We start from the raw sequence: 72,089 nt of genomic DNA, 5'->3' as shown, positions 1-72,089 counted from the left end.
TTGTAGGATCTACACAAATGACCCCTTGCTGAATTTATAATTTTGCCTATTTTTCAGAAATTTTTAGCTTTCTGGGATCCAGCATTGGTTTCTCACCCATTTTGGTTACTAACTGGAAGTTGGCTAAAAGCACAAAAAATAGTAAAAATGGGGTATGTCCCAGTAAAATGTCAAAATTGTATTGAAAAATTGGGTTTTCTAATTCAAATCTGCCTGTTACTGAAAGCTGGGAAGATGGTGATTTGCCACCACAAACCCTTTGTTGATGCCATTTTCAGGGAAAAAACCACAAGCCACCTTCTGCAGCCCTTTTTTCCCATTTTTTGAAAAAAAGACATTTTTCATTGTATTTTGGCTAATTTCTTGGTCTCCTTCAGGGAAACCCACAAAGTCTGGGTACCTCTAGAATCCCTAGGATGTTGGAAAAAAGGACGCAAATTTGGTGTTGGTAGCTTATGTGAACAAAAAGGTATGAGGGCCTAAGCGCGAACTGCCCCAAATAGCCAAACAAAAGACTCGGCACAGGAGGGGAAAAGGCCTGGCAGCGAAGGGGTTAATGAAATATGGGCCATTCTTGTCCCTTCTGCATGTGCGGGCACACAAATTGGGGCCTAGCGCAAACACAGACACCCTTGCACCATGGTGTAAGGGTATCTGCATTGTTTGATGATTGTTTTTAGTGCAGTAAAGGACACCTTTCTGCACAAAAACAATCAATGGATGCATTTTCCTCTTTCTATGCAGCACACATAGAAAAAGGTAAAGCGTGTAGAAATAAATGTATTTCTCCTCATTTTGCCTCCCTCACACCACCCTTGGGGCACCTCTCGTGATTGTTTTTTGTGCAGGAAACGTGTCCCTTCCTGCACAAAAACAATCATCCCTACAATGCAGACACCCTTGCACCATGGTGCCAGGATGCCTCCATTGTCGTACGGAAGCTCATTGTGCGTCAGCGCAAGGGAAAATACAGGAATGCCTATGTTTTTCTTTTTATGCAGGGTAGCGCTGCAAGAATCTTTGCAGTGCTACCCTGCACCAAAACCTCATAAATGAGGCCCCAAATTTCACAGGGCAGACCAATTAAGACATGTTTATTGATAGTTGGTTGAGCATCCAATGGTTGTAGGGTTGGTGTTGTATGGCTGTCAGGAGGCCCCTGTCCCTTACCAATGCACATCACTATGAGCAAATGCAATACCAAGGAGCAGTCATGCACTTGGTTATGCATGCAAGGCTAGGCTATACATCATCCGAACTGCCAAGCCTGCCAACTCACAACACCCATGTCCCATTTTTTATTTCAGTACCTGCGTGATGTCAGGCCCAGCTACAAATTACATACCCATATAACTAGTATGTTATATCTGTCCTTAGTGACTCTGGGTGTAATGGCACTGCTTATGTCCATACACAAGCAAAGGTTGAATCATATAGGCAAGCACAATTCACAAAAGCAATGATCTTGAACTAGGTATTGCATATTTTGCTACTTAGTTTTTCAATCAGGTTCCAGTAAATAGTAATGCCGGCCAAGATCAAAAAGTATTCTACCTATGCAAGTTATCTGTGAGATGGAGAAAATGTATTTTATTTAATCACATTTATATACATTGCGTAAACGTATGAACATATGTATGGATATTTGTAGAGGTTGTTCCTTCCTAGAGACCAACGAAGTGCTGAATAACAGCAGCAGCCCCAAGGTATGATTTGGGATCAGACGCAGTGAGGAAGAACACTTCTGGGTGCTGACTTTATCCTGTTAATAGCTACTGTACACTCAAGAGAAGAGTCGTTAGAGCTTTTCTTAACTGTATGATGCTTTTGCTGGTTGTGATGTTTGAACGGAATATCATTTCAAATCCCTCAGGCATGGATGAAAAAGACCTGCCTTATGTATTTTTTCTGTTTTGAAGTTATTTGTTTCTAGTTTGGCAATGTCTTAGCTCCCTGTTTGGTGTTTCCTACCTGAATACGTTATGGGCAAGTTATATTTGGTGCAACGTTTTACAAGAAGTCAATGTTCTTGTTGTGGTAATATTGTTATATGTCTTCTGATAGAGCCTTCTAGCTGCAGGTTTCTCACCTTTTAAATATTTCCTGGGTGTCAGACTGGATAAATAAAGTGTGGGCCATATTTACAAGAAATGACGCATTACTGCGTTGCGGCAGTAATGCGTCACAATTAGTTACGATGCGCAGGCATCCGTTATGACACATATGTGTATGTAAAGACCAGAGTATGTGTGACATAGTGAGTGACAGTGTAATGTAAGTGAATACAAGTATATGTTGGAATGGGAAGTGGCAATACATGTTTTACCTACCTTATGAGTGTACTTACCTGTTGTCCTTTGCAGTAAGCAGGCCTGGACTTGGGAACCCCTTTCTCCATGGAGAAGTAACAATCCTTGTCTGGCCCAACATCACATTGCCTTCCTGCAGGGGATGATGAAATCATAGGTGCCATGGTCCCAGCTTGGACAAGGCGTCCTACAACATGTTTGTCTCATGTGTAGACCCACTAGTAGAAGAGGGGAAGTGAAATAAAGACATATTCCAGTGTGTAAAGTGACTTCAGCTGGTCAGATTCCCATTGAAAAGTCACTGTGTCATTTTTATGCCTGGGTTAAGGAGGTGTAGGGTTTTTGACACATTTTGGACTCCGCGTGTCATTTGTCAATGATGTGTCACTGAACTAAAAACTTGTAAATATGGATGTGTTAGTTCTGCGTGAGATTTTAACAGATAAGGCCTACCTTACATATGATTAACCTTACGTGACACAGCCGGTTATTGCACAGGTAAAAACCAACGTAGAAAAGAGAAAAGTGATACATTATGCCTAATGCATCACTTTGTAAATATGGAGCATTGAATGAGTCACCACTGCATCAAGAAAAAATGATGCAGGAGCGGTGCAAGTTCCTTCTAAATATGCCCCTTTTTTGTAGTGCATCTGGAAGGTGGCACAGTGTGGCTCTACACTGATGCTGTTCCACTTAGGAAGTGACATGCAGGGCCAATACCATGTGGTAATGTTCTTTTCGTACCTCTAGAAACATATCCTGACCTTCTCTTGTCTCTCAGAGAGCGCTTTTTGTGATTTTTCTCACAAAATCTCAACAATGTGCTAAGGATGTCACCAGATAAGGCAACATGTTTTAAACCCTGTAAGGGCTATTGCAAACAGATGCCCAGGACAGATCCCCACACGTTTTGCCTCTGGTGTCTGGGGTCGAGCCACGATTCCCAGATCTGAGGATACTGCATTTCGATGAACCTTAAAGCCTTCAGGGAACGTGAGGCAAAACTTTATGTTACCAAGCTCAAGAGGATGCAGTGCTAGGACCGCTCTAAGTCCCTCCCCAAAGCTAGTTCCCAGTACCACACCTGCTCCCAGAGTAGACAGAGTTGCTCTTGAGACCAGTCTGCGTTGTGCTCCAAATCTTTAGGTAAGTGCATGAAGCATAAGAAGTCGTAGAGGAGTTCTGCTCCTTCATGCCATCTCCCCTCCTCTGATGAAGTGCGTGTGTAGCATCAATGGTCCTTTTCCTACTCACAAAGTCAGATACCTTTCAGCATTTTCTGCAACTGGTTCCAGCAGATTACGAGTCTCCGAGGCCTTCACCCATGCTGGCCAGAATGAAGAGTTTTGCTCAGTTATGGTCCAGCTTTTCAGACCTCTACTGACTCCCTCGAGTCATCTTTGTGCCCCACGGAGCTACCACTTGGATTACGTCTGGCGGGTTCACCTTTAGTGCCAGTTGGACCCTCTGAACCACGCCCACCCTCTGCTCTAATACTGATGCAACCCTCAGCATCCATACCAACTCCAGATCCGGGTATTTCTACGCTGATGCCGACTCACTTGTCAGAAGAGGTAGCCCCGATTGTCCTTTCCAATGCCAACTCGACACTTGTCCGAATTCAACTGTTTTCACAGCTGAATCCAACCAAGGTTTCTGTACTTACCCTACCACTAGACAGGACTCTTTACATTATTTTTTGGAATGGACTCTGATAACTATTATGACCGGGGTGATGAGTTCACGCAGCCTTATGTCAATGAGAATACTTATGAGAACTTTCAGGATGCTTGTGGATTGGAAACTTCTCCTGAGTCACCCATTTTCTCCCCTCATGGGCAGGCTATGGAAGAATCTGCATCCAACGCTATGGTTATGTATAGGGCGGTTGAAGTCCTTGACTTCCACCTCCTCACTATGAAGGCAAAAACAAACGTCCTGGCAGCTGTCCTGCAGCCTGGCCACACTGTTTCTGAGCCTCTCTTACCTTTTAATGAGTTTATGGCAGATACCCTACTTGGGGCCTCGACTAAGCCATATACTGGCTCTCCTGTTAATCAACAAATTGCCAGATGCCATCACCCTAACCCAGATGACTTGGACTTTTTGTCACAGCACTCTTCCTTGAGGTCCTTGTGGTGAAGGCCTCCACCAGCCAGACCATCTCCAACAATTTTCCTACCACACCACCCCTGACAGGGAATCAAAGCAAGTAGTGACATTCGTACACCACCTTTTCTGATAAGCCAGCTTGGCCCTGCAGTCAATTAATGCCTCCTGTTTCCTGGGCTACTATGCTCATGCCCTCTAGGACTTGGTGGTGTAATCCACCCTGGTGTTACCGAAGACCTGCACCCTGTTCTCTTACAGGCCATTCAGGACAGTTGTGATATGGCCAAGTTCACAATTCATTGTGGTTTGGTCACCACAGACTCCGTCGGATAGGCTATTGGCACCAGTTTTGCCATTCATCGTCATTGCTGGCTATGATCAACTGGGTTCTCCGGCAATCTCCAGTCCTTCCTGAGGGAGATGCCATTCGATGGGACTTTCGTGTGTCGGGGCAAGACTGATTCTGTCCTTGAACATTTCAAGGAGAATAAGGCTACCTCTCGCTCTCTGGGACTTTCAACCCAGCCTCACCAGAAGCGATTTCAGCATTCCTTTCCTCGCTTCTGATGAGGCATTCTTTACAGCCAGCTTGTCCCTCTTCAGCAGGGAACCCAGTAGTTTTGTGGGAGAGGCAGTGTTGCCCACCGCTCTCATGGCCAAGGTCAGCATGACGCTCAGTTCACCTCCCCCACAGCACCATCCACCAAACCTCTTTAGTGTACTTTTACAGGGTCACAGACACAGAATCAGAGGGAAAATCCACCAATCCTATCTGTGTTGGCAAGAGATCACATTGGGCTTGTGGGATCTGCAGATTGTACTCGTAGGTTACGTCCAACCCTTCTTTTCTTCCCCATCCCACCATCCTAGCACAGGTCTTGTCTGACCTCAATGATGGAGACTGGGAGATAGTGTTGGAGTTGCAAGACACCTATTTCTACATTCCTGTCCTGCCAGCCCATTGGCATTACCTGCAGTTCATGGTGGGAGAGGAGCATTTTCATTTTGCTGTGCTCACCTTTGGTCTCACCAACGCCTCTCAGGTGTTCATAAAAGTGATGCAGTGATAGCAACACACCTTCAGAGGTCAGGGGTGCCAATGTTCCCCTACCTTGATGACTGGCTGTTGAAGACGAGCTCGCGCCAGGAAGTCATCAACCAACTTCAGACTACTGCAAACCTCTTGGCATTGTTGGGGTTCACTATCAATGTGCTGAAGGCACACCTGACTGAGTGCAGGACATTTATGCTATGAACCCGATCATTCAACTTTGGTCCTGGATTTTACTGAAGTTGAATTTGAGGCTTCTGGGACCAATAGCCTGCTAGCCAAGCATGCATATGTGAGCTCTGGCATGAGATCTCAAGTCCCAGTGGACCCAACACCAAGGCTGGGTGGAACTCACAGAGTTTTGCTCCAGTGAATTCAACAGAGCTATAAACAAACTCTGTGAGATTCCGTGGAACACTGTGAACAGACAGGAAAATACTCTTTTGCCCATTCATGCAGCTTTTTCAGGTCATTATCCTGTTTTGCACTGAAAAATCAGAGCGAACAGCACCACCCAATCCGCAAGGGCACAGCCATTTTGTTTTGTTTGTTTCTGTCTTTCCTTGTTCGCGCCTTTACTTTTTCTATCTTGAGCCATCCAACCCCATTTACTCTTTCTTATTCCTCCATTCCAACAGTTTTGATTTAGTTTCTTTTTGTGTCAGTGTCGCTGTGTTTATTTTTGTGTTTATTTTATGTTTTGTCTATTTTTTTTACTTTATTAAATTCCTATTTCTTTCCTGGCCTATCCTCTCTGTCCTCCTCCTGTTTGTCACTCCAGTCCCCTCCTTCCTTCTGGACTCTCACGCACTATGGCTGATGCAAGTAACATGGATGCTACCAGCACCCTATGTGGATGATGCAGAAGAGCAGATGCCTCATCCCTTTTTTGTGAGACAAAAGAGGCAACAATTATTTTGTGGATACAGCTTAACCTCCTATGCATGCTACCAGCAGGTAGCAGATCCCCCAGCAAGAGCTATGCACTGCGGGAGTGTTAGCTGCTGTGGAGGAAAAGTGTGACACTGTGTGTGACAGAGCATCAGAATCACTCATACCCAGCATTAGCTGACCCACTGCAGAGCGGGTGTCCTTGACTGGGAACAGGGCCTGCTCGACCTGCTGGGTCTCGAGGTTATGGGGCTTGGTGAGTAAATAATATTTTTGTTTTCTAAACATTTTAATATTTTTAGGTAGGTAAGGTAAGTTAAATTTAAGTAATGATTTTTACACATATATATAGTTGCCACTAGGTATTTATAGCTATGACCTAGTTTCTATAGAAAGAACATTTTTTGCTTTGCTGATAATTTTTCAGCCAGTTGATAAATCTTCAAGAAAATACTACTCATGCCTTAAGGTAACTATAACTCAAGCCCTCACCATGCACTGCTAATTACCCCCGGATATTACATTAGTCATGACAACTTCTATAATGTCCTTAAGACTATAACACTTAAGACTATAAATGAAACATTAGCAGTACAATTTTGGATGAAAATGCAGTGCATGGCGAGGGCGTGAGTTATAGTTATTTTAGGGCATGAGTTATAGTTACGTGAAAGAACTCTAACTGCAGAACTTCCATGGTTTCGTATAAGTAAATCCAGAACCAAACTATAAACTATCATTGAATTTCTAAGGTTTTTTAAATTCTATTTCCTAACTATAATGTCCCTGTAACCTTGTTTTTTTTCAAGTGAATATATATATATATCAATACTATGTTTTTTTCAAGTGATTTTATATATATATATATATATATATATATTCACTTGAAAGGTTACAGGAGGGACGTTATAGTTAAGTTGTGAATTTACTTACACCAAGCCATAGAAATTCTGCAGTTATAGTTGGAGTTATTTCAAGTAATTAGAACTCACGCCCTAGGATAACTATGACTCGTGACCCTGCCAAGCACATTTTTTTCTTCAATAATGTAACTGCTAATGTTTCATTGATATTTTTATTGACGTTATAAAAGTTGTCATGAGTAATGTAATATCTGGGGTAATTATCAGTGCATGGCGAGTGTGCAAGTTATAGGTACTTTAGGGCCTGCAGCCAGGCCTTGCGGCTGCCCATTACCATCCAACCGTGCGCCACGAGGTCTGTCTCTCTGTGTGTGAGAATAGGTGTGAGAGGGTGTCTCTGAGTGTGAGAGTGGATGTGAGAGTGTCTGTCTTGGTGTGAGAGTGGGAGTGGGAGGGTCTATGTGGGTGGGAGAGTGGATGTTAGAGTGTCTGTCTGGGTGTGAGAGTAGGCGTGAGAGGATGTCTCTGGGTGTGAGAATGGGTGTGAAAGTGTCTCTATGAGTAGGTATGTGAGTGTCTGTGTGGGTCTGTGAATGGGTGTGTAAGAGTCTGAGTGTATCTGTGATTGGGTGCATGAGTCTCTCAGTGGGCCTTTGAGTGAGTGTCTAAGTGGATCTGTGAGTGGGTGCGTGAGCCTGAGTCGGTCTGTGAGTGGGTGCATGAATGTCTGAGAGGGTCAGTGAGTGGGTGTGGGAATGTCTGAGTGAATCTGTAGTGGGAGCATGAGTGTCTAAATGGGTCTTTGAGTGGGCATTTGAGTGGCTGAGTGGGTCTGTGCGTGGGTGTGTGAGTGTCTGAGTCGATCTGTGAGTGGGTGCATGAGGGTCTGAGTGGATCTGTGAGTGGGTGCATGAGTCTCAGAGTGGGTCTGTGAGTGGGTGCATGAACGTCTGACTTGGTCTATGAATGGGTACTTGAGTGTCTGAGTGGGTCTGTGAGTGGGTGCGTGAGTGTCTGAGTGGATCTGTGAGTGGGTGCATGAGGGTCTGAGTGGGTCTTTGAGAGGATGTGTGAGTCTCTGAGCAGGTCTGTGAGTGGGTGTGTGAGTCTCTGACTGCATATGTGAGTGAGTGCATGGGTTTCTGAGTATGTCTGTGAGTGCATGAGTCTCTTAGTGGGTCTTTGAGTGGGTGGATATGTGTCTAAGTGGGTCAGTGAGTGGATGCGTGAGTCTCTGAGTGGGTCTGTGAGTGGGTGTGTGAATGTCTGAGTGGGTCTATGAGTGGGTGCATGAGTGTCTGAGTGGGTCTGTGAGTGGGTGCATGAGTGTATGACTGGGCCTGTGAGAGGGTGTGCGAGTGGCTGAGTGGGACTTTGGATGCCGGAGTGTCTGAGTGGGTGACTGAGTGGCTCTGTGAGTGGGTGTCTGAGGGTCTAAGTGGGTCTCTGAGTTAGTGCATGAGTGTCTAAGTGGGTCTGTGATTGGGTGCATGAGTGTCTGAGTAGGTCTGTGAGTGAGTGCATGAATCTGAGTGGGTCTATGAGTGGGTGAATGAGCCTCAGTGGGTCTGTAAGTGGGTGCATGAATGTCTGAGAGGGTCTGTGAGTGTGAGTGTGAATGTCTGAGTGGGTTTATGTGTGTCTGGGTGTGTCTATCAGTGTGTTTGTGTGTGTGTGTGCATGTCTGTGTGGGTATGTCAGTAGCTGTGTGAGTGATTCAGTCACAAAGGAATCCCACCTGTCCTGTTATCCAACAAGAGTCCACAGTTGTGCACAAAATAGTTACCCAAGTTTAGTTTTTTTTACCTCCTTGGGTAACTGTCCAGTAAGTATTCTAAACTACAGCTGCATCATGGAGGACAAGGAAATGTCACCAGTGAGCTTGTGTGCCTTTTGGCAATATGATTTTTCCTGGTGCATCTTTATCTATAAATATGTGATATATGAATCCTCTTATAGAGAGCCCCATGAGTCTACAAAGATGTAAATCTCCACAAAACCAGGGTCCTTCCTCTTATCTATATGATGTAAGTGCTTCTTTGTTTTGTGGAGATGTCCTCATATCCCTCAGCATCAAGAATGTGCCAACAAAATCGGTGACAAATGTACTGGGGTGGGGGGGGGGCCTTTGGTAAGCTGTTCATCATCCTGGTAAAAGGTGGAAAGACCTTTGCATCCTTGTGATGTGGATGATGCAGGGCCAAGCAGGTGGATCTTCCAGGTGAATTGCACATTTGCATACTTGTAGCAGTTTAAAGGGAGAAACATGGACTCTGCTCTCACCAGGAGAGGGCAAGGAATGACCCACATGTCACAGTCACATACAGATTGCGCTTCAATGAATTAATGATGCATTCAACACCACAACGGATTTTTTCAATATGGAATTGCTGAGTAAACAAACTTAATAGAAGATGGGGCAGTGCGGCCCCCTTACCCGGGCCTATCTCGTCCCCGGGGACCTCATCCCCCCATGGCCCAGACTTTATTAAAAAGAAAATTTTGTTAAGATTTGTCAAATGGCGCCAAAATATAGGCAAGTCAAAAAAAAAATTTCAATGGAAACATGGTCCTAACTATGTATATATATATATATATATATATATATATATATGTGTATATATATATATATATATATATATATATATATATATATATGGTTGCCAGATGATGGAATCTTAGTGGAAAATTGAAAGCATTTGCTACAAAGGATATTGCATTAATTGAGGAAATTAGGGAGCTTCGTAACAAAAAAGTCTCCCAAGTTGGCCATCAGAGAAAAATGAATCCTATTGTAATATCATACAAATGTAGCCAAAATATAGCCCAGTGGCAAAAGTGTGCAAAACTCACAGGCCCATAATTAACAGAAAATGACGGAGCGTGACTCTGCGCCAAAATTGGCAGTGCCGCACTCTGTCATTTTCCAAATGCATGGATGCGCTGTATTAAATTGAATACGGCACACCCCTGTTTTGTCTCCTGTGGTGGCACTAAATTGAGCTGCCTAGCGTCATTAGATGTAAAGATGTCTGCATTGAGGGGTTTGATTGTTTATGTGTGGGAAGGTGTTCCTTCCTGCACATAAACAATCACTAATGGCGATTTGGCACATTCTGCAGACCACACAGAAGTGCAAAAGAGTAATTTTGAAATAATTGATGATGTGCAGGAAGGGACACCTTCCTGCACATAAACAGTCAGTTTTCCTCTTTCTATACGTCCTGCAGAATGCAGCACACATAGAAAACGCAAAAACACGAGGAGGAATAAAAGTATTGCTCCTCATTGCTCCTTGCAAACACCAGACCTGGGGTGGCATTAGTTTTCGGCGCTGCCTCAGATTTACAAAAACTCGTAAATCTGAGGTAATGTCAAAATGCAATGGGTGTTGCTGTGTGTAAAGGGGCCATATTTACAATGTGGCCGTAAGCCACAAAAAGTGGGTTAATGCCACCTTGTAAATATGGCGCAGAGCATTGCGCCACTGGAGTGTCACGAAAAGTGACACTGGGGTGGCACTAGCGGCTCTTAAACATGCACCTTAATTTTTTGTTTTTTTGCAGTTTTATAGGTTGCAGTCAGGCATGCCACACAAATGCAGAATGTTAGCAATCTTGTCATTCATTAGAATACTGTAGGGAGACAGAGGTCAAGGGTATGGACTCAAATAATTAATGGCAGGGAAGAGAGTACAGAGGCAACAAATGGACCCTACTTGGCAAGTGGGTGGCAGTGGCAGCACAACGGACCATAGATGGCAGGGGAAAGGGGGCAGAGGCAACAAGCCCACCAAGCAGGACAGGCATGAAAAGCAGTGGCAATATACCAGACCATTGAGGGGAAAAGGAAGAGGCAGTGGCAGTACAACCATACATGCCAACAGACCCAATTCAGGAAGGAGACTCACAATGTTTTGAACTCGGATAACATAGGGCAGGGGAAGATGGGCAGGGGCACCAAACGAACCTTAAAGGGCAGATGTCAGGACTTTGCAGCAGCACAATACACCACACAGGGCAAGTGGGACAGCAGTGCAGCTCAACAGATCATGGAAAGCAATAGGGAGGGGACAGGGCCATGCACATGGACAATAGAAAGCAGAGGGGAAAGAGGTGAGGGCAGCCAGCTGACTATATAAGGCAGACAAGAGGAACAGTTGCAGGATAATGGACCATAAAGGGCAGGAGGGAGTATGCAAGTACAAGATAACAGACCAGGCAAAGCAGGAGGGAGGGGATAGGGGCCTGCACATGATAATCGGAGGGCAGAGGGAAAGAGGGCAGGGTAGGAGCAGCCAGTGGGATGGGCACTAGAAGCACAATACCCCATAAAGGGCAACATGGGGACTATAATGGCGTACACACACCTAACGGATGGAAGATGGAAGGAGGTCATAGTCAGCAAGATTAACACACACTGCACAGGTGGGAGGGGCTGTGGCAGCACAAGAAACCATGCAAGGCAAGCAGCTGGTTAGTGGCAGCACAACAGCAATGGTGGGTAAGAGGGAGGGGACAGGGGCATGTGCAAAGGACCAGAGAGGATAGAAGGCAGGAATAGGGGCTGGACATGGACAAGAGAGGGCAGGGGAATGGGCTTCACAGCATACCACGCAGGGCAGGCAGGAGGAACAGTTGCAGCACAAAAGAGCATGGCGGGCAGAAGGGAGTGGCAGCAAAATGGACCATGGAGGATAAGAGGGAGGGGATAGGGGCATGAAACTCAGACTGGCAGGCTCGAGGAGGCAAGGACAGGTAGCAGCCATCTGACCATGTTAGGCAGGTAGGAGGGGCAGTGGCAGCTCAACAGAACACTCAGAGTAGACAGGAGGGACAGTGGCAGGTCTGTGGAGCACAGTGGGCAAAAAACAGAGAGAAGGGGCATGTACAGAGACTTCGGACAGAGGGTAGGGGCAGCAAGCTAAGCATAGAGGCTAAGCAGGAGAGCAATGATGGGGCATAGAACTGGGCAATGAAGGGCAGAAGGAGTTGGCAGGAACATCAAGCTAAATGGAGGGCAGTAGCAGCACATCGGACTAGGCAGGGCAGGAGGGAGGGGGCTGGTGTATGGACTCAGACAACAGCGGGTAGAGAGGAGGTGAGTAGGGCAGCAAGCTAACTGTTGACGGCCGACGGGAATGGCAGTGGCAGAACATTGGCCACACAGGGCTGTAATGAGGTAGCAGGGGCATGAACTTTGACAATGGACGAGCGGGGGCTGGAGCAGCATGACTGGGTGGGGGCAGCACAATGCCAGGCCCTGCCTCCAACCCCATCCCCCCACCGTGCATTGGGATGGGCATCTTACTTAATGTTAAAAAATCCTAGAAATTCACTGAAAAAACAAAGGTTACAGAGATGTTATAGTTAGGGAATAGAATTAAAAAACCTTTGAAATTCACTAAAGGTTACAGATATATTATAGTAAGGTTCAGATTTTACACGCTCAAAACCAAAGGCATTCAGCTGTTATAGTTATAGTTAGTTCAAGTAACTATAACTCGTACACTAAGGTAACTATAACTTGTGCCTTCATCTTGCACTGCTAATTATGCCAGATATTACATCACTCATGACATCTTCTATGACATCACTGATAATATCACTGTAACATTTGCAGTAAAATTATTGATTTGAAAACTGTACATGGTGGGGCTGTGAGTTATAGTTAACTTAGGGCACAAGTTATAGTTACTAGTTGCAGGGCCTGCAGCCACCCCCAATAAAAACCCAACCTGTGCTGCACATGCTCTTCGGCCATGTGCAGCGGGGCTTGGCCACAGGGTGCGGCCTATGGGCAGGCCCTGCATCCAACCCCTATAGCCACCCAACCTCAGGCTGCGCTTGGTCTTTGGCCGTGCACAGTTGGAGTTAGCTGCAGGCTCTGCAAATGGATGCATGAGGGTGTGAGTGGGTCTGTGGATGAGTGCATCAGGGTGAGCCTAGGTCAATGAATGGGTGCATCAGGGTGTGAGTGGATCCATGAATTGGTCCATGAGGGTGTAACCGGGTCTGCAAATGGGTGAGTGAGGGTATCACTAGCTGTCTGAATGGGTGTGTGAGAGTCTGAGTGGATCTGTGAATAGATGTATAAGGGCCTGAGTGGATATGGTAATGAGTACATGAGGGTATGACTAGGTCTATGAATGGCTGCATGAAGGTGTAAATAGGTCTGGGAATAGGTGTGTCAGAGTGTGAGTAGATCTCAGAACAGGTATATGAAGATGTGACTGGCTCTTTGATTGTGTGCATGAGGGTGTGACTTGGTTTGTAAATGAGTGCATGACACTCTGAGTGGTTCTGTGAATAGGTACATGAGTGACTGAGTGAGGCTGTAAAATGATGTATGTCTCTCAGTATTTCTTTGAATGGATGCATGAGTTTCTGAGTGCCATTGTAAGTGAATGAATTAGTGTATGAATGACTGTAAATCTTTTTTTTGTTGTTCCAGTATTAGTGAATTTGTCGTGATGATACATAGGGAGCCATGCTTAGCGTTGTGACGAATTTACGAATATCACATAGCATATAAAAATGTCTAAGGTCAAAACTTGACCTACAAATCCAACTATATCACTGCCCTGGGTTCAGAGTAACCCCACCCTCAACCCTTATGCCACTTTTCAGGTCAGTTTTCAACCCCAGGGACCGTGTCCCATTATCTAAAATGGTGATCGCAACTTTCTAGTCAGGTTGCGGCCAGCCAATCACAGCATTCATGTTGTCATTTGCATTCGCAAATACGACTTGATCACTGCGAAAATGTCACAATGGATCCACAGCCCTAGTTATGCAAATTTGTTTCCCTTTAATATCTACAAAACTAATCGACATATTCAAACTAAATAAGTGAAAGTATAATTTATGTACCAAAAGCTAGCTTTCTGCCAAATTTGGTGTAATTCCATCCAGTGGTTCAGACTGTATTTGTGTTCCAAGGTCCTATGGGAATTAACACGAGAAACACCCATTTACACCCCCACCCCATTTTTCTCGGCCCCTGCTTGGCAGATCACCCCAAAACATTCCATGTGCAACAAGAATCACTGGAGAATTTGTTTTGGAAAGTTTTGTGAAGATTCATCAAACAGTGCCAAAGATATAGGCAAGTCCAAAAACACCTTTTTTATGGAAACATGGTCCTAACTTTAACTACCTAATGGCGACTGACACTACCAGCAGTGTGAATGACTGTGAGATGAAGTTCCTTGATGTCAAGGTGGTGGTGGTTGATCCAAAGTTGGAAAGGATATTAAATAGAAAATTTATGGTTGGCAATAGCATTTTACATGCCTTCAGCTTTCATCCCACCCCCTTGATTAATAGTATCCCTTACAGGGATCGTTTAAAAACTGAAAGGATATGCAGCACACAGGAAAGTTATGCCATGGAGGAAAAGGAGGTTGTAGAAAGACTGAAGGATAGAGGGTATAATGGTGAGATACTTGATAATGCTTGTAAAAAGATGAAGACCATAGAGAGGGAGGATTTAATTTGCTGAAAACCCTTTTAGAAGGTTGACAAGACTACCAAGCACAGATTTATCACCACATACAGCATAGCACACCAAGATTGAGAGCAATTTTAAATAAACATTGGCAGCTCCTTACAAATGATCTTATAATAGGGAGTGAGATACCTCGGAGGCCAATGATAACCTTTAGGAGAGGTGCATCCATGAGAGACAAGCTGGTTAGGAGTAAGATAAAAATGACCAAGAGCGAGTCGTGTCTAACGCAAAAAAATTGGTTTAAAAAATGTAGCAGGTGCAAAGCCTATAAAAATGGAGAGAGTGTGAAAAAGTAATGATTGACGGAAACATTGTGCATAGGATACATGATACTTTAAATTGTAAGAGCAATCACGTAATGTATGTCTTAAATTGTACCTGTCCAAAACTGTAGTTAGGTAGTACAACCCTAGAGGTCCATAAGTGAGTGTTACAACATCTTCATGCAATAAGAAATAAGGATACCACGTAGACACATGAATGAAATACATGAGGGAAGACGAGAAGACCTTAAATAACTAGTAATTGATGGAGTGAAAAAAGTTATGAGGTGGTAAGAGAGAGAAGAATCTCAGACTAATGGAATCAAGATATAGCTTACTGTTTGACAGCAAAGAGCACACCCACCTCACTTGCAGACACCACCGCAACATACATGCACATTACCTTTTGTCTTCTCCCTTCCTCTCTGCCCCCTCCCAATACACATAAACGCTCCCAATCAGACACTCAACCACCATCCACCTCACACACGCACACTTTACATGCACCTACAACCCAGTGCAGCACACCTATACCTCCTTCAACCACTCTTTCTACCTCCACTCCCAAACCTCCTCCCACACTTCGGCCCACTGTACCTAAGAAACTTTTCTTTGCCCACCTTGACCTCTTCCCTCTTCCAGACCCACCTTGTGTTTTCCAGAAAAGGAAGGCCCCTCTTCCCCAGCCCAGTACCTTCAGCGCCCAGTCCTCTCATGGCCCCCCTGGTGTTACACATGTCCCTCCACTGCTAAAAAAAACTCTCACTACGGGGCACAGGGCAGCCACTCTGACTCCCCTCTCCAAGCCCACTCCTCCGCCCACTTAAGAGCTGAGCAAAGGCCCGCTCCCTCCCAAACCCAAATCCAAGGACCCCTCTTCCAAGAAACAACTGCCGCTTCCCCCTGAGGTGCCTGCCTTCCACATCGATGTCCCTGCCCAGTGGAGTCACTTGGGCTGTCAGGAGTCAAGTTGGGCCTTTCACGTTGCCATGTGTGGTGGCATGGACAATTTTGAACTAGCCAATGGCCTTTTGTGAATATAGTTCATTGATTTTAATATGCTTGCTATTCCCACTGGAAAACAGTGGTTGGACCAAAGATATTTGTCCTGGCTTTCTTTACTTCTGGCTTCTATTGCTGTTGTACTTTTCAGTGTATTGTTCTCTGTGTGTAGTATGTGTGTGTATAGTGTGTTGTGCATGTGGGTGTGTCACTCTCCCCTCAATCCATTGTGTGCTAGGTCGCTGTACTCACCGTCATTGTATTCATCGGCATTGCAGCTCCTGGACTCTCATTGCATGGTACAGCATCGGCAGACCTTCTAGTTTGAGTTCCATGGTGGCTGCGGACTCCTCTGTGTCCTTGGAGGTAAGTGTCTCCTTTTAAATGGGTCGTTTCTGCCAGGCTTTTCATAGAGGTGGTCCCGCCCCGGTAACCCTGGCGGTCTGCTATGTCATAACATGGTGGATAGTGAATGGTGTTCCGCTGGCCTGAAGATGGCAACTACCGTGGTCGGAGGCCGGACCATACTGGCAGTTCAGGCAGTCCATTGGCTGTATATAGGAGGGATCATGGCTGTGGTCATAATATTGCGGTCTTCACCGCCAGGCTGGTGGCGTTACTACCACCATCTCTGGCATGGTCATAATGAGGGCCTTAGTCATTTTCTTGAAGATTTTCTTCACTGGGACACAGTTACCAATCTGATCTTCCCTCCCTGGAGCCTTCTTTGGATACACGTCACAGGAGACCTCGGTGAAGATTTCTACCTTCGGACTTAGACGATTTTTCAGGACGGAAATCTAGGTCCAGGCCAATGGTGAATCTTGATCCAACGTCCCTGGAGCCCTCCTCGAATACACTGGGTGGTAAGTCCCTCCACTTAAAGCCAATTTAATTGCAAGGTCATTGGATCATCTTTCCAGGAGTTCCCGGTGAAATCCTAGAAGTCTGGGGCTCTGGAGTTTTTCAGCAGGACAAACCTGCAAGTTAGGCCGTGTCGCGGTTGAGGTAAGTCAGCTTGGCTCACCACGGCATGTCAGTCACTTTCTGGAGCTTTTCTCCAAAAGTTCTATAAACTTCTCCAAACTTCTGGATCTTCTTCCAGAAGGTCTTTGAAGGTCCTTTAGGAGTCCACAGCTCACCCCAAGATTCCAGAAGCTCTGAGTTGCTTCTTGAGGGTTAGGGCTCCAACTCTCAGAATGCACCTGGTTCAAATCCAAAAATTACCGCTAGCCACCGGTCAGCTGGTCAGTTCTTTCTGGTTTTGATGCAGGGGACTCTGGTTAGCTATTTTTCACCTGTAGAAAGCAGGGAGTCCCTTTTTGAATCAGTTGAAGACAGGCAAAGCCCTTTGAGTGGTGAAGCCCAAGTATGCAACTGGTGCAGTCCTTCAGAGTGCAGTGTCCAGGCGCAGGCCAGGGGTCCAGCAGGACAGTCGTTTTTCTTCTGTTGTTGTTCCTTGTAGGGATCTGAGGTGTGGGTAAACCTCTGCTCATTTTATCCTTGCTCCTCAGGTGGAAAGCAAGGGGGGGGACTCTTGACCAATCACATGCAGGCCACCACCCTCTTGGATGACAATTTCCTGGGAAGTGTGGAAAAAGTCAATCCCAGGGAGCAAAATTCCTTAAAAATCCAAAATGGCAGATTATGAATTTTGGAGGTTAGGTCTAGCTGAGTCCACTCACTGGTGTGGCTAAATTCCCTTAACACACCCATCTCCAGCCTTCTCCTAATCAGAGGGCACCTGGTGTTCTGGGGTTGCAGGAAATGGGGGAGGTCCTGAGCTGCTCCAAATGTTTTTCCCTCCTTCGAAGACCAGGTTGGATGCTCTTCCCCTCATCCTGTTTACTCCATCTGCTAAGGGAGATCTCCTCACCCAGGCACTTTCTGTGTGTTCAGCCCAGGCCACTTTACACCTCATCAATGCAGCCTAGCAGGCAGCCAGAGGCTGGCCAATCAGAGAAGGGCTCTACAGAGCTGAAACTGGTAACTTTTAGGAAGAGTTCTAAAACTCTTTCTCTGAACTAGTTATATTAAGTTGTTGCATTTATTATAACAATCCGTTTGAGACCAAATCTGCCATATCTAGCTCCTTTTGAGACTTTATTAATGAAAATAAAGTCTACACATTTTAGCCTATGGAGTCTATTCACTACAATGAGTAAAAACAAATTAGGCTATTTTTTTCATAAGGTTCCTGCTTATAGTTACAATGTACCCAACCCTGGAGGGACCTAGGGCACACACACACACATTATATATATATATATATATATATATATATATATATATATATATATATACATATATATATATACATATATATATACATGGCACAGCAGCTCCCTTGATTTATTTGATTTATTTTTGTAGGGAGGACCACCTCAATGTGCAAAACAAATCCTTACAGCACAGGGCAACACAAACCCTTGACAGAGTATAGCAGAAGTGCATGGTGCCACTCTGACAAGGAGGATGTTGGAATTTGGGAACTTTAGGTAGATAGTGGAATTACAGGGAATGATATTGCCAGAGTATGAGCTTTCTTGGGCTGATTTAAGGCATGATTGTCATCTCATCATCATGTCACGCACTTGTACAATGTTTGTAAAGTAAATCAGGGCTATCGCTTAACTAACTTGTGTTCTTATCTGTCACTTTATCTCTTTAAGTAATTCATAGTCCCAATCTCCAATATATGCACTATGCAAAGAGGGACTGATTTGACTCATCAAAGGGGGCAGAGTAGCAAATATCATTGTTTTGGAACACATGAATAGTTCAAATGTTATGGTTTGAGGTTTAGAATTACAATGCAAGGGATAGGCTATCTGATTGAAAACGTATAATGTTCAGCCTATAAAAAATGTGTTTGTACGGAGTACCACCAATCATTGTTTCTAATTCTTCTTTCTTAAGCATCCCGGGACAAGAGAGCATCTTCTTCAGTTTTGGGTACCACCTGCGCTGTGGCGGGCACCCCCTCCACTAGCGCCAAGGCCAATTGTTATGCTACCCCCTTTAAGTCATTTGTATCCCCACTACTAAAATGATGGCCTTCCGTATTTACTATTTTTTCATGTTGGTTGTTTGGTTTCTGTTTTTCTCTATGCTTTTCCAATATTTTGTGTTTCCATACCTTATTTTCTCCTATCTGTACTTTTTTCACTCTTTCTTCCTAAGCTGTCCCCTGCCCCTCTTTTACAGCTACATGTCTTGTTGTTGTAGTGTAGTACCAAGAGGTTTAAGTTTCTGGTAACATAAAGAAGATTACACAGCCAGAACCAAGCAGTACTGTAGTCACCAAACATGTTTGTTGTTTTTGTTTTCTTGATCAAACAAACAGTCAAAAAACACATGGGCAGAAATAGAGTGGTCATCATGGTCATGGACTCCCTATGTTGTCTAATATTAGCAGTTTCCATGAAAGTGCAGCATGGCAGGTATGAAATACCACATCCAGAACCAATTCCATGTGTCTTTTGCATTCCCTTCAATTCCCTATCCATTTGTATAACCGTAGCTTAGCCGTACCTATTGCCTTTCACTTATTCTTGAATTAACCTAATACCGATCCCTATTCCTGCATTAGGAGATTTTTTTTTTTTATGGTTGACACAATGGCTACCTGGTTTTTAAAATGTTGTATAGCCATAAATAAAACAAACCTTCCAAATTGATTACTTTCAATAGAAGAAGATACTAAGAGATAGCTAATCTAACTGTAGTGAGGTATTGTTGTTGTATCTTTTGCAAAATAAGGGACATATGTATAATCCCCTAGCGCCACCTTGCCCCACATTAGCGTCATTTTTTTTTACGCTAACGTTGTCCAATGAGGCCAAAATACTCACTATATCTTTACAAATAACATGCATTGTGCCGCTTTATAACCCTTTGTGCTACATTATGCTTGCACCAGGCATTATGGATGCAAAGAGGGCGTTCCCACTTTAGGGGGGCTGAAACAATGGCGCAAGAAAATCTAACAGATTTCCTTGCGTCATTTTTTACTGCACTTTTAAATCCTGCTCAGAGTAGGTGTTAAAAGGGGGCTTCCATTATTTATAATGGGCCCGATGTACTCTGCAGGAGTAGCGCCAATATTTTGGTGCAACTCCTGCAGAGTACATCAATAGTGTCATGAAAAATGATACTATTGCTCCCTACCCTGCAATGTGGTGCACTGTATTTTATATACAACGCCCACATGGTGATGGTAGGGGGGGAGATAAAGGGCGCAAGAAAGGCGGCGCTACACACAGTACAAATACTTAGGTGGCTAGCGGTATCTAAAATAGTGCATTATGTTTTTCACCAGGCGCAGAGACCATGACCAGCAGTGCCGTCTCTGCCAAGACATTGTGGAGGTAAAAGTGACTGGGGAGAGGGAGATGTTGTCCCAGTGGTGGCAGGGACAAGTGGTAAGTCACCTTGCTTTCTTATTGACAATGTACTGTGCTGGTTAAGCAAGACAGATATCCCGCCCATCACCTCCAGAGTCCAGTCGCTGATCTTGGCATCTCATCACCACCTAAAACTGCAACTCAGTGTAATCTCTAGTGCTGCTGCTGCAGTGAGTGCAGGTGGTGATTGAATTAATGTGCGTCTGCTGTGGCATAGCGACATGATGGAACTAAGTCTACCAAGCACAAACCAAAACCACAAATTGAAGATAAGGTGTGTTTCCCAGTGCCTACTCAGTGAGCCACTAGTGCTTCATTTCAGCATTCTGTCCGTCTGTCCCAGCCTACCTAAGAAAGTATATTCTGTCTCTGCATGTGATGTCTGTGCCACATGTCTCTGCGTAAGTGAAGTTATCTATCTTTCATTAGGGATGGATGGTTCCAATAATTTTCCTTTCTTCAATCAAAGTGAATTTGAAGTTCTTCTTCACATTAATTGATGGGAGGAAAACTATTTAAACCATTAAACTGTAGTACATGATCATTTATTGACATCCAACTGACCATTTAATAGCTAAATGTCTACCTAGCCCAACCCTTATAACTTACCTCCCTATTGACTAATTTTCCGCACTGCCAGTAAAGATATTTCTTGAGAATATTCTGTGTTGATGACCTGGGTGCAATGTGGGACTAAGGGCCTGATTTAGATTTTGGTGGATGGGATACTTTGTGACAAATTTAATAAAGAAGATCCTGTTTGCTTCACTATAGTTCAGCGTATTCTTTTGTGTACTCTCTACTGTAAAGGGTGGATGGAATATCCGTTATCCACCAAGACTATCTGCCTAAGCCTATAACTTAAGTTAGAACTTGGGATAGTAGAAGGAGGAGGGAGATGGAGAATAGCAGGGCCATTGGAATTATAAGTTCCCATAACATGCTACAGCTAGGCTGCCCCAAAGTCATGCTGGCAAGGCTTAATTTATGCAGCATAGTCAAGTATTAATTATGCAGCATATATACTTACATACCTTGCTCATTAATGGCAGAAAAGGTAATCAACAGTTTTTTTTAACACAGAAAGAAAGTGTTTGGTTTTGCTATCAATTAACTCCTTTCAAAAATCATGTTTTCTTTTCTTTCTTTTGATTATATGTTGGTGTTCTAACTTAAAAGTATTCTTTGCAGTCAGTGCTATGATTGATTATCTAGCTATGATGTGCTGCATGGGTGGGAAAAACTTTGCCCAGGTTCTGTGTGACTGTTTAGTACCATTACCAATATCATCAATCATCACATCCAAATACCAGGAGAACAACAATGATCTGCTACTGTGCTGTGCCACTATAGACAATATAACTATATACAAGTGTTTGAGGCGAGCATCACAATTTGTGGTTTTGTATTTTGTTCTTCCCTTACTTTCTTGATATAACTACTCCTGCTGATGATGACAGGCACCAAACACCAACGCCAATCCACCCACCAACACTGCAGGAGATATCCACCTGACTGTGGCAGCACAAGTTAGAGGCAGTGACTACAGAATATTACTGACTGGTGGCCCTGGAATTTAAGGAGCAAGAGGAACAGGCCCAGGTCCAAGCTGGTACCTCATGCCACCAGCCAGGCCTTCCTCCAACTCGGCCATGCCACCACCACTGCCTGCATCCAGGGTCCTCCAAAGCCACCGTCACCACCACTGCCCTTCCCTCCTTGGATGTAACAACACACCACCTCTTCCACCACATCCTACGAAACTTATTGCACCTTCCACGAGAGACGGCATTGCTCCGGCACGGGAAGCAGGACTTGGCACATGAATTTGATGCCCTCAAGGCCCTTTTTTACAGATTTTTGACTTTGGTGGGAAAGTGATTTTACATTGGACTTTGAGTTTGGACTAAGGGCCATATTTATACTTTTTGACGCAAAACTGCGCAAAGGCAGTTTTGTATCAAAAACTTTAACCCCGGTTAACGGCATTTTTTTGCATCACCCAGGCGTCAAATTTTGACTTTGACACACGGTGGCGCAAAGCACGGGTTAGAGTCATTGTTTTTTACTCTACCCATTGTGCCATGTCATAAAGCAAAACGACGTTAACGGGTAGAAAATCACTCTAATCTGTTTTTTGACGTCGCAAACCGGATGTGTGCCATTTTCCACTGCAATAGCGTCAAAAAGCAGCGCAAATGCAGCAAACAGTGCTAAGGAGCCCCAAAATGGATCCCAGAAGCCAGGAGAGACCCCAGGGAGACACCAAGGAGACCCCAATCGACCAGGAACCAGCCAGGAGGACGCAGACAAGACCCAAGAGAGGGAGAAGAAGAAAAGGAAGTGTTGTTTCAGTGCAGAGGAGCATGAAATACTGGTGAGAGAGGTGACGGAACACCAGCATCAACTTTTTGTCACCTCAAAATTGCCAATTGGGAGGAGAGAGGCAATTTGGCAACAAATTGTCGACAAGATCACCAGTGTGGCAGAGGTCCATAGAACAGTCAAGGAGGACCAAGGAAAAAATGGCAAGGAACAGGAAGGCAGCACTGCAGACTGGAGGTGGGAGTCCAGCACCGCAGGAGGCCCTAGAGCAGATGGAGTAGATGGTGGCAGCCGTCATCCCAGAGGAGATCATCAGGGGAATTCAAGGACAGGACAGTGTAGACTACCAGGACACAACACATATGCAGGTTAAGTTGCATGGGGGACAAAAATGCCTAAATGTTAACTGCAAGCAGGGGGAGGTACATACCTACTACACAATGCATGTCAGCCATGGAAATCAGGCAGTGGAAAGGGCAAAGGGGCACGTGATGGGTGCATGGGCTGTGCAGGGGAAACCAGAAGCACAGCACAACACTACACCAACAACCTTTTCCTGGGGGTACTCTGCCATGCCAAGGCTGTTGGAAAGGCAAAGCCAGTCCAGGAGGGTAGGCTAGAATGTCAAACTGGGCTGCTGTCACAGGACAGCTATTATTGTCACAACATGAATTAGGGTTCAATTTCCAGTCTCACGCCATTTCCGCAAGTAGCATTTACCATTGATAACAGTTGCCACTACCACCTGTGCTGTGTGTGCTGGTCAAGTAGCAAATGGCAGTTAGGTGCCCATGGATCAAACACTCCCAAAATAGAGGGTTTAGGATGACGACGTGATCAATCCCCTTTAATTCCTAACAAAGTGTAAATCCTGTCAAATGCTCATGTCTATAGGCGCAATGAACACCATGTATTGTTACCTACATTATGAAGTACACAGCATTAATGTCATACCCATGATGCCCATTCCAGGGTCCACCCTGTGCCTGTGTTACAATAGCTGCAATGCCACCTTGCAACATCTCAACTGACATACTGCTAAGACAACAGCATTGAGGGGGAGGACATAGGTGTCTAGCTAGTGAAACACACCCACACAGTCATAAGAGGAAATGGAACACTGCCAGGCCCATCAGTGCAATGCAATGGAGCACACATTGGCAAACATCAACATGACACACTACCAATGCTGACACCTGTATCGTGCCATGCCAATGCTACACATAGTATGTGCTTGGTCTCAGCAACGTATAGGTGTATGTGAAATATCAGAGACTGGGTCAGTCCCATATTATTAAGTATGGTGCAAGTGGCATCGGAACACCCACAGCCATTACAAGGCCTCACCATGCTAATGGAAGTAGAGGGAGGGTTGAGTAGGACAAGAAGGTGGCAACACACAATTTGGAAAGAACCTACACCTAGAGGATGTGACGCAGACAATTCCCCAAACTGCCCACACTACATGTGACATGCAGGTGGGGCATAGGCCTGTGAGAATGCTGATATTAGTGACAGAAACAATGAGCAAGAACCAAGATTATAATGTCCCACTAATAGGAAGTCAGTGATGTCACAGTACAACTGCCACAACACAGACACACTAATTGTACAATAACTCATTGCAGAGGACAATGGCTCTCCTGTGGATATGACTGTCCTGGACGTCCCTGATGACATGGATTACGAGCTGACAACCATTAGCCAGCAAACCCTCCAAGATGTCCTTGGAACCCTCCAGACCCCACCTTCAGTCACAAGGAGGAGCACAGATGTAGCAGCCATTACAGACTAACCACCCACCACCCCAATAGTATGACCTGCCAGCACAAACCCAGCTGAGGACTCTGATGACACTGGTACCACCTTTGAGAGGACAGTAGTGGGAGTACAGCAGGAGCTCGCCAAGGAAGGGTGGGTGGGGCTGCAAAATATGGCAGCCAGCCTAGAGGGGATGCGCATGTGCATGATGTCATCCGCAGAACAGTCAGCAGCCATGCAAGTCCAACAATTCCTTCTGCAAGGACTACAACAGTGTGTGAGGGATTTCACCACAGCAGTAAGGGAGTTGCCACAACACCTGGCATCCCAAACATTTCACTGTGTGCACGATTGCAATCATGACCCCCTTAGGGGAGACCTGGCTGCCTACCACAGCGATGTAGCTGCTATACACAAGAACCAGCAGCTCCTCCTTGCTGCAGTAATGCCCTTAATAGCCCCACAGTTGGCAGCTACCAGGAATTCTGAGTCCACTTCTTCAAACACTGAAGTGTGTGTTACCCCTTTAAACCCACCACCACCAAGGGCAGAGGAGACAACACACACATAAGAAGATGAAGACGTGAAACAGATCACATTCACCAGTAGGAGTACCCGGTAGCACCAGTCCATGCCACATGGGCACTGATTTCCTATGTCCTGTGCTTGTTAACATGCCAGTCTTGCTAGAGTTGGTAACATGCACTGTTCTACAGCACACTGTTTACCTTACTACTATGCACTGCAATTGTCTATCACTACCTAATTGGCAATTCATGTTCCTCTGCACTGAATGACAGTTCACCACAGCATGTCCAATGACATGTCCCTCACCATTACACTTGTGTTGCGTCACAATAGAAGGCGTCACTCTAATGGACTTACAATCCTGGACTATGTAAATATTGCACTACAGCACTTTAAAATGTGTCTCTGTGTAATGTGACACATCAACTCTGCAGGAGATTTGTGATGCATTTAACATGTCAATGGCCACAGAATGTCAATACAACAGTGTAGAGAGCATGTGGGCTGATAACTATGCACAAGGGTCTGGATTTTATCATCATCTGTGCTTCCTTATGCTTATTTCTGAAGTTAAAAGATCACAAACAGTATAATGCTGTGTAGAACTGAATATGTCAGATCCAAAGTATGTACAAGATGAAACTCAAAGTGGCCACATTCCCTTCAAGACAATCATTATGTATGTGACATCTGACTCTAAACTTTAATCACGCACCCACACCATACAGCAGGAATGGATGTGTACGAGTATATGGACAATAACGTAACCTGGGAGTACGATGTAAGAACTCATAGGTGTGATTTATGTATACTGAACTTCATAAGATTATGACACCAACTCAGTTTCTCAGAGTTCACATGAACATCAGGCTGCAGGCAGACGTCCCACGGTGCCCAAAATTCCAACACAGGACTCAAACGATGACAGATTTAAAATCACACCAACCTTTACAACACATTGGGAACCATAGTTACCTTGAGTAGTAGGTGCAATGGATGGCAGATGCATAGAGAAGTAGCTTTGCTGTAGCTGCCAATGTGACAGCTCATTTGGAAGTGGGAATAACCATGTCATGTAAGGGATTTGGAATGCAGGATAGAACACAAATGCAAATACAAAATTGACACTGTACACTCATGCAAAGGCCCTGATCCCCAAGCATATGACACATAATCTAAATGTGTACAGCAAACTCTATTATATCAGTAAGAAAGGAAACTTAAACTATGAGAAACACCTAAACCAACCTAACCTATCCTAACTATAAATTACCCACAACTGGCCCTAACTACCCTAAGCTAAACTTTCTTACCACATGTAACTAAACACTCTAAACATCAAACCCCCCACGCCCCTTATATGACGGGACAGGTGTAGGACAACAAATACTAACCTAAACACGTACTAACTTATCCTAAACAAATATATATTTGTTGTATTTTTCATTTTATAATTAGTTTTTTTTAAACACATAAACCCCAACATCATCCCCCACCCACCCACCCACAAACAAACATGTAATGATATAATACCCCAACCCACTTATCCTAACTAAACTAACAGCCTACTCTAACCTAACACTAAGCCCTCTAAACCCACTAAAGAAAAGTACGAGGAAAGAGGAGGGAGGGGACGGAATTATGGATGAGGATCAAGAAGTCACAGATTGGCCCTCTTTAGGATTTTCTTAATTCCTCGCAGTCTCCTGCTATTGCGGGCAACCTCCTGCTGAAGCCTGTCCATCCGGCGCAATATACGTTGCATGTCACATTGTAGTGTCCTGAACTCTGTCATGTCCAATACTGCAGCTGGGGCCGTCTGGGTAGCACTTGTTAAAGCTGGTGCTGGTGCCGTGGGTGGAGATGGAGGTGCAGAAGGTGCTGCTTGTGGGCCTTGGGCTGATGAGGTCGTGGGACCAGCTAGAGTGGCTGTCATCCCTGGGTCCACTGTGGCCTGAGCTGTTGTGGTGGTGCCAGTTGTGGGCAATGCTGGCCCCCCCTGGCTATATGCCCTCCATGCCCCTATGGCTCTCTCATGATGATATCTCCTTGACATATTATGGAACCCAGCCTCCACATCGAGGATGTGGTGGTACGGCACTGCCTGCCTCTGAAATTCATGTATCTCCTGGGTATTTATGTTGGCAGCTGTAAAAATAGAGACAGACAAACATTAGTGACATCATTGTGTGATACATGTACAGATGACATTCTAACACTTCATCTAAAATAGCACATGCAGTCCAAATCACAGTACAGATGATAGAATGTCCCTGAGGAATGACATGCCAACGCAGCCTACCCATCAACTATCTAATAGCACAGCAATGCACAACAAGGTGTGTACTTAATTAAATGATCTGTGCATATTTGTAGAGCTATTAGTCACATAACAAATGCTGCAAGTTCTCAACATGTGCCAGGCCGACTAATCACTATCTTCTGGATCACATTCAAGGCACACAAGACCTGTGATTTGCATATGGAACTGCCAGGACGGTATGCAGTTGGTAATCATAAGGGTGTATTGTAGTTTGGAACACATGAATGCTTGAATTACATGCCTGTCATCTACACTGTGACCATCACACCTAGCTACACATATTTTCTACCCCTAACCCTGTGCCTCAGGGGGGGATGGACATGCAACACATACTTTCAAACATCAATGACTACCATGAAGCTTTGTACAGCTGTACATAGGTTTAGTCAGTCCACCACAGGTAAGGAGGCCTGCCAACTAGGATTGAGTCAACCATTGGACAATCACATCTACATTCATGTTTCTATTTGCGGACAATTGTCAACATCATTAGATCTCACTGACACATTTCCAAAATCAACCACATTGTGCAAGCACCCATCTGGCCTTGACCTGCATGCACGCCTATGACATTTCACTCAAGTGCCACGTAAATGGAGTACAACATGTGGAGCTAGATGCTGTGGGACAGTCACCCATACAGTCCTACATGTTCATTACTTAAAAGATATGTGCAAGTCTGTGTGTAAAACGAATGCATCACTGTTCTGTGTGAATTAGGGTATGACTTGCTGACTGAATTATGATGCTGGCCACCTCCAAATACATTTTTGGAATACATGTAGCAACAAATCACCTTGTTCACCGGCCCATGCCTATTGCGCAGCACTCGACTCCCAATATATGACTCTCCGCCGCTGAATGTCTAACTCTTCCATGGAACAATATGTCAACCTCCAGTCAAGTTACATATCAGATCACATGCCAGCTCATCATATCTTGCAATGAGTCCAACACACAGCAATCAATCACACAACAGCTGCAAACACAACACAGGACACACATATTAACACTTACTGGATACGTCTAGGTCTGCAAGTCGAGCCACTTCACCAATTGTGTAGGGGGCTGGTCCACCTGTAAAACATGGAAGGGTGATGTGTGCTCAATGTCACTGTACAAAAGTTGGCACAACAAATCACTGTGTGTGACATTTTATATGATAGAGCTGCAAATTAGGCATGTAGACACCCCAACAGATAACCACTGCAAACATGCATTGACACTGTCACTCCAGTGAGTGATAGACAAACACATATGCACACATGCACTGGCCCTAACTATCATGTGGTGCCAAACATGATTACTCAATTTTGTGCTTAATTAATTCCAGAGGGTGCTCCATTTCATCATTTGTAATTGGGAGACACATGCAATGCCACATTCTTGGTGCATTGCAATACCAGTGACTCAGATATTGCGGCTTGTGCATCAAGGGACAATGAGTAACTGTGTGATGCTCATGTGGGTTGATTTACGTTCATGAATTATTGTGCTTTCAGTGGTCCATAATAGCTGTGCCAGTGTTGTATGTGGGTTACATATGCCACATTGGTAGTGTACCCTGAGCCATATATGCTCTCTATGACAACATGATGGCAGGGATCCTGTGTGTTACTTGAAGACAATGTTGCGCTAAACATGGATTGGCCACTTTTCTGATTCAAAACAGCAAAAAGATGTATGCTGACAGTGTCTTAGTTGATCATTGTTGACAGAATGCATGGGCACAGGTGTAGTCATTGCACCTGAAATGTGTTACTCTGGGCTCTGTGTACCTATATTAGGTATTGTAAATCACACATTGCCAGAATCAGCAACTTAGAATTACCAAGTTGGGTGATCAGTGATAATACAACCAAACTGATATTGTCCGCTAATAAAAACATGGGTTAGCAAATGTCCTACTTCTGCAATCATGATGAGGTAGGTCTCTATTTGAAAGTACTTTGGGAATGGCGGCACTCACAGGAATGCTGGCCTGCTGATCTTAGCAGACCACCATGTCTGTGACAGCCTTCATACTGAGAAGTTAACATTTGTAGAAATGCTGCACTATGTCAGCAGGGGTGTACCAAAAGTAAAATAACAACCTATTTCTTCACTAAAATAGTATCATGGAAGCAGTCAGTGGTCCCTTGCACCACATCATGCTCAAAAATAGTTTATGACCATGCATTCACAAAGAACAGGTATCCCATGATGACCCATTCACTTTACAAAATTGTTTGGCACAAAAGTGACACAGATGGTAACTGTACTAGATCAGTACCAGCAATTGCACCCAAGCCAAAAATTTTGTTGGGTCCTGCTACTCAATGATAGGATTTAAACGCCTACTCCAAAAAGCCACGAGATGAACCTGTTTTGTGCTGCGGCAATCTGGTAGCATCATGGCCCATTTGGGTTTGGCCATGTGAAAGATTATCTGTCCAGATGTAAACACACTGAAACAGTAAACTTAGAGCCAGATGTGTCAATTGTTTTCTTTGCATTTGCTTCATTTGTTTACGCTACAGCTATGGAAATTAACAAAATATATTTGAATGTAGCAAGTTTGTGGTACTTTTGTTTCCAGAAAAAACACAAATGCAGCTCAATCAAAGTAGAAATATGTGCCTAAGATAATAGCGGAGGTTATGAAGAGCTTGGTACATATAGACATGAACACTGTTCGGACATGGTTCCACAAAACTGAGAACTACATTTTTTCCATGTATTACCATGTGAAATACATTCCATTCCTGGTACACTCAAAGGGCCAGATTCATACTTTTGTTTGTGCCGCATAACCGTCATCTATTGATGCAAAAGCGGCACTAAATTACAAAATACATTTGTATTTTGTAAGTTTGCGCGGCTTTTGCCTCAACAAATGACGGTAATGCGTTGCAAAAATGTTATAAATCTGGGCCACAGTTCGTTCAACTTGCATTCCACATGTCCACAAACATTGCATGCAGTATGTCACAACATCTGCTACTCTCACTCCAGAGCAGTGTACTGTACACGTTAGTCAATTTTGTACTCACCAACAGGGCCACCAATCACCACACCAAGGTGGTCCAGCAGGTCCTGCTCTCGGGCCACCAGGTAAGCCCAGCGATGCTTCAGTTGGTGGTCTTTGCGCTGGCTGTTGAATATGCACCGCAGGTGGAACAGCACCTTTGCCCACCTGAGCCTTCTTGCCTCCGTGTTATACCCCTGTATCACACGGTCCCCAGCCTCCAACATCAGGGGGAGGAAGTGGCACACCAGCCACACAAATGCTCCTAGCTCCTCCTCACCCAGTCGCCCCAGCCGTGGCCTGCCCAACAGCTCAACAAAATTAGGAAAGAAAAAGGTAAAGAGGGAAAAACAGGGAAAAGAGGTAGGAAAAGGAAACTTATCTAACCCACAGACAGCCCAACAATACTCCAACTAACAATACCCACAAATAGACTCACAACATTACAAAGACAAATCTAAATACAATAAATGACAAAAACACTTACACAGGATACCACAGACACTTACAAAACACCAAAAGACAATATAAAGAGCACACAGGAGACAAAATTCACAATATTCATAGAGGCAAGTCAAGACACAGCCACACAGTCTAGAATAATCACAGACTGCGAAGTGAAAGTGAAAGTACACCCACTGTACCATTTCTGCAAACAGGATATCCTATAACATCACTTCCTGTCTCAATTGAGGGCCGTTTTTTGTACTGCGTGTAATTTTATGACGCTTATGGGGCTTGCGTCAATATTTTTTTATGCATATGCGTGAAAATTCCCACGCATTCAAGGATCAATAAATTTTCATTGGATAATCGTATTCCTGGGGTGCGTTGGTGGAATTAACGCAAGTGACCAATTGATGTATAATGTGTGTGAGCGTCATTTTTTAATGCATATGCGTCTTTTTTAACACATAAGCGCCATTTTTTATGCATATGCGATATATTATGACGCATATGTGTCTTTTTTTATGTGTTTGCATCAAAAAATCTATCTTAAACTGTGCTTAAATGATTTTTCAATTTTTAACATGCATGCAGCCTAAAACTATACAAAGATAGGATGGTATGACCTGCAGTGTGTGTTCTAGTGTTTGGACACATGTGGCAAACCATACTACTGTGCCCATAATAGTAATGTTGTTGTGCAGGATTAGTTATCTTAACTGACGCAACAGCAAGACAAACTTTGGAAATAAAATAGTATTTTTCTAGTTTGAGCAGGTGTTGCATCAATAGAGGACAGCAAGGCTACGCTACTAAACAAATAGACTCATGGCCTGTGTGTTTATGTGTGAATTGTCTGTTCAAATTACTGTTGGGCCTTTGTGGAAATAGCGTGCAAAACATTTGGCGTAATTTGCATGTATGAATGTGTTAAAAATGAGTATAACCATCAGATGATATTCATTGAGGTACATCAGTCATGATATGTGTTTGTAATATCTGTTGCCTCTTATGCTGTATGTACTTGCTTGACATTGGGGACAAAATATTTCCCATGACTAACTATACACTGGAAAGATCGAGGACGCCTGATAATGGCTATGTCAGATATGTTACCCCTCACATGTAGTGAAATGTTGGATACCACTTCATGGTCACTTGTGTGTATACTACTCATGAGTCAGGCATTTGAACATGCTAGGCAGGTATAGTGTTTGTGACACAGAGTCTCAAATCCAATCCTAAAATTGTTATGTACCCCACAGTTTGAGTCATGTAAATGACCTATATTTCTCCTGTGGCTGTGAAGGACCAGCAGACCATGCTGCATGTGTTCACATATTTCCAGTGGTTCATTGTACAAAGGTGTCCAGTTCAAGTGTGTGGCCATGTGTACCCTGTGTCAGTATTGGCCTCCATGTTGTCACAGCTACATGCAGGTTTAGTCATGAGTCTGTGGAGCCAACCCTTGAATTAACAGAGTATCCTTCAAAGCAGATTTGACCAAAAGCCAAAGATCAACTAACGGCATACATGGGGATAGTCCAGCTATGGAAAAGCAGAACCTTTATATGGTTGACGACAGAGCAACCTTGGTGTGCTCAAATACGTAATGGATCAGTCATAGGAAACAGGCAGGTTTCATCACAACATTTGTACATAGGGTGGGCTCTAAAATTCCTACTGCAACATGGAACATCAGTGCCTCTGTGCTGATTAATCTCACAGCTAGTCACTATGCAAGCCCCATCAAAAGGTGGCGGCAGAAGTGAAACTGTGTCTGGACCGTCAGGGCACAAACATGTTTTGTCCTTACATACACATTAGCTACCCTTGTTTGTTGTGCTGGAGGCACAGTACCAAATCCATGCATACAGCCATAGCACACTATCACTGTTTGGCACTAATGAATACATGCAAAACCAGACAAGGGATGAGGGCTGGATTAGGCCATTTGAATACATGTCCCAGAACAAAATACGATAAGTAAACTGATTAAACTATAGTATACATTTGAGGATTCATCGTGGACCTACCAGACACAATACCCTAGGAGGAAACAGAGGGCATGGAAAGCAACTATGAGACAAATGTAGCCACAGGGAACGTCTATGGTTAACGCAAAGACTGGAACCTGTCTGGCTAACAGGATGCAGGCTCTGTCAGGAACAAACATGAACAAGGCAAATACACAGTGAACAGACTCTGACTGGGACACGCAGGAACAACACTGTGGGAACAAAGAACAGTTTCTGCTCTAGTCTGCACTGTTATACAATCCCCCAAGGGTTCTGGTACACACGTGATTTGTACGCCAATGCACAGCAAGGAGATTCAGAAAATGGCAGCTTCTAAGCAGTTCCAGGCAGCAGCAAGGGCAGAGCAGGTCAAATGGCTGGTCTGCATGGACGTGCTCACAGGTGTGTGCAGCTTCAGTCTCTCACAAGTCCTGGAGTTGAGAATCAAGTTCAAAGGGCCAACCGGACCTTTCACGTGGGAAGCAGTGGACGGCAGATTACAGGTCTTACCGACTACCAGGCAGTGCATTATCGGACCTGAAGTCCATGCAGACTGATGAACTAGAACTATGTCAAGCCACACTGAAGAGGGAAGCACACAGGAGTCAGAATGGGAGTCTGAGTGAGTGTAGATGATGATTCTCAGGGTACAGATAGTCCATTTACAGCGCCCCCTAGAGAAGGGTGGGGAGAGACTTAAAACATGGCAGTGGCAGGACTTATTACCTGGGATGGACCTCGCAGGACATGTTTTGTGAGCAATGCTCTTCATTCCTGGGGCATCTGTGCTATCCATTTTCATGTTTGATGCACTTCTTGTCACACATGCTCCTTGCAGACATAGCTGATGTCACGCTTACTGCTGTCAAGGGTCTGGTCATACATTCCTATTACAAATGTAATTGCACAACTACTGCCTCATGTATGATGCATTTTTTTACCTTATGATTGATGATGTCTTAGTTGTGTGTCATATGCTGCAATAGACCATGTTGGCAACATGGACGTGTCTCATAGCTGTGCTCCTCTGATATTGCCCTTCAAATGTGAAATTGACAGGATATATGTCATTAACACTGTGTGTGATGTTTGCTGTACCTTCATACCCATCAAATGTGATGAGGCGTTTGCAGTATGCAAATTTGTATTACTACAATGCTCCATGAGGCAAAACTCTGATTATGATTCCTAGAGATCATGTTATGCATAAATAATTACCCAGAGCATGATTGAGTGATGAAGTGAGGTGTTTAATTCCATATGATAACAAAGTGGTGATGGTGACTATAGTTAGAAGATGTTTTGTGCGGTCTGTTGTCTGCGATGCAATCCTGCAGCTGTGTTTGGATGTTCGCCCTCATTTTCCCGGACAGCATCCTCCTCCTCCTCCTCTTCAGGCATTTGTTGATCCGGTTCATAGAGGGGAATGTTCAACTTCACACAAATGTTGTGCAGGATGGCACAGGTCAAAATGATCTTGCAGACCGTTTCAGGGAAATATAGGAGGCTGCTTCCGGTGATGTCCAGACACCTGAAACTGGCCTTCAGGATGCCAAAAGTCCGCTCAACTATGGTGCGTGTCCTACGATGTGCCTCATTATAGGCATGCTCTGCTGCTGTGCTTGGGTTGGCAAGTGGGGTCATGACCCTGGCTGGATCCCGTAACCCTGATCAGCTGAAAGATTAAATGGGGGTAAGTATTTTGTTGTTGGTTGCACCATGATTGTCACTTTGCATGGCAGTTGTTATCTTGTGTCGTCTGTGACTCATATGTGTTTGTGGTATTGTGTGGGATCCTAGGCTTCTGTGATGTTCTTTCTACATTGTGTTGTTTGACTAGCGAAACTGGTGTTTGGCTGATTGACATGATATCTGTGGTATATTTAGAAACTTGCAGTTCAGTGTGTATCTCCCATGCGTTATGAAGTGAGAAAGAAGTGTCTGTATGCATTCACTGGAGGTGACATGATACTTCCACACACACAATAGATTCCACTGTGGTGGTAACATGGTTGCACTATATGGCCTGAACATCCCATCCAATTGGACATATGTAATTGCAGGTGAAATGCAACAGTGAAGCCCTTTGATTTGGCTAGGTGACAATGCACAACACATCTCCATACGTTGGCAGCACTGAAGTGTTCACTATTGACAATGCACAATTATCCCACGTGTGACAAGTTCTATGAAAACCTTATTTTGTTGCCTCACCCAGGTGGCTCATGTGCAACCATGCACCTACACTACTGAACTTGCTCCAGGTGAGCTGGCTAACTTGGTTGTGGGGGTAAAGGTTTTAGTGTAGGAAGGTCCATCTCCCTGTACATCTGTTATGTATATGGGGAATTGTCTCAATCCGTATGTGTAGCAGTGTGTACTTTGCATTAGTGTCACATCCACATGTTTTCATGGTACAGTCCACGTCCTTATTGCTAGCTGGCAATGTCACCCCAGGAGTGATGTGAGATGTTGGTACTGCCTCAATAATTCCATATCACCTTCATTAGAGTCAGCGTCATCATGCTATGTGTCTCATGGTGTTTGACCTGCAGCAACACACAATACACACCCCTTACACAGGACATATTGCATGGAAGTGTGTGGGTTTGACTGTAGACTTATGTGATATTGAAAGGTTCATCTTCCAAGTTGTACTGCCAGTTAAGGCCATGTCATTGTCACTGGCTTTAAATTGTTCCTGTGTGGCTCTGGAGTGGCATCTATTGTTATTTGCATCCGTCATTTATCTATAGGTGAGTATCCCATTGGGTCAGGATATCAAACATGACTACCAGTGTCACACCTCAGTTTCTTCCTGGCCACGTGTCAATGTAGTGGTGTATGTGTTGGGTGTCCTACAGGGTTGCTGTGTGTAAATTACTAGGTTTCTGTACTTACCCCAACAAGTAGGCCATTGCCATATCGTCCATCCTGGAAGTGCTGATTGATGGTGCTGTGGCGGAAGATGAATGAATCATGTACACTCCCAGGATACTTTGCCATGATGTTGGTGAAAAATCCCTGGTGATCCACAATGGCTTGCACATTGATGGAGTGTGTGTGCTTCCTGTTGCGGTATAGGTGCTCAGTTGCAGCAGGTGGCACAATCTGGATATTTGTGCAGTCAATGGCACCAAGCACGTGTGGGAAGCCATTCATTTGATAAAACCCCTGTTTGGTCTCCTGCTGCTTCTGCTGTGTGCTGGGGAAGCTGATGTGGCGGGGTGTGAGGGAGATGATGGCATCAAGTACCCTGGGAAGGAAGGCAGTGAATGAGGGCTGTGAGATCCCGGCAACCAGGGCACCAGTGGTTTGAAAAGTGCCACTTGCCAACATGTGCAGGACAGCTAGCAGTTTGGTCTCCGGTGGAATGATGTGGGGTGTCTGCAAGATGGCTGCCAACTGTGGCTGAATGTGGTGCATCAGCTGCTGTATGGCTTGCCAGTTTAGTCTGACCTCTGGATGATGTCATGTTACCTGAGGCCCTGAAGGGTTGTCCTGGTCCTGAATATCCTCTCCTGCCTTCTGCGTTGCCTTTGGGGTGCATGTTGGTGTGGTGGTAGCTGCTGCTGTTGGTCCTTTGCTCTGCTTCTTCAAGCATGCTGCATGAGTAGCACCTCCATGAGTTCCTTTTTGAGCAATGATGTTGCTAGTGTCAGTTTTCCTTAAGTAGTGGTGTGTTTGCACCATTTTAACGCCTGCACTGACCCAGGCGTTAAAAGTTGGTGCAGATCTGGATTTGCGTCATTTTCCGGCTCTGCCTACCAGCTGTGCGCCGTTTTTGCCCGGTTGGATAAATATGGCGCACGGGTGTTTAAGTCATTTTTTGGACGGGAACGCCTACCTTGCATCTCATTGACGCAAGGCGGTTTCATGCATCCAGAAAAGGACACACACTAGGATATTTTGACGTTAGACGGGTCTAGCGTCAAAGTATAAATGTTAAGTTTCCGCCAGATTAGCATAAAAAACAATTCTGCTAATCCGGCGCAAATGGGGTATAACTATGGGCCTCAGTTTTTTTTGGACAGTTTGGCTTGGGGAGGGATTTGCCTGTTGGGGGGTATGAGGGTGGGTTTTAAAAATAAATGAGTTATACTTTTTTCTTTGTCATCATTCATTATCTGTCTTTCAATTGCTAGTTGGCATTGTATAATTTATTATAGCATTGTTTAGTGAACAGTTCTTCCAACTAAACGTTCCCTACCTTAATTCCCTTGGCATGTATTATGCTTCAATAGGTTACTTACCTCTTCTTGTAGTCCAGTTGTAGTGTGGTCAGTTTTACGTATATTTTGCGCATTAGCTTCAGGCCTTAGGCCTCTGTGCACTTTGCCCTAAATATATTTTATTCATTTGCTAACAGCTTAGAGCCTCTGTGCACTTTACTCTAAATGCTTTCTATTAGGCTTCGTACTGTTATTTTACAGAATAGCCAGTTCTACGGTGTTGTTTTTTATTCATATCACACTGTTTTGCCTACTTCAGCACTGGAGTTCTTCATAACATATTCACTCTGTGCTTTAGTCAAGGATACAGTCTGGTACATTGCCGATAGACGTGGTAGGAGTCTAGACTTGCCATTCCTGCATAGGAACATTTTGTGATCACGATGACATGTTAGTTATAAAATCACTTCCTTGTCCCAATACATGGAAGAGGGAGATTCCGACCAGGGAACCACAACTAGACGCTGACTGCCTCATTGCAGATGCTGAACCAGATCACAGGCCTTTGCTCAGGTATGAGTGTGTCCGTCTCCCTAGTGATACAGAAAGGCAAGCTAGAAGCTTAACATGCTGTGCTCTAAATAGAACAAGCAGAGGGAGAGTAGAAACGGTTAGGAATTATGATAGCGTTATTCTTATGTTTTACTCTCCTGGTTACTATATCAATCCTACTATGTTGTATTCTTCTGGTTATTGCGGCTCATGCCTTAATATCTAAAATACAGTCGTTTTATTAAAACATTTTTATAAAACTTATACTGTCTTTGTCATTTGTATATGAGACCATATTGTGAATGAGAGAGTTGGTTTGGATCTGAGTGACCACGACTTCCCTGAGAAGTTCCAAAGATGTCATGCGCTCGGCTGCCCAATCATCTCTTCCCTGTGGGAGAAATGAGGCACTGCTAGTTAGCCGGAGCAACAACCGGATTTAGGGTGACAGAGTTCCTTACACGTGGGTCAGACTCAGTCCCCCACACGTCATCGATCCTGCTGCCTAGAAATCCAGTAGTCTCATTTAGGATAATGAGAGCCCACGCGACATGGCGCCGCCAACGTTTGGTCTGGCTCTAATGTTTGGGTCCGACTGACTCTCTCGGTCTCGTATATATTTTGACTCCTTGGTTCCGTATGCGGAGACGTCCGTGGAGCTGAGGGTTTCTGCCACCACAGGTTGGGTACATCCTATTACTTAGTGGTTGGTTGTTCAAGCTTGAACTTTGAAAGGAAAAACCCCGATATTGGTGTGCCTTCTCTGTCCTAGAGCTATTTTTTTGTTATTCTAATGGCAAATCCAGTTGTAGTAAATATACCGCTTAATATGCGATTTCCGCTCACGGGTCATCTGATAGCACATGGACTGACGGTCCAGGGGGGTCCGGTCACTTTTGTGGTGGACGCCCATGCAGCCTATAGAACAGAACTTTTTTATTCTTGGGTCGTATTTCCAGCAGCTGATGGGGGTACAAATACTTTTCACGAATATACTGTTGCGAATGTCCCTGGACAATACAGGGCTTATGCATACTTAGAAATACCTTTATCTTATCAAGAACACCATAATTGACTTGATGGCGCCCTCCCACACTCAGTAACACCAGTAAGGTTAGGTCCGTTAAGTAATGATGGTCCGACCTGGCCTTTATTGGCTACATATACACCATATCCTGGAGTGGCAAATGTGGCAGTGGCTGAGGTGCGTTGTTTATATATGGAATTAACTGCAACATACAGACGATTAGTTCAGTTTGTGATGCAGACATTAAATACTAATGCAGCGCGTGCTGCTCCAGCACACCCACATGCGGTGGTACCGGGAATCAATCCGGCCACTGTACACTCAGTGATGGGCAAAGTACCGGCTAAACGTGAGGAGACTCCATTTTGGCTGGCGCAAAAAATTCATACGCTGGAAGCAGTATTTCCCCATACGGGACCTCAGGCTAAGCATAGAATTTTGACGATGTGTTTGCCGTATGGGATGGTTCCTACGGTGGATCTTTGTAATACTTGGGGCACGGTGTTTGCCGCACTCTATACTACAGCACACGGTACACCGACTTTGGCTAATTTGCCGGAGGTGCTTAAACAAATTCAGGATGAATATGGGGCTGCCCCTGCCTTGGATTTAGGCATGCAATTGATGGGTAATTTTGATGCAGTTTCTTCTATTATTTTGAGTAATCTCAAGGGGGAGGCTGTAGCACTGGCGGTGCGAATGCGTCTTCGGAACGTTCCGCAGATTAATCAGGAGCAGGAACTTCCGAGAATAATAGCTGAAACATATTCTAGTATTGGTCGTGATAGCCTAGGGGCTCGACCGCAGAAACCACAATTGCAGGGTAAAAATAATAAGGATAATTCTAAGCAACAGCAACCTGAGGGTGCGAAAAAGCGCTGGGACAAGAAACAGCAATCACCTAAAAAAGATGGTGGGCAGTCTCCGCAACCGGAGACCCCACAAAATAAGTATAATCTCAGGAATAGGGATACTTTGAAGACGCCTGATAGATATCAATATACTGATACGCGCCAATCTCGTTCCTTTCAGTATTCCTCGGAGAAAAGAAGTGAGAGAGGTGGGCGGTCAGAGCGGAGGACGGAGTACGTGAAACCGAGACAGGATTCACAACGCTCGGCGGAGGTTTCTATTAAACAAGAAGAGAAACCGCTGCAACAAAAACAGCAATTTAAAAAGAAGAAAGTGGCAGCAGTCTCAGTTAGACATGCCGCTCAAGAAGAGAGTTCTCTTGACGAACAAGACATGGGCGCTAGCGCTGTTAGACAGCGCAGCAGAGGTAACAATAGATTGCCGGAGTCTTCTAGAGCATCTGGAGGCGAAAGCAACTGATGACTTCATACAAGTCGAGACGGCGGATATGCGAGTCTCTGATCCTGATCAAGTATATCTTGTGACTCTACGATTAGAAGGGGACATTGACCGCATTGTACACGCCATCTTTTGGGACCATGTGGTAAAATCATATGATGTCCCGTTGGCCGAACAAGATTGGCCAGCTGACTTTGTTCGCGACTGTCCGGTTGGAGAGGAGGTTATTGCGCCTTCCTTTTCACCACTTGTTCCGAGAGAACTAGCGGAGTCCTATAGTAAGTCATGGGCTCTAGCACAAGCCCCCGCCCTATATAGAAATAATGTGGGGTGGGATAAACAATCATCTTATCATGTCATTCCAATTAAAGGCGAACCTCAGCCACAGCCGCAATATCCTATTAAATTTGAAGCAAGGGCATCGGTTAGGAAAATTATTACACAATTGGAGTACCAAGGTGTGATTGAGCCTTGTGTCTCGCCGATGAATAATCCCTTATTTCCAGTTGCTAAACCGGACCATTCCTATAGGATAGTGGTGGATTACAGACATTTGCATAGTCATACACGCACATATGCCATACAGAATTCACATAGCGCTGCGCTTATGAATAATATAGTGCGTAAAAAATACAAAACAACCTTGGATATCTCGAATGGATTTTTCTGCCAGAATATAGCACCCGAAAGTCGGGACTATACCAGTTTCAGTGCGTTTGGCTCTCAGAAAAAGTTTTGTCGTTTACCTCAGGGGTATAAGAATAGCCCAGGACTGTTTTCGGCTCGTGTGACTGAACTTCTACACGAGTTGGACCCTGAGGCGTTATCATATGTTGATGACATTTATTTGACGGACGATGAGATTCTCCAACATCTCAGACGCGTATCGCGCATTGTTGTGGGTTTTGCTTATATTGGCTATAAGTTTAATTTTAAGAAATCGAAGATTGCCTTCCTCAGTGTTATTTTCCTGGGATATGAGTTATCGAGTGAGGGCAAGAGCCTGGCGCCACATTTTTGGGAGAAATGTGCTTTATTGCAGCCTCCTAATACGGTTCGGAAGCTCCAGTCATTATTGGGGTTTCTGAATTTTGGCAGAACTTACATTCCTGATTATGCTACCCGTATAAAACCTTTATATGAACTGATTCGCCCGAATTTTTCGAGTGGATTTTGGACGATTGAGCATACACACATACTGCGAGAGTTGCAGAATGATCTCTTAGCGGTTAAACACTTACACACACAGGACAATAAAACTCATTTGGTCATCAGGGTGATTCCTGGGGCTGTTGGATTTACGTATGTCACCTTTAATGAAGGGGAGACGGTCCCGATAGCATACAAGTCCCACTTGTATTCTGCTGCAGAACAACGTTTTGCTCAGACTGAGAAAATTCTCACTGCAGTACAGATGGCTGTGATCAAAGAAAGACCGCTTGCCCAGGGCCAACGCATTATTGTCGTTTCCCCGATTCCGGCCTTAGAGGCTGTTACAAAAGCGAGTGTTCCTAATTCGAAAGCTTTACACCCGCGGTGGATACAATGGGCTACGTCTTTGACGGCCACTGATGTGGATTACATATTTGACACTAAGCTGCAGACTCAAGAATTTCTTCAATATGAAATAGAGTACCCAGTTCCTGCTGGCACATTGCCTATTGACCAATATGAAGTGGTCATGTATACGGATGGCTCTGCGCAACCAGCGGTTGGGACTAAACAACAGTATTCTGCTGCATGTGCGGTGGTGAGCGGGACAATGGAGGGGGAAGTCTTCTGCCCCCGACATACTTATACTAAAACCTTGGGAGATTTCACGGCGCAGCTGGCTGAGCTCAAAGCTCTTTTGTTGGCGTTGGAGCATGCAGAGCCGGCGATATTGACCTTGCTGGTCTGTGACTCCTACTACTGTGTGCAATCCTTCAATGAATATCTGCACTATTGGAAAATGAATGGGTTCATAGATTCTAAAGGCAACACCATTAAACATAAATTGTTGTGGGGTAAGGTTGCGGGTCTGAAAGAAACGCTTCCTAAAGTCCATGTTGTACATACACTTGGACACCAGCACGTTGGAATACACGTTGCTGGGAATACTTTGGCTGATGAGGCTGCAAAGTCGGCAGTGGCTATCGCTACTGTAGCCGCAGTGACTCGTTCGAGTTCAAAGCCAGACATAGAGATTTCGGCTGCCATAAAAGCTACGGCTGATGGCACGCCATTTCCTAAAGGATTCCCTTCTAAATATAGTTACTGCTTGAGTGGTGCACTAAATGCTGTTGTTAATATTCCAGGCATTGGTGTACGTGAGTTACCGAATAAGATTGAGAGACCTCGATTAATTTCTGCAGCACATGAAGGGGTGGCATCAGCGCATGCTGGTGTGGCTGCCACGATTTCACTTTTACAGGCCCGTTATTGGTGGCCTGGTCTCTATAAGGAGACAAAGCAGTATGTCCTTTGTTGTGACGTCTGTCAACAAATTAAAGCATCGTCGGCTAGACGCCCGCAGCAGACGCCTCTTCTGATTTCAAACAGACCATTACAGTGTGTGTACTTGGACCATTGTGGTCCGCTGACACCAGATAGTGCATACAAATACATATTGGTTGCTGTAGATTCGTGCTCCAGATTTGTGTGGGTCTGGCCACAGCGCTCGGCTGACGCTCGGACTGTTATTAAAGATTTGCGTATCTTTGTCGATACATTTGCAGTTGCGGCTTTTCATTCGGACCAGGGCCCTGCTTTTGCCTCTAAGGCATTCAGGGACACCATGGCTTCGTTGGGGGTCCAACTCCAATTCTCGTCTCCATTTCATCCCGAGGGAAATTCTGTCGTGGAGCGTTTAAATCGTGATTTAAAGCAATCCTTAACGGCCAGGGTTATAGGTACGGGTCATAGTTGGCTAGCCCACCTGTATGGAGTACAGAGAGCACTTAATAACTTGCCTAGAAGGTCACTGGGGGGTCGTACTTCATATGAGTGCCTGTTCGGAACATGAATGTATGTTCCTGATCTAGATGGTCCTAGTGTGGAGGCGGCAGATACGCCCTTTGACATAAATGATCGTGTCACTGTTTTGCAGGATTTACAACAATTTTGTGAAGATAACTCTTCTGCGAGTGCTGCCTCCTCAGGAATTAAGGATGAGCCAGTAACACCTACTGGTTGGATACCCAGGATTGGGGATCTAGTGCGTGAAAAGGTCGCAGTGAAGAAAGAATTTGGTCCTTCTTATCGAGCACCTGTCCCGGTGTTAGGGGTGAGCGGCACGAGAACTGTGATTTTACCGCCGCTGCAAGGGGCCAAAGGAAATCGTTTTGTTTCCATTGATAATGTCAAGTTACAACATGTGGCCGATTCTGCACAGCAGACCAAGAGGGACACCCAGTAGTTCCGGCATCCCTCTCACTACTGGGGAAGACGTCCCGCTGCAGGTGATTTGCACCGACCATGTTTCCTCTCCGAGCTTGGGGAGGGTGGAAGATGATCTTGCGATTGTTCCACAGTCAACGATTGATATCGATTCTTTTGCTCAAGTTGCTGTACGTTCTACTGATGTTTCTGAACATGTGATTTATAGCGTACCTAGGAGAGAACCTCCATCAGCTTCCTTGTTCACTGTTGCACCTTTTGCTAGAACTGCCTCTGGCTGCTTCAACGACACGGATGCGGCTGTATCCAGCTCTTCGTCTTCGCTGTCTTCAATCCGAGGTCCACGTAAGCTGCTCAGTTGGCTTAAACGTACATATTTTGTTATTCCTTGGAACTATTTGTGGCTTTTTATGGCTGTAATGACTTTTTTTTTATGGTTGGGATTTGTGGTTACTTTTTTTCTAGTAATACATGGTCATTTTCTTCCTGATCGATCAGACATTGAGCACGTGAAGACTGTGTTGAGACCACATTTTTCGTCTCATATGGTTCGAAGAGACTTATCCAATGGGAACATTTCTGCAATACCAATTCCGGATGAGATTGTGTGGGATAAAGTAATGTTTGATATATATGGTCCCACTGAATTGATTCAAATACCGTATGTCCTTAAGTTATCAATTAATGATATTGTTATTCCAGGCATTGTTTCTGATGATTGGGATGTGAAGACAGTAGATTCTATGCTAAAAGATTTGCAATATTATACTGTCTATGACGATGAAGATGCTTACCAATTTAGAGATAATGATGGTGATATGTTTTGCTACACCCATTATGGACACCACTTTATTCACAAAGCGAGTAGCCCTAAGTCCATCTTTAATTATGTACAATGGGAACATTGCTCGACTCCTCCACAAGGGAGTTTGAAAACGTATAATGATAAATTTGCATATTTTTCTGGGCATGATCAGCGAAATGCTAAGTCTTACTATTTTAAAGTGACACCATATTCTAATAAGCAAATTTTGTTGACCGATACTAAATTACTATATTCTAATTCGTTTGTATCTAAACTTTCGGTCGAAGGATATGAATACTGGTTGAAGACTGTTGACTTGAAAAGTGTTTGGGGTACGAAAAATTGGCAGATGCAAGGCAGAGATACATTATTTCGAGCATGCATTATCCCTGTGCAAATGATTTTCCTCAATGACACAGTACAACAGACTAGTTGTTTGGGCTTGGCGTCGATTAGAGAATTGACTTTGCCTAGTATACCTGTCCCTTCTAAATTAAATAACTGGCAGCACTATGTGAATGCTACTTTTAGTGAATTTACGCATTGGGTCCAGAATGGTACGCTTAACGCTTCATCGTTACATCCGGGTGGGTGGTTATTGTGGCCTGTAGACACTAATCAGTGTCATCAACGTTTTGTTACCTCTTCTGGGGGGTTCAGGACTAGTAGGGCAGACCCTCGTTACATTTCACCAGAACATGCTGATATAATAACTACATACAGTGTGGGGAAACTTTGTCAACAATGGTTGAAGTACTCCACGCTGGGTGCAGTTAAGTCACACCTCAAGTTACTGTCTAATGGTACTGATTTACAAGATTTCTTATCAGGTCCCAAGGTGCCCCGGAGAAAAAGGTTCTTATACGAAGTGTATAATGAGTTTTGGAAACTTTCCCAGCAGGAGGCTGCAGCCCGGTTAAGACAGATTGATCAAGAAAATCTGCTGCAGACTTTGTCTGTTGTTGATAATGGCATGCATACCCTTTCTGACCGTGTTTACACGATTGACAGCACTGTCTCTTCTGCTATTGACATTATAAAATCAGACATGTCTTCTTTATATCATGGGCAGAGTCAGACACGATCTATCATGCAGCTGGGTTGGACTCTTCAGACCTTGAAGGCGGGTCGCGTTCCATGGCAGCACATTCGTGCCAGGGAGATTTTTATCTCCTTTAATTTAACTCGTCAACAACAATTGATGGCTAAGAAGGAAGCGACATATGTTATGTTAAATATTGAAAAGTTGGAGAAACTGCCTTTCACGGTGGCTGAGATTCCGTCAGCTGAGTGGTTGATTCATGGGGTTATTAATTTGCCTATCTCCACTCTGCAATTTACTTCTTGTTTGAAGCACATTCCGGTGGGTAGATATGAACTATTGGGTGACAGTTACATACACGAGGTGTGGGAGCTTCCTTTTCAGTACAGATGTGTTAATGGTTTGCGGGAGGTTTTTCTTAGCGGTAGCGAATGCGAAGCTTCTGTTAGCCATTCCATGGTTTGTAAACAGCTGTCCTTGCACGGAGCGTGTAACGCTTCGATTGCTAACTTAGCTTGTTATCTGAAGGGAGTTCCAGTCCCAGTAATTAAAAACACTTTCCAGGTGCTTTCTAACGGCAGTTACATTGTTCTTAACAGCGAACGCTGCTGTGGCATGCGTGCCGGAATAGTTTACGTCGTTGTCGTCAACAGGGCCGTTACGTGCTGCGGGAATGTGTTGTTTCCCCCTACTGAATTTAGGGAGGTAGCGGACATCTGGCCTCATATTGCTACTTCCAAGGTTGATTTCGACAAGTTGAGTCGGCTGAAAGCTTTATTGTTTCAAAAGCATATGGCCCTTACATCTGCTAGCGAGACCTACGCACTTCAAGTGGCAAGGTCGTCGGCGGAGATACAGTCCCTTTTGAATACTAAGGCCCTCATTCTGACCTTGGCGGTCGGCGGAGAGGCGGCGGTCGGACCGCGAACAGACCGGCGGTCAAAAAAATGGCATTCTGACCGCGGCGGTCACCGCCGCGATCGACCGCCACTTCCCCACTCCGACAGCCACGGCGGTCATGACCGACGGGCTGGAGTCTGCGCACTCCGGCCCGGCGGTCGACCCAAGACCGCCAACGGTATCATGACCCTGCTTACCGCCGCGGTTTCTGGCGGTCGGGAACCGCCATGCGAACCATGGCGGTAGGCACTATCGGGGCCAGGGAATTCCTTCCCTGGCACTGATAGGGGTCTCCCCCACCCCCCACTGCCCCCCGAGTCCTCCCCCCACACCCTCCACCCCCCTGCCAGCCCCAGAGGTGGTACGAACCCCCTCCCCACCCCCACCCCGACATGCACATACACGCACCCCAACATGCACACACCCCCAACATGCACATATACACACCCCCTACACACACACATACACAACGGGGACACATACCCGCACACATACATGCCGACATGCGCACCCGCCGAACTACACACATTGCCCATAGGCACAGCAGCACTCCCCGCCCGCATGCACGCACTCACACACCCCCTCTACACACTCACACGCACACCCCCATGCACGCACACATCACACAACACCCCCCCACCCCCTCCCCTCACGGACGATCAACTTACCTTGTGCGTTGGTCCTCCGGGAGGCGACAGGAGCCATGGGGAGGTGACCGCCAACAGAAGACCGCCAACAGAAGACCGCCACACAGAAATGTGGGTCGTAATTCTGTGGGCGGTGTTCTGCTGGCGTGGCGGTGGAGGTTGACCAGTCTCCACTTTCCCGCCGACCGCCAGTGTGGCTGCTGGCGGTTTTCCGGCGGAACGCTCCCAGCGGTCGGAATGCGCACAGCGGCATACCGCCGCGGTCGGCGGTCTTCACCGCGGCGGTAACTCGGCGGTCTTGCGAAAAGACCGCCAAGGTCAGAATGACCCCCTAACTTTCCGAGTCACTTCGGTGAACTTGTGGGACGTATATTTAATGCATCCAGCACTGCTGGTATTGCTAATTTTTTCAAAGCCGTTGGTGTTGGTTTCGTTCACACCTTCTCTTCCATATTCGGTTTGATACCCTCGGCTATACACTCTATTTTCGGAAGCATTTTTGGGGGTTTCCCAATTACTTTGGCTTTATTGGCTGGAATTTTGCTGTTGTTACTATTTTTTCGCAATGGCTGTCCCGCTGCGACGAGATCCTATACTGCTGCTCCCGTCAGCGCAGCTGTGTCGTGAACGCATGATGCAGCGTTTTGGAGCTACACTCCTGGCTCATTTGGAGTGTGACTGGTCTTTGTCATTCAGGCCGGTTTTGGATTGTGTGCAACCCGTGTTTCGATGTCTTTGGTGCTCGTTTGAACATGCACTGGCTTTCTGTCTCTCACTGCAGCGCTCTCCAGTGGTCGATCTTGATCTGTTGATGTTCCCGATTAGGGCTCATTCCCAGGCTTGTGTACTACGGTTGCGTTTGCTTCGTGAAGCGGATTATGAGATTCCCTTCCTGGAGGAAGATGGTTTTGTCTCTTTCCTTGGCACTACACGGGGTGCCGCCCTAAATGGTTTTGGGGCTTTGGAACACACCTGCTCCATGGTACTTTGTGGCGTGGATCTTCCGATATTGACATATCTCGAAGTGGAGGAGCTTCTACGTTCTATTGCTTCTGTCTGACAATTGGATTTTTTTCTCTCTCCCGACTAAATTGACACTATATTGCAATTCGCTCTATCGTCACATGTTTCCTAAATTTATGACTTTGTTGTCTTCTCATCTTGTCGAAATGTTGGGTTTAAATTTAGGTCATGTTTTTTTTAATTTTTTTATGTTATTAGAACCACTTGCTACCGACAAGGGGAGGGTGTAGTGTGGTCAGTTTTACGTATATTTTGCGCATTAGCTTCAGGCCTTAGGCCTCTGTGCACTTTGCCCTAAATATATTTTATTCATTTGCTAACAGCTTAGAGCCTCTGTGCACTTTACTCTAAATGCTTTCTATTAGGCTTCGTACTGTTATTTTACAGAATAGCCAGTTCTACGGTGTTGTTTTTTATTCATATCACACTGTTTTGCCTACTTCAGCTCTGGAGTTCTTCATAACATATTCACTCTGTGCTTTAGTCAAGGATACAGTCTGGTACATTGCCGATAGACGTGGTAGGAGTCTAGACTTGCCATTCCTGCGTAGGAACATTTTGTGATCACGATGACATGTTAGTTATAAAATCACTTCCTTGTCCCAATACATGGAAGAGGGAGATTCCGACCAGGGAACCACAACTAGACGCTGACTGCCTCGTTGCAGATGCTGAACCAGATCACAGGCCTTTGCTTAGGTATGAGTGTGTCCGTCTCCCTAGTGATACAAAAAGGCAAGCTAGAAGCTTAACATGCTGTGCTCTAAATAGAACAAGCAGAGGGAGAGTAGAAACGGTTAGGAATTATGATAGCGTTATTCTTATGTTTTACTCTCCTGGTTACTATATCAATCCTACTATGTTGTATTGTTCTGGTTATTGCGGCTCACGCCTTAATATCTAAAATACAGTCGTTTTATTAAAACATTTTTATAAAACTTATACTGTCTTTGTCATTTGTATATGAGACCATATTGTGAATGAGAGAGTTGGTTTGGATCTGAGTGACCACGACTTCCCTGAGAAGTTCCAAAGATGTCATGCGCTCGGCTGCCCAATCATCTCTTCCCTGTGGGAGAAATGAGGCACTGCTAGTTAGCCGGAGCAACAACCGGATTTAGGGTGACAGAGTTCCTTACACGTGGGTCAGACTCAGTCCCCCACACCGTTATCGATCCTGCTGCCTAGAAATCCAGTAGTCTCATTTAGGATAATGAGAGCCCACGCGACACAGTTATACCCTGCCACCAAAGTGTCACTTTATGAGAACAGAAAACTGTGTAAATTAAATCTGTTTTACTTGATGAGGTTTTGCAGCACTCATAAACTAGTTGATTATACATCAGTATTGTAGTACTTAGAGTAGTAACTTCCCTTGTTCTACCGCCTGTAACTATTTGCCCAGTAGAAGTCTACTAGTTAACAAGTTTGTTTAGTTGTTTTTTGCCTGAATTGATTAGGCGATGATAAAATCTTCCCAAACCTTATTGCAGGGTTTCCCAAAAGGGCTTTCTTAATAATGGTGGTGGTATTAATGTTCTCCTCTTGTGCAACCAGGATAGACGTCACAATTACAAAGCAAGGTCCCACTCACACCTATTCTAATGAGGTGAACTCCAACTGTTTGATTAATTAGAAAGATCATTTATTCATCACAGGCAACTCGACTGAGAGAGAAAACACAGAGTTAGTAGATTTATTATCAAATACTGTGGCAGAACCACCATGACAAAAATTCTTGGACTAGTGTGCACTGTCGTGGAATAATGGAACAGAGTCAGACATTGACTCTTCTGCACTATGATGATTTTGTTATCTTGTTTATGCCTCGATGGGTAAGTGAGGCTGGTGTGGGCTATTGTTTAGTTAAGGAGATCCTGCAGTGAGTTGGTGTCGCTTTCACCACATTCGCCCCACAAATGTGTTACCCATTTATGGTGTAAATTAAGTTGCATGTCAATAAATCATACATCCTGGGTGGAAGAGGGTTATATGTTTGAAGAATGAATGGCAGTGGGGAATGGGGAAAAGGTGTGACAAAGGAAAACACCACACAACAATAATATTCATCAGGTCAATATGCAGCACATCATCAAATCTGTTGTGGAAGAAATGAAGAAAACAGTTCAATTAAATGCATTGCAAACAGTCCTTCAGCCCCAGAGATCCAAGTTATATGATATGTCTAAATGTTCTGTCACCCACCCAGTTCTTAAAATTATGAAATTTAAAAGAAAAATTGTACTGCATATATATGGCATTTTGGATGATGCATCTGCATTCTTCTTGGGATGTCCATCTTGGGTGCCTTGCTGAACTGGTCCAGAAAGGTAAGCAGTAGGAGTGTTATGGAGATTTCGCCTTTCGGGTTGAAGAGGACTGTGGAATGTGAAACAGTAACAATATTGTACAGTTAAGAAGAAGCATAGGCAGAAGGTAAGCTTCATATGGAATGGAGAAAGAGGCAGTGCAAGAGCATAGGCTGGTGCAGTCATCCATGATGACTCATGTTTGTACGAATAACAGATTAATTTTACAATAAATCTCACACAAGTAGCTGCATTTACGTGGCTAACTAATCTCTCCACTGTTTTGACTTGAAACCGCTATCAAGTGATGATTAGAGTGACTGACATCCACATGTCTGTCTCCAGTTACAGCTGCCCCAAACCACAACTACATAATAGAGGAGTTTGACATTTGAGCCAGCACAATAGCTACTCTACATTTCCCAAACCAATGCATCTTTCTCATCAGGACTGAGTAGGCCTCTGAGAGTCATCATCAAGTTGGTTTCCCTTTGAAGTAGACAGCTTCTTTCTTCTGGTTATTGAGGTATTCCCACTCTGCATCTTTCTGACTCCAACTCGGAGTTTCAAATCAGTCCGACTCCTGACCCAAATGAGATTGAGAGAGATAGATTTGTAGTGCACTGCTGTTAATGAACAAGAAAAGGAAAACAATTTGAGTATTTTGTGTAGATTTGTATTCGTTAGCTAAACTGACTGTTCTGGTCTCTGAAGAACCCCCAAAAAAGTAAATTAAGAAGTAGACCATGCAAATAAATCTAGCTAAGTGTGAAAGGGCCAATCACCATAAGGCAAAATCACCCATCAGCCCCCAAACATTGCTCATCATGAAATCGAGTTTCCAAATTAGTTGAACACCCTCTCTGCCACCAGATACCTCATCTTCGCTCACACTCACTCAATATATTGTATCTTCTCTGTCCCATGGAAGTAACACAATGGCAGTCTTGTAAACTAATGATATTTAGTAGTACAGACAGGCTAAGGAAAAAAGAAGTATAGGCATGGGACAGAGGCAGGTTTTTTTGTCTTCATGTCCTCTGAGGTATGGGGAGGATTCTTCACTACACACTCGTCCAACTCCAATCCAGCCATAAATGTGAACAAATAATGGGGCTGCATACATCAGACGCAACATATGTAAGGTTCCTCTAGTTGTGCCCATTTTTTATTTGTCAAATCAGTTTGATGATAAATAATCTGAAAGTTCTATGGTGACCTACTCAGACAGGGAAGTAGAGTTTGTCCTCAAAGTCAGGAGGCTCATCCAGAAGTTGGTCAGCTAATGCACTTGAGAATGACCAATCACTCTCATCCTTCTCCTCTGATGTTTCCGGCACCGTGTAATTGTACGGTATGAAGTGTTGGTTCATTTTTATCATGGTCAATCTCTCTACATTTTGAATATCAAGACTGTCCATTCCGTCTGTAACAACTATACCAGCTGCACTAAATGCACACTCAGCAGACACACTGTCTACCGGACAAGCCAGACACTTTATTGCCAACCTGCTGAGCTCTGGCCTTGGCACATCTTCCCATACCAATAAACCAATAGGTTTTGGTCCACATAGACCTCTTTTGGGTTATCCAGATAGCTCATACCATCCTCTGAATGGTAATTGGTGCTGCAACTTGCTTGGCCTCTGCTGCCTTTGCCTTTGCACTCTACTGAAACCCTGGCTCTTGAGACCAAGCCATTCCAGAAGCTGGGTCTGATTCTTCTGTTGCTAGTGCTTTTGCTGGTGCTAGTGTTGGCTGCTCTGAGACAATAGCACTGCCTTCACTGGAGGGTCAAGGCTGCCTCGGACTCTCACTTCCAGCTGTTCCTCTTCCAGGGTTCACGCTTGCTAAACAATCTACATCTTGTATAGTGAAGCATCGCTTTCTGAAAAAGGAATGAAAATAGCCAGTTGTTTTTGTGCTGTGGATCAAGTAGTGTGGCACAGATGTGCTCTTTGGATGATACATCCTCTCTTTGCAGCCTTGGAGTAACAGCCAATTGAATGATTAAGCTCTCAATCAAGTCATGCACTTCTTCATTTATGTTCTCACTGGCGAACCTTTACAACACTGTTTTGCACAGAGGCGACCTCTGACCCTGCATCCTTGCAGGCAGGTTGCTTCCTCCTCACCACTGCTCCGGCAAGTGCTGCCATTGTTTTGGGCTTGTTTGTGCTTGTATGGGCTTGTTTGGGCTTGTTTGGGCTTCTTGGCTTCTCCTCTCCCGGAAGGCCCCGCCCCCTCCCTCCTCCTCTGAGCTCTTCCTGCTCCTGACTCCTGCTGCCCCCGTTCCCAGCACTCCCATTGGAGGTTTTCCTCCCTCCTCCCAGCTGCCACTCCCTCCCACCTCCCCTTTTATGCCGGCCGCAGCGCGAGGTTAGAAGCGACATCTGACCCTGCATCCTTGCAGGCAGGTCGCTTCCTCCTCACCACTGCTCCGGTAAGTGCTGCCATTGTTTTGGGCTTGTTTGGGCTTGGCTGGGCTTGTCTGGGCTTGTTTGGGCTTGTTTAGGCTTCTTGGCTTCTCCTCTCCCGGAAGGCCCCGCCCCCTCCCTCCTCCTCTGAGCTCTTCCTGCTCCTGACTCTTGCTGCCCCCCGCACTCCAATTGGAGGTTTCCCTCCCTCCTTCCAGCTGCCACTCCCTCCCACCTCCCCTCTTATGCAGGCCGCAGCGCGGACGCGCCGCTGGCGCACCATAGACACATCAAAGGCAAGCCCGTCTGCGCCCATCCGCGCCAAGACCGCGCCCAGCGCCAGACCCCTGGCCAACACGCCTACTGCGCCGCCAAACACCTTTACACTGCCAACGAACTCCACGCCCTTAATCCAGGACGCTCCTCCATCTGCTTCCAGTCCACCGACACAGCCCAAAGGACCCTTCTCCTGCAAAGCCTGCAATTTTACCTGCAACCTAACCTCCAAACTCCAAATCAAAACAGACAACCGCCTAAGATGCATCCTACTTAACACCCGCCCCGTCCACAAACATGCAATTGAACTCTGGGTCCTCCTGACCTCATACTCGCCTGACGTCGCATTCGTCACCGAAACCTGGATGAATTCGGCCTCAGAACCAGACGTAGCCATAGCCATACCAGAAAACTACAATATCACCAGAAGAGACCGAATCAACAGACCAGGAGGAGGAATCGCCATAGTCCACAAAAACACCATAAGAGTCTCCACCAACTCCCACGACACCATCAACTCCGCCGAGCACCTCCACTTCAAAATCCACATCAACGCCAACAACACACTCAGAGGAACACTGGTCTACAGACCCCCTGGACCCAGAACGCTGTTCTGTGACGACATCGCCGACACCATCAGCTCCCAAGCCCTCGCCTCAACAGACTACATCCTCCTTGGTGATCTAAACTTCCACCTAGAAAATAACAATGATATCAACACCACCAACCTAATCGACAACCTCGCCAACTTCGGCCTCAAGCAACTCGTCACTGCACCCACCCACTCCGCAGGCCACACACTCAACCCCATCTTCTCAGCCAGCAACCACGTCTCTTTCAGCCACACCACTGAACTCAGTTGGACAGACCACCGCTGCATCCACTTCTCCTACCAAAAACCAGTCACTCACCACCACCGCACACAACCCCCTGATGCAACTGGAGCAAAATATCAACAGATCAACTGATCTCCACTCTCGCCCGGGCCCCACTCCCTGGGATCCCGGACACCAACATAGCCACCACCAACCTGCATCGCTGAAAGGAAGATAGCGCCAACACCCTTGCACCGCTCAAAAAAAAACCAAACACCTCCCACAGAATCAAGGCCAGTTGGTTCACCCCAGAACTACAGGAATCCAAATGGCTTTGTGGCAGAATGGAAAAAACCTGGCACCTTGACCCTACCAACTCCAACCACATCGCTTTCAAGGATGCCCTATGCAAACATCACCAACTGATCCGCACCACCAAAAGGACCCACTTCAAAAACTGCATTGACGCCAACGCTCACAACAGTAAAGAGCTCTTCGGCATCGTCAATGAGCTCTCCACCCCCAGGACCTGCTCCAACGAACCCCCGCCATCTCAGGAGTTCTGCAACTCATTGGCAACCCACTTCCGTCGAAAGATAGAAGAAATCCACAATAGCTTCAAACCCCAGATCCACCAGCTGACTACAAACACCCAAGAACCCAACGCTCCAAGCAACACCCACCTCCTCAACACCTGGACCCCCGTCAACATAGACATAGAGGACAGCGCCACCACCATGGCCTCCATCCACTCCGGATCACCATCAGACCCCTGCCCACACCATATCTTCAATAAGGCAAACATCATCATCACCCCCCACCTCTGCAAAACCATCAACAGCTCCTTCAAGTCAGCCACCTTCCCAGAAAGATGGAAGCACGCAGAAATCAACGCCCTGCTAAACAAACCAAAAGCAGACCCAGGCGACCCCAAGAACTACCGGCCGATCTCCCTCCTCCCCTTCCCAGCCAAGGTCATCGAAAAAATTGTAAACAGCCAACTATCCTGGTTCCTGGAAGACAGCAAGGTACTCGACACCTCCCAATCCGGATTCCGCAGAAACCACAGCACTGAGACTGCACTCATTGCTGCCACAGACGACATTAGGACCATGCTCGACAAAGGAGAAACAGCAGCACTCATCCTCCTGGACCTCTCAGCAGCTTTCGACACAGTATGTCATCACACTCTCCGCACACACCTCCACAACTCTGGAATCCGTGACAAGGCACTCGACTGGATCTCGTCATTTCTCTTAGGCAGAACCCAGAGAGTCCGCCTCCCACTGTTCCTGTCAGAAGCCTCCAGAATCATCTGAGGCATTCCCCAAGGATCTTCGCTCAGCCCCACGCTCTTCAACGTTTACATGGCCCCCCTCGCCAACATCGCAAGAACCCACCACATCAACATAGTTTCCTACGCAGACGACACTCAGCTCATCCTATTCCTCACGAAAGACCCTACAACTGCAAAGAACAACCTCCACAACGGACTTCACGCCATTGCTAGCTGGATGGAATCAAGCCACCTCAAATTAAACACAGACAAGACAGAAATCCTAATCTTTGGCACCAACCCCTCAACTTGGAATGACTCCTGGTGGCCCACCTCCCTAGGAACCGCGCCCTCACCCACCACCCACGCACGCAACCTAGGCTTCATCTTGGACTCCACACTCAGCATGACTCAGCAGGTCAATGCCATCTCCTCTTCCTGCTACAACACTCTCTGCATGCTCCGCAAAATCTTCAAGTGGATTCCTGTCGAAACCAGAAAAACTGTCACCCACGCCCTGGTCAGCAGCCGATTGGACTACAGAAATCCCCTATATGCAGGAATAACAACCAAACACCTAACAAAACTGCAAAGAATCCAGAACGCATCTGCCCGCCTCATTCTGGACATCCCACGCCGTGACCACATTTCACCCCACCTCAGAGACCTTCACTGGCTACCAGTATCAAAGAGGATCACCTTCAAACTCCTCATCTACGCACACAAGGCCCTCCACAACACAGGCCCAGCCTACCTCAATGACAGACTCACCTTGCACACCCCCATCCGCAATCTTCGCTCCGCCAGCCTCACCCTCGCCTCCATCCCCCGCATCCGCTGCACCACCGCCGGAGGAAGGTCCTTCTTTCACCTAGCCACCAAGACCTGGAACTCCCTACTGCTCCACCTTCGCCAGACCCAAGACCTCTTGACATTCAGGAAATGCCTCAAGACATGGCTCTACGACCAGTAGCTCCCCCCCAGCGCCTTGAGACCCTAACGGGTGATTAGTGCGCTGTATAAATCCTTGATTGATTGATTGTTTTTAACTGGTCCTGCAGGAGATGCAAAAACAGGGTAGCTTGGATCATTGTACTGTTCTCCTTGCTGACTTCCAATGTGAAAACCTCAAAGAAAGTAGCATATGTGTCAGGCATTTGACTAGGGTCAATTTGTCCACCACCATGGTCATGTTTTTCCCAGTTGCATCTCCTTCTCTTTGAAGGACATATTCGGAGATTGATCTGTACTGCTCAAGCACATGTTGCAACATGAAGTAGGTCAAGTTCCAACCTGTTGGCACCTCCTGTATCAAGGCTTTCACCATACTCTATTAGCACACAGAATGATCCTCAACTGCTTCCGGGCTTTAAAAGAATGACTGAAGTGAGCGCAGATTCTTCTGCAGGTGGCCAGTATGTTGCTGACTAAATCTTCTTATTTGAGAAGATCCTGCACAATCAGGTTAATGCAATTCACCAAACACAGGACCCTGAAATATCCACAATCTGTCATGGCATTGACTATATTTCTACCATTGTCCATGGCAATAAATTCGATTCTGAGTCCTCTGAGGTGCCGTCATTCAAACTCCTTGCTGTTAAAGTCTTCCAAGATGATTGCAGGGTATGGTATTTCTCCATGGTGAACATCACTTCTGTTGCACGCCACTGAATGCATTTAAAAGTTTCTTCAGTGCTGATTCCTACAGATAGCTATGGCCGAACCTCAACAAAAGCGATCCAGTGTACAGTGATACAAATGTAATCAGTTACTTGACAACTGGTCCACGTCTGTCATCAGGTAGATAGTGTGAAAAGCACTCTGCTGCAAAGCTTGTCCAACCAATTGCAGCACATCTTGATGGAGCACTTGAACAGCAACTCTGGTAAAATAGGTCCAGCTGGGAACCTTCCATTTTGGGCAGATGGCCACCACAATTTCTAATAATCCCACTCCTACAAAAGAAAAAGGAAGGTAAATTGTAGCCAGTTTCCCGATGTAAAGACATGCCATTGAGTGGTTGCCTCCTTCTTAAGCATGCCTGTAATAGTAGCTTGTATTTTTTTGTGGTGCCACTGATGCAGGTGATTTACACAGAGGACCAAGATGTGGTAGACTCTGGATAGCCATCATTGTATGCAATGTTTTTTCCATCTGAGTCTCATGCCATTTTGAGGTTGCTAATGTGGGTAATACTGCTGGTACATTGCTGGGGGCAAGGCTTCTATTGTATAAAGCTGTCACCCTCTTCCTCCTCACCATCACCTCCCACTGTGATTAGAGCTGATTACCCTCTGTCATCACCACCACCAGCAGTATCTTTAAGGTGTGCCTCCCAATGGATTGCGTGATTTATTTTTCATATGGGCTGTTTGGCCTCCAGTGCCATAGTGTGAACTAAGCTTACCTAGATGAATGAGTGTGGCAAATGGAGCATATTTACAATGTTGTCCTCCTGCTTGGTAACCATAGAGAAGTCCCAAACTGGGCAGGAGAACATTTTTTGTGTGCCACTAATGCAACTGCCAATGTTGAAGAACTGGTAATAGGTGGGTATGTTGATGATTGCCTCTTTGCAGTGCTTATTTTGACAGAAGTAGTAGTGGATGCAAATCTCAGTGGGGGTCTTACAAATATGGAAGCTGGTGGAACCAGTGCCACATCCCTCTGAGCAGGTTGAATAAGAGGGGTAATGTCAGTGTCCTCTGTGCCAGATTCCGTGACAATGAGCTGGGTCAACCTTCTCTTCCTGTGTCATAACTTTAAGGCTTTCAGGAACTTTCCTTTTCCCTTCTCTCTTTTGTGGTGGGTCTCAGACTCAGCCAGGGTCCAATCCATGTCCAGACCATGAGAAGGGGGCTTTAAGACAATGCTGGAGAACCCTTTCTAGTTCTTGCTGGAAAACAGAAATCCAATGGTTCAAGAAGAGGTATGTGTTGCTCAGTAGGAAGCTCAACCTCCTGCTCTGCTCCTACTTCAGGAAGAACTGTTGCTGGATCTGGCTCCTGTTGTCCACTTTGCCCAGTTTCCTGCAATGACTGGGTACTAGCATGCGGTTGACACAACTCCAATTCAGACTCACTGCTTATTGCCTTGATTGCAGTGGCTGCCAGGCTGAGAAACATGGACTTGGACTTAATTTGGGGTAGTGCTGTTGTTGATGCAGTAGTGGTGCTTTCAGCTTGCCGCCCGGGGGATGGTGCCACAGGCACACAATGTTACCCGGTAAGGGAAGAGGACAGCAAGCTAGTTGTGACAATCTGATTCTACTTCTCTGCCTCAGTGACCACTTTCTTAGCCCCACCTTTCTTTGGGGCCATCTTTAAGTCCTGTCAGTTGGACCTTAGTTGCAGAAGCAAAGAGTCATGTGTTGTGGTCACATCACTTTGTGTCAGCTTTCTTTCTGGCAGTACTGTGAGTGATGTCTTTTGTGCACCTAAAAGCAAACAAACAAGAAAACCTTTTTGTGAAACGTGGCATTTTTGTAGTTTGATTTACTTATAGTACGGACAATATAATTTAGTGAGATTATCCCAAACAATTAATGAATGACAATAGTGTATGGACTCCAATCCATTCCATAACATAATATTTAAATCAGGATAACAACATACAGAACTGTTTGCTTTATAGGCATCTAAGGGGTGTGTACCTATGGCAGGCAAAGGGATGTGGGGAAATGGAATAATCTTTAAAATATTAATGCTAGTGTGTGCCTATGGTGGGCAGAGGGTGCAGGGAAAATTAAACAATCGCTAAAAGATGAATGCTGATATGCACCTATGCAGGCTGGGGGAGTGGAGAAAATTGAATAATCCTCAAAAAAAAAAATGATGTGTGCACTTGTGGCAGGCATGTGTACGGGGAAAATGGAATACTTCTTATAAGAATAATGTCCATGTGTGTCTATGGCCTAGGAGTAGAAGACCTATGGCAGGTAGGAGGTGGAGGGAAAATGTAGAAAAAAAAGTAGTCGCTAGTTGCTAGTGTATCACTAGAGACTATGAGCAAGCAATTGGGAGGCAAAGAGGTGCAGGGAGAAATGGAAACAAATCCATATAATATTATAAACACTGTTAACACATATACCACAGTGATTATCATGCACATTAATCAATTGACATGGGGGAAAAAGTAAAAAAATTAAAATGGTATAGATCTCTTCTATCAATGTCCCTAGAGAGTGGCTTTGTAAACTAAAAAGGGATTAATAATGCAATAGTGGCTGGCTGAAAATGGCTGCTGGCCGCATGGTCAAACAACAACAATAGCAAGCAAGGATGCATGGAGTACAAAGAACACATGGATGCCTATGTCAAAACCACACTGATTGCCTGCATACAATTGTCATCGACCACATGGTCAAAATTACAACAGCAAGCAAGGAGGCATGAGGAACAAAAAACACATACAGGTCTATAGCAAAAGCACACTGACTGGCTAGACAAAATGGCTGTCAGCCACATGGTCAAACAACAACAACAGCAAGCACGGAGGCATGGAGAACAAACACATGCAGTCCTATGGCAAAAGCACACTGACTGCCTACACAACTGGCTGCCAGCTGCATGGTCAAACAACAACAACACAAAGCAAGAATACATTGGAGAACAAAGAACATATGCAGGCATGTGGCAAAAACACACTGACTGCCTATACAAATTGGCCTGCCAGCCACATGTTCAAACAACAACAGCAAACAAAGAGGCATTGAGAACAAAGAACACATGCAGGACTATGTCAAGCACACACTGATGGCCTACATAAAATGGCTGCTGGCCACATGGTCATACAAAAACAAGCAAAGAGGCATGAACAACAAAGAACATATGCAGGCATATGGATGGACACTGACTACACATGCTCACATGGCATGGAGCAAAAAGACAAAATAGTGGCCTTTGGCAAAGACACACACACAAGCTGAAGGAGACAAGGTAAACAATGACGAAAACATCACAATTAATTCTGAAATGCCCCCCAAAAAATTAAGTCAGCTATGAAAACGTTTAGGACAAGCATTCTCCCAAGGCATGATATAATATTACCCCGCCAAAAAACACTTTTTGCAGAAAAAATGTGTAATGCAAAAAAAAATAACAATAATCCAATGCCTTCCCTGGCCTAAATAATCATATATGTTTAAAACAACATGTACCACATGTACCACAGAAAGAGTGGTTTCATGTACCTAATAACTAGGACTGCATGGGTGGCCAATCAGCAGACTAGGCCACATTGTAAAATAAATGAACAGTGCAAATTTAACAACCATGGAAAAATGTTCTTCACTCTACAAGATAACATGAAATGCAAAAATAGGCCTCTACTGAAACTAGAGGCCACCAACCACAATCAAAGTTAAAATTTTTATTAAAATACAGATAAAATACTTGTACATGCCCTATATCAAACAACCTTATGCAAAACGTTTTGAACTTACTTGTTATGATGTCCCAAAAATACAAAAACAAAGTCCTTAAAATCCACTATTAATTATATGCAGCAGGAAATGCAGACAAAGAGAGTGATCCTTTTACCTTGGAATCTAAAAGAAGAGTGACCAGAAGATGGAGAAGGCACTGGGAGGAACCTTCTGGTCAGGTAGAGGAAGTTGGAGCCTCTGGAGCACTTCCTTCCTACTGAAAAAAAGGAAAACAATTTTTTACACTAAAAAACAAGTTGAACCTTCCATTTGAGTACAATATCACCTCAAAAAGGTACTTTTGAGTTGATTTAGCTGCTTCTTGAGTCAAAACTCTACTCAAGAAGCTGGCATTTGCGATCACAGGTGTCACAAAATGGTGCCTGAAGCTTCTGTGGCAGCCACAAATCGTGCTAATGGGTGGCATAACTCATTCGTACTCACAACCATGCATTTACTGGGCCTCGTGTGCGCATACAGGAATATAATTCCTCCACGCAAGGGATGTCGGAATTTGACAGGAATTTGGCGTTGCACACGTACCATGGAGTTACCTAAATTCAGCCAACTTTGCGAACGGATTTACTTTTTCCACCAGAGCCTTATCAAGGGGAGCTCGCCAACCACAATAATAGTGTGGAAGAGACTGCAATATATCTGCAGTGGTGATTGCTGGACCATAAGTGGGTCGGCAGCAGACCCCTTTCTCATCCAACACCCAGAGCTGACAGTGGTGACTGATGTGTCGCTGCTGGGTTGGGGCAGCCAGCTAGGAGAGGTAGAGTTCGAAGGCCTCTGGTCCTGGCTACATATCAGTCTTCTGGAGCTGAGAGCCATCTGTTAGGTGCTGAAAGCCTTCCTGCCATCCATTAAGGAGAGGCTGATGCAGGTCCTCATGGACACCACCACTACTATGTGGTACTGCAACAAACAGGGCAGTAAGTTAATGGGCCCTGTGCAAGGAGGATATGAGACTTTGACAATGGCTGGACCACCACATTATTCTCCTAATGGTGAAGCATCTGGCAAGGTCTCTTCCACATGTGAGGAGAACCTTGGCTCGAACTATTCACCACTGCTGACAACGTGCAATGTCAGCACTTCTGAGCTTTTGAATTTTCCAGACATTTCTCACTCAGAGATGCATTCCATCTCAAATGAAGCTCAGGATTGCTGTATGCCTTTCCAATGATATCACCCATTCCCTGCGTTCTCAGGAAGATTAGGATAGCCCGGGCCCAAGTCATTCTAGTGGCTCTGGGTTGAGCACAGAGAGTATGGTATCTAACACTCCTCTGCTTGAGCATATGTCCCCCACCTCGGTGTTCCTCCAGGAGGAACTGCTGTTGCAGCACCAGGGCAGCATCATCCAATTGGGGCTTTGCAACTTCCAGCTTCATGTGTGGAGATTGAGTGGCAACTGCTAAACACCTTTGACTTCCCCCCTGGAGATGGGTGATATAATCTTGGCAGCCGGGCATTCCTCAACAAAAATTGTGGCCCTGATTTATACTTTTTGTCGCAAACCTGTGTTAGCGCAGGTTTAGTTCAAAAAGTTAACTGCCGGCTAGCGCCATTCCTGGATGCCAGCCAAGCATCATATTTAAGGAATGAGGCTAGCCGACGGTAAGGCCTGGTTAGTATCAAAATAAATTATGCTAACCGGGTGGGGGAGGCATTGGGGAAACAGGATGCTGTGTGTCAAAGAATGGAGCTGGTCAGGTTAGAGTCAGAAAAATGACTCTAACCTGACTAGCGTCATTTTTTAATGCACAACCCTGATCTTCCCTCCCTATTTTAATCACCAGATTTCTGAAAGGGCTACAATACATGTTTCCCCCTTCTCTGTAAGGGATGCCCTAATGGGAAATCAATCTTGTTCCTTATATAATGTTTACTCCCTTTCGACCTGCTCACACAGATATCCTTTATGGCTTCCTACCAATATAGCAGTGTTCCTGATAGCCTTCATCACTGCACAACATGTAAGTGAGTTTCAGGCATGTGTTTATTTACCATACATCACCTTCTTCCCCAAAAGCTGGTTCTGCAAACTGTGGCCTACTTTCTCCTGAAAGCTGTAACGCCATTCCAAGTTGGTCAAACCAACGCCCTGCCGGTGTTCTTTGTTCACCTTACCCCTCTAAGGAGAGGGAAGACTACATCTCTTGGACCCCATAAGAGTCCTCGGGTTCTACTTTGATTATACCTAAGACCACAAAGGGGGCAATCAGATCCTTGTGGGCTTCACAAGAGTGAAAAAAGCAAGGTTGTGCAGAAGCATACAACATCATGCTAGATTGTGCTCTGCATTAAGATCTGCTACGTATTGGCAAAGAAACAGCATCCGTAAATCTTGCAACCCACTCCACCAGGACCAAAGCTGCTACTACTGTGTTTGCTTGCAGAATCCCTATCCTGGACATCTTTCCAGCAGTTACATGGGCATCCCTTTATACATTTATGAAGCACTGTTGTCTTGGATGCCAAGTCTGCTGTCACTTTGCCCACTAGGATTTACAGAACTTTCTGGTTTGAGTCCATTCACAGACCACCTCTAGTAGGAACGGCTTTGGTATGTCTTGAAAAGGTGAGAAATCAGTGGTTAGAAGTCTCTACCAGAAGAACAAATTGCTTACCTTTGGTAATGCTCTTCCTGTTACAGACTTCATCTAGCCTCAGATTACTCAATAACACTCGTATCCTCCCCATTCTGTGATTGGACTCTACCTATTAATAAGATTCCCAAGTCTAGGAATCGGCACTCTAGCATACCAATTTGCTTTAGAAGCTCTGTATCTGGAGGCACAGACGGTCTCAAAAGTCAGCATGTAGGAGTGGCACCTTCGTAGGCATGCATGTAACCTACAGCGTGGAACGGAGTCAGTGCAGAGCTGCAAGACAACACCTTCGGGTGTGCAGAGGTCCTATGAAAAAAGTTTCCAGATTTAGTCTGAGGAATATTCACAAGGTGAAGTATCTGTCACTAAATAGAGCCTCTACTATAAAGAGCATTACCAAAGGTAAGCAACCTGTTCTTCAGGCCTTTGATGAAACTGCTGCTTCAGGAAGAAGCATGCATGTCACTAAGGAGCCCTATATGGCATTGAAGAGACTGCAGGGCAGGGTTTTATATCCATGCAAGTGATAACTGTCTAATAGGTGAATGAATTGTTGGTCTGATGTCAGTGTTAGAGATTAAAGATTTTTGGCCCAGTTCACAAAGGGCCTCCCCACTTGTGGCATTGGCCACACAGTCATGGCATGGGGCTTGCACTTGTAGCGGGGGACCCACATTCATGGCCGGACATCCCGAAAACAGTTACTCATTGCGGAGGTTCAATCAAGAGTGGGGGGCACCAGCCATGACTGCGGGCCCCCCACAATGATTTCCGGGCTTCCGCTATGAGTGCGGATGCCCTTTGTTAAACAGGGTTTGTGTTTACTTTTCTTCAGGAGATAGAGCTGGTAAGAAACTTTTGTGGTTTTCCTGATAATGTGTTCTTTGAAGGATAAGTCAGTGCTGAGAGTGAATCCTAGGGATATTATATTCTGTGTCAAGTGTAGCTTGAAGAAACCAAGGTTGGTTTGTGAGAGATAGTCTTGAATTTGAGGCTGTTTCTTGCTGTTGGCAAACAATAGACTTTCAGGTACAGTTGCCTGTTGTCAGTGTGTTGGTGGATCTAGATGCTGCTGTCAATGAACTGTGTTCTGAATGGTTCCATGTAGAGGTTGATGATAATGGTATACTTGATAGAATACTGAAGTACTCTGCAGATGGAGGGGTGTTTCAGTGATCTTATATATCTGTTTAGTAGAGTATTTATAACAAAGGTCAATACAATTTGTGTGACGATTATAAGATAGAAAGCAACAAAAAGACATATTATAGAAAAAGTATGATCGATCTGAAAGGAAAACTAAGCTGGAAAGGAAAAAAAATATGATTATAAATAAACAACCATTGGTTATTTAGGTAAATATCTAATATACCACTAGTTTACAGTGTAAAATCTCAGATGCTGCCACAAGTATAAAGGAAAACATAGCATATCTGTGAAATCCAAAGGCCCATGAATGATAAAACAGTCAGAAGAGGCCTGGGAGGCAGATTTACAAAGAATAGTGCAATGCAATTCAGCAACCAAAGTTAAAATGTTAACTAAATATTGTCTGCTACTGCTCTTTCCCCTGTGCTGGTGACCTTTTAAGCATGCCTAGGTTCCCAGTAGTGCAAAAGTGTGAATATACTGTTTAGGATGGGTTTTGTACTGGAAGGATACCCTTCCAGTGCAAAAGCTATGCCTAGATTAAAAAAAAAACACACACACATTGGAAAATTGCTGTACAGTACAGCACACATGGAATTGGTCAAGCCACCTTCTCTGGCTGATTTTGGTCCTGGGGACCCTATACACCAGAGCCCAGGTGAATGTGCAAAGGGGAAGGGGGCCACACAGGCCCCCTCCCCAGTCCGATTTCAGCCCCGGGGCCTGGCTATATGTGCAAAGGAGGGGATGTAAAGGGGGAACCCAGGACCAGGTCTTGTGGCCAAACTCCCTGCTGCACGCTGGTGAAGATAATGTGCAGTTGGCTGCCATGGGGGGGTCATAGCCTGCCATGTAAAACCCCCCACGATGCATGACTGAATGACCTGCAGAGCACGCATTAGCTGCATGTGGTGGGTTGGCCACTGGTTCTGGCCACAGGCCAGGCCCTGCAGCCAACCCCCTGTCACATTAGGGTAGTTATAGAGTTATCTCCAGTAATTACAACTTGTGCCTTAAGGTAACTATAACTCACACCCTTGCCACACATTGCTAATAACCCTACATATTACATCACTCATGACTTCTTCTTTGACATCATTGATAATATCACAGTGCATGGTGGAGGCCCGAGCTATAGTTACCTTAGGGCATGAGTTATAATTATAGAGATAACAATAACTACAACCAATAAACTTCAGTGTTTTTTAGAGATTATAACTGAACATGTCACCTAAGGATAATGTTACTTCAACCTTTGGTTTTTCCACATTCCCCCACCTTCAATTATTAATTGAATAGATCCCAGGCATGGCGTCCCTGGGGCCAATATTTTCAATATGCAGTTGGTGCCCTGGATGGGCTCTAGGGCACCCACCATTTACTAATTGGCCCCGGGGCATGGGGTCCCAAGACAGAAACTGAGCCTAAGAGGGGGCTGCATGTCCTTTCCCCCTTCTTAATATGGCTGAGCCCCAGGAGATGGGGCCCCCGGGGCTATATATTGGCCGAAGAAGTGGGAGTCAAAGACCCCCCTCCAGAATTATTAATTGAATAGGCCTGGGGGAAGGGGTACCCACGGCCAATATTGATCCTGGGAGGGGGGCTGCATGCCACCTCTCCCTTCTTAATATGGCTGAGCCCCAGGAGATAGGGTCTACAGACCATAAATAGGCCTGGGGAGGGGGGCAGCGTGCCCCCCCATTTATTTGCGTTTGGCTGCATGCGGTGGGGTTGGCTGCAGAACCAGCTGAAGGTTGTGTGCAGTGTGTGGTTGGCTACAGGATGTGGGTTGGTTGCAGGGCTGCAGCCAACCCCAAGGTTTCAGAAGCTCTGATTTGCTCCTTGAGGATGCGGACTACAATTCCCAGAATGCACATGGCTCAAACTCCAAATTGGCCACTGGACAGTGGTTAGCTGGTCAGTTTCTTCAGGATTTGATGCAGGGGACTCTGGTTTGCATTTTTTCACCTGTAGCAAACGGGGAGTCCCTTCTTGAACCAGTTGAAGCCAGGTAAAGTCCTTCTTGTGGTGAAGCCCAAGGGTGCAGCTGGTGCAGTCCTTCAGAGTGCAGTGTCCAGGTGTTCTTCCTTGTAGGGATCTGGTAGGGATCTGAGGTGTGGGTGCAGCTCGGCAATATTTATCCTTGCTCCTGGGTGAAAAACAGAGGGGTCCTGATTCTCCAATCAGAAGTAGGGTCCTTCCTCCTGTGATGACCACTTCCTTGGAAGTGTGGCAAAAATCAATCCCAGGGAGCAACATTCTTCAAAAATCCATCATGGCCGAAACTGATTTTTAGAGGTTACATCTGGCTGAGCCCACCCACTGTTGTGGCTAAAAATCCTAAACACATTCCTCTCCTGGCCCTGCTAATCTAATCAAGAGGGCACCTAATTGTCTGGGGTTGCAGGGTGTGAGGGAGGTTCTGGGTTGCTCCAAATGTCCTTCCCTGCTCTTGAAGATCAGTTTGGCAGCCTGCCTCCCTTCCTGCTTCCCCATCTGCTGAGGTAGTTCTCCTCTCCCAGGCACATCCTTTGTATTCAGCCCAGGCCACTTCACATCTCATCAAGGCAGCATGGCCAGGCTGCAAGAGGCTGGCCAATCAGAGAAGGGCACTAAAGAGCTGAAGTTGGCAACTTTTTAGGTAGAGTTTAAAACTCTTTACCTGAACTAGTTATGTAAAATCTAAAAATTGTAAGTTGTGGGATTTATTATAACAATTAATTTGATGCCAAACTTGAGGTATCTGACACTTAGGGGGACTTTGTTAATTAAAATAAAGTCTCCCCATTTTAGCCTATGTACTACAGTGAGGGAAAAATGAATTTGGCTATTTTACCTCACCATGGTTTATAAAACTATTTTTATAAGGTCCCTGCTTATGGTTATATGGCACCCAACCCTAAGGGCACAATGGGCATACCTTAGGAGTGACATATGTAAAAATAAGGTAGTTTAAGACTTTGGAAGTACTTTCAATTCGAATTTGCATTTAACTTTAATTTAAAAGCAGCCAGTAAGGCAGGCCTGCCTTTAAAATGGCCCAGGGCACCTCAGGAGTGCACCTATGCATGCACTACCTGTTAGGGGGCCCTAAACCTACATGCCCTACCATATACTAGGGACTTATATGTAGGTTGACATAGTCAATTAGAATTAGCCTAATTTGCATACTTATTTTATATAGAGCACACGCCCTGTAACTGGTTAGCAGTACCCAGGGCACAATCAGAGTCAGGAAAACACCAGCACAAAGTAGAAAATGGGGGCAGAAAGTTAGAGGGCCTCTGCAATCAGCCCTGTTTTCTTACAGTTGGTAAATGTTTGCAGCTACGAAAGCATCTAAGTTCATTGGTCCTTATTATTGTCCATTGTTTACTAACAAGTTTTTAAAGAAGGACAAACAAAGCCTATGCATTCTAATTCCCACCACTGCCAATTGTTAGCTGCACCTAAGACAGCCTTTTAAGCTAACTACTTCAAAATAAATATGTAAGACAAAAATATAAGGGGTGCAATGTGTAAAATGGTCCTTTAGTACAATGTTGGGATTCTGGTGACATTTACAAACCACTTGGACTTCAATCTCATGCTCTATGATGTATTCAGAACCCCAAAATGGCAATATTGTACAATAACACAGTTATCTATCTATCTATCTATTTAAATGTATCTTGGATTTGGCGCTCACATTAGATGATAAGGATAGATATTTGTTGCAAGAACGGACAATCACACTTGAATTTGATTGGAAGATTACTAAAATATGCAGAGTGTTTAACACATAGATGGTGATAACTGAAGAAAGTAAAAATGCAGTGGAAAAAAGGCCCTTAATATACTGAAATATGATGAGGAGGCACAGTCAAAAAGGTAAAAAGAGAACATGTAAAACAGGGATTGAATGTATGTCGGAACAACGCATGCTGGAACAATGTATGCCTGAACAACGAGGTCGGAACAACGCGTTGTTACCACTAATGCCTTTACCACGAATGCCTTAACAACGGTTTTTCATTGTAAAGACATTCCTGGTAAAGGCATTAGTGACAGGCATGCATGGTTCCAGCATGTGCCCCCTCTGGCCCCCCACCCGTAAATATTACCGCGACCCCCCCACCCCTAAAACCACGCCAACCCCCCACCCTTGCCCCTAAAACTACCCCAACCCCTACCTCGTCCCTAAAATTACCGCAACCCCTACCCTGCCCCTTAAACAACCCCAAACCCCACCCCATCCCTGAAACCTGAAGTACCCCAGCCCCCACCCCTTAAACCTAAAACCACCCCTGCCCCTAAAACTACCCAGAGCCCACCACCCTGCCCCTAAAACCTAAACCCCCTCAACCCCCCACCCCACCCCTAAAATTACCCGACCCCCCAACCCACCCCTAAAACCTAAAATCCAACCCAACCCCCACCCCTAAAATTACCGCAACCCCTCACCCCGCACCCTAAAACCTAAAACCACCCCAGCCCCCACCCCTAAAACCTAACCCACCCCAATCCCCCACCCCACCCCTGAAAACCTAAACCACCCCGACCCCCCACCCCCAAATACTAAAAATACCCAACCCCCCACCCGCCCCTAAAACTAAAAATACCCAACCCCCCACCCCCTTCCCTAAAACTGAAACCCCAACCCCCCACCCCACCCCTAAAACTAAAACCCCAACCCCCACCCCTAAAGCTAAGAATACCCTGACCCCTCACCCCGGCCCCTAAAACTAAAACCCCACCCCACCCCACCTGTAAAACTAAAAATACCCCAATCCCCCACCCCTGCCCCACTTACCTGATTCATCGCGTCGTCCTCCTCAGCCGACTCCCTTGTTCTGTGCCTTAACCACGCATGTGCGTTGTTCAGCACATGCGTGGTTAAGGCACAAAACAACAAAGTTGTGGTTAACGAAAGCGTTGTTCCGCTTTCGTTGTCCATGACTTCATTGTTACGGAGTCGGCGTTCAGGGCGTTTCCCACAGGGATTTGCTCAACTATATATGTATATATATATATATATATATAGATACATAATTTTGTTTTATGTGATGAGAAATAGAGAATATTATATGGATAAAGCCACAAGAAGAAAATGAGAACCAGGGTAGGTGAAGGAAAGCTCTGGCTGTGGATCATCATCAAATGAAACCACACCAGTGAGCATACATTTTGTAGAAGCAATGAGGTTATTTCACATGGACGCAAAATGAAAGCGGCATGGCAGAAGTCATGAAAAAGGAACAAATTGTGAAAGAAAATGATGAGGAGAGTACTTGAGAAAGACAAAGGAGCCGAAGCACAACAACAATGAAACATCTCAATGAAACACTTAGACATTGCACAATTACTGGCATTGAATCAGGGAGTAACATTCTGCATGGACACAGAGAAAAAAGATGTTGACTTCAAAAAGTAAGTGATCTGTAGAAATGTATTAGGAAACTAAACTTGCACACATTTTTCCAAATGTGACTTTACTCAAAGAAAAAGTCAGGCCATCCTTGGTGAAGAAACACCAGTCTTACAGATGTTCCAAAAATCTTAAAAAGATGAAGAAGCGCCTAGAATTTTTGAGATTAGAGAAAGAATTGCAACAGCGGCAATAGGTTTTGGCCTCAAAGATGTCGGTGTATTAAAAACAAAATGTGGATTCTGTTTGTTCCCATAGGCAGAAAGTCTACATTATAAGTAAACGTTGTAAGGAAAATAGAAAACATTCACTGAGAAGGACCACATGTAATGGTAACAATGGATTCTACCTTCCTGTATTCCTCTACAGAAGATGAAAAATGGGTGAAAATTGTATTATTGCACAGGAGCAAGATCAATGAATTTGGTAAACCCACAAGCATTATCCCAGAAATGCTGGAATTCATTTTAGAGTATTGTTAGAAATGGGGTTTCTGGTCGGCTAGGGTATGCACCTCAGCCAGGCAGAACTTACCCACTCTAGTCAGGGCAAGGGAGTTACACGTCCAAGATAACCCCTGCTCACCCCCTTGGTAGCTTGGCACGAGCAGTCAGGCTTAACCCGGAGGCAATGCGTAAAGCGTTTGCACAACACACACATACATGTGACGCAATATCCCCACCACAAAGGAAACACAACACCAGATTATATGAAAATACACTGTATTGTACACAACATAATTATTAGACCAACATCACATAACAGTACTATCCTGCTACCTTAGCAGTTGTCAGAACGTTACACATTAGTTACTCTGCAAACTAGCAGTAGTCACACATAACACACAGGTTACTCAGTATTCTGCAACATAAGCAGTAGTCAGGAAACACGTTATCACATTAGCACACTTGTCATAAGAATATCATAAAACGCCCATAATAGGAACATTAGAAAATCTATGGCAAGTTAAGCAAACATATTAGCAAGTCATGCCCATAAAAGGAACATGTGCACACATATGTCAACACATCAAAGAACAGGTAGGCAATATAACAGAATGAATAAAGTCTGTAGAAAGAACTTTAAATTATCAGCATATTGGTCCATGTTTAGACAGTACCTGTTCTGATGAAGCAGGCACCCTCCGTTCCTGAAGAAAAAGAAGAAAGGGGGCCCCAGCGCTCCTCTGCGCAAAATGGGGGCCCCTGACAATGTGGGGAGCGAGGAGGGTAACACACACCTCCCCTTAACGAAAAACGGGCCCCTCGGGGGACCGTAAATGCTGGGGGCCCCCAGGCCTCCACCGGCCCTCTCGAGGGGGGCGCCCCGGTCAGGGAAACCTTTGAGGTTGGGAGGGGGGCGCCACGCACCCCCTCCGGTTGAGAAACGGGCCCCTCCGGGGACCCGCAAACTCCTGGGGTCTCCCGGGGCCTCCGTCGGCCCCTTCGCCAAGGGAGACCCCCTTTATTGAAAAGCTGGCCCTCGCAGGGGCCCCGAGGGACCGAGGGGTGCAGCGAGCCTCCGATGAGGCTGCTGCCCGTTCCCCCTGGCCACCGAAGCCTTCCGAGGCTTCTCCCGGCGGGAGAGAGGCGTCCTCCTCTCCTCCCGCCGCCTCTATGGCTCTCCGGCCCAAGGCAGGGCCTTCCGGTGCCCCGGGGGGACTACACTGAGCGGTCCTCTCCCCGGGGGCACCACCAGGAGCACGCTTGCTCCTTAAGAAGAAAACAGGGTTTCCTTCGTGCCCTGGGGGCACAGTGCTGAGCGCGGACCTCGCGCTCAGGGATATTTTTCGAACCCGGCTGCGGCGGTGATTTCCAATCGCAGAGACGCGCTCCAGGAAGCGCGAGGGCACACTTTAAAGCCCGGGTTGCGGCGGTGATCCGGGGCTCAAAATACAGCGCTTTTCACAGCGCTAAAGTAAAATCTGCAGCCTGGGCTGCGGCGGTGATTCTTCCTTTGGCAAAAGAAAAGCGCTTTTCAAAGCGCTAGGACCTCAGCAGCTTCCACCATTCAAAGAATGCATTTATTTTCTCTTCAGGCATCCTGGGCAAAGATGTCAAAGATCGTTGCAGGGGTCAGGGGCCACAGCACCCTGCCCCTGGGAACAACTAAACAAGAAGGAGCACAGGGCTGGTGGGCCCAGCTACAGGCCAGCACAAGGGGTGCAGATGGTGGCAGTTCCTCCTAGTGACCAGACAGGTCACAGGTCAGCACAGCAGCAGCAGTCCATGGCGGTTTCCTGGTGAGTCCATTCATCAGCGTTCTGTGTCCAGTTTCAAGTTCCAAGAATGTTCAAATTGTGGGGAAAATTCCCCTGTACTTATAGTCAGTTCTTACAGTGTTTTACAGTGGTAGGGAGAGGAGGTTCCAGCCAGTTACAACTGGTTCTGGGAGTGCCCCCTCTCTCCTTTCAGGACAGGCTCCAAACATCAGTGGGGGGTTAACGACCCTATTGTGTGAGGCCAGGGCACAGCCTTTACAAATGTAGGTGTGCCCCGCCTCTCCCTTCTCTCAGCCCAGGAAGACTATTCAGTATGTAGATGCACCTCAGTGACACCTCCACCCTCCCTGTGTACAGGCTGTCTGAAAAGTATGCACAAAGCCCCAACTGTCACTCTGCCCAGACGTGGATTGGAGTCAAGCTGCAAAACACCAGAATCATAAGCACAGATAAATGCGCACTTTCTAGAAGTGGCATTTCTGTGATAGTAAT

The sequence above is a fragment of the Pleurodeles waltl genome, chromosome 3_1, assembly GCF_031143425.1.
Source record: "Pleurodeles waltl isolate 20211129_DDA chromosome 3_1, aPleWal1.hap1.20221129, whole genome shotgun sequence".
In the NCBI taxonomy this organism is placed as follows: Eukaryota; Metazoa; Chordata; class Amphibia; order Caudata; family Salamandridae; genus Pleurodeles; species Pleurodeles waltl.
The sequence above is the reverse complement of the archived record's forward strand: the minus strand, read 5'-3'. Positions refer to the sequence as shown.